This window comes from Ranitomeya imitator, chromosome 9, assembly GCF_032444005.1.
Source record: "Ranitomeya imitator isolate aRanImi1 chromosome 9, aRanImi1.pri, whole genome shotgun sequence".
Classification (NCBI taxonomy): Eukaryota; Metazoa; Chordata; class Amphibia; order Anura; family Dendrobatidae; genus Ranitomeya; species Ranitomeya imitator.
Genome location: NC_091290.1, coordinates 34,941,050 through 35,002,030, shown reverse-complemented (window position 1 = coordinate 35,002,030; position 60,981 = coordinate 34,941,050). Strand labels below are relative to the sequence as shown.

General features: G+C 49.6%; 2 protein-coding genes across 2 annotated transcripts; both read right to left on the bottom strand.

Annotated features, from left to right (window-relative positions):
- Positions 1 to 10,740: 10,740 nt before the first annotated feature.
- On the bottom strand, positions 10,741 to 33,307 carry EEF1G (eukaryotic translation elongation factor 1 gamma). Its single transcript, XM_069738808.1, has 10 exons — positions 33,193 to 33,307; positions 28,144 to 28,302; positions 27,919 to 27,982; positions 27,686 to 27,828; positions 25,703 to 25,846; positions 25,436 to 25,565; positions 17,834 to 18,032; positions 16,024 to 16,196; positions 11,135 to 11,259; positions 10,741 to 11,031 (listed from the first exon to the last, which is right to left on the bottom strand). The coding sequence occupies exons 1-10, from the start codon at positions 33,202 to 33,204 to the stop codon at positions 10,873 to 10,875; spliced, it is 1,308 nt and encodes a 435-aa protein (XP_069594909.1). The 5' UTR covers positions 33,205 to 33,307; the 3' UTR covers positions 10,741 to 10,872.
- Positions 33,308 to 41,717: 8,410 nt separating this feature from the next.
- Positions 41,718 to 60,410, bottom strand: TUT1 (terminal uridylyl transferase 1, U6 snRNA-specific). The gene is made up of 10 exons (XM_069738807.1): positions 60,260 to 60,410; positions 47,938 to 48,128; positions 46,992 to 47,195; positions 46,387 to 46,501; positions 45,904 to 46,178; positions 45,269 to 45,456; positions 45,083 to 45,192; positions 44,828 to 44,950; positions 44,657 to 44,749; positions 41,718 to 43,085 (listed from the first exon to the last, which is right to left on the bottom strand). Exons 1-10 carry the CDS (start codon positions 60,363 to 60,365, stop codon positions 42,043 to 42,045), a joined length of 2,448 nt encoding a protein of 815 aa, XP_069594908.1. The 5' UTR covers positions 60,366 to 60,410; the 3' UTR covers positions 41,718 to 42,042.
- Positions 60,411 to 60,981: the final 571 nt, after the last annotated feature.

Genomic DNA, 60,981 nt, shown 5'->3' with positions numbered 1-60,981 from the left:
TAGATCATAAAGGTGAATACAGGCACTTTTGCAATTTACTGCTCATTATAATATCTCAAGAACGGATGCAAATTTTAAACACGGTTTATAGCTCGTTCCCTTGGAGACCGACCACTGCTGCTGTCTAGTTTGTAAGCACTGCAGTTGGCCAGGATTAGAAGAAAACCGGGATCCTGGCCAGCTTCAAAGCAGCACTTACAAGCTCAATAGTGGAAGGGGACCAAACAAAAACAAAAAAGGATGCAGCATGTCCTGCTGTGGTCGTCCGCCAAGACGGCAATATACCACACATAGACTGCTATACAGCCTGAAGGTCAGAAAATATCAATATAACGAAATCAGGAATAACCTTTCTACTTTGATACCAAAGATAAAATACTAAATTTTTATTAATATAAATCCTAAAACCATGAGACAGCCACAAACAATTATTCACAAAAAAAAAAAAAGAAAAAAAAAAAATCACACAACCGTGCACTCTAGATATCCCCTGCAGCTGTTAAGGTACCTTCACACTGAACAACTTAACGATCCGTGACGTTGCAGCGTCCTGGCTAGCGATATCGTTGTGTTTGACACGCAGCAGCGATCTGGATCCTGCTGTGACATCGTTGGTCGAAGCAGAAAGGCCAGAACTTTATTTGGTCGCTGGATCTCCCGCAGACATTGCTGAATCGGCGTGTGTGACGCCGATTCAGCGATGTCTTCACTGGTAACCAGGGTAAACATCGGGTTACTAAGCGCAGGGCCGCACTTAGTAACCCGATGTTTACCGTGGTTACCAGTGTAAATGTAAAAAAACCCCAAACACTACATACTTACATTCCGGTGTCTGTCCCCTCGCCGTCAGCTTCCCGCACGGACTGTGAGCGCCGGCTGGCTGTAAAGCAGAGCACAGCGGTGACGTCACCGCTCTGCTTTACGGCCGGCCGGCGCTGACAGTGCAGGGAAGCTGAGGCCGGGGGACAGACACCGGAATGTAAGTATGTAGTGTTTGTTTTTTTTTTTTTTTACATTTACAATGGTAACCACGGTAAACATTGGGTTACTAAGCACGGCCCTGCGCTTAGTAACCCGATGGTTACCTGGGGACTTCGGCATCGTTGGTCGCTGGAGAGCTGTGTGACAGCTCTCCAGCGACGCTGCAGCGATCGGCATCGTTGCCTATATCGCTGCAGCATCGCTTAATGTGACGGTACCTTAAGTCCTCTATCAAATTCTACCCGTCAGCGGAGGTTGGCACCCTAAACAATAATACGAGATTGGCGCCCCCACTCACCGTCAGCTGGCCCTACATCTCCTGCAATGAGCCCTAATTAAAGTGTCTCATACGGGCCACCAGCTGTACATGACAGGAAAAATTTAGATAAAATCATATGGATGAACTTAAAGGGACTCTGTCACCTGAATTTGGAGGGAACAATCTTCAGCCATGGAGGCGGGGTTTTCGGGTGTTCGATTCACCCTTTCCTTACCCGCTGGCTGCAATATTGGATTGAAGGTCATTCTCTGTCCTCCATAGTACACGCCTGCAGGAAGGTGGCATTCCTGTTTCACAGAGTCTAGAGTGAGACCTAGATATTCCTGGATCTGGGAAGGTAACAACCTGGATTTTTTTTTTTATTTATCAGCCAGCCCAGCTTTTGTAGAGAGCTCATTATTGTTTCTAGTTTGCTGCAGTGTTGGGGAGTGGAGCTTATTGCCAAAAGGTCGTCTAGGTAGGACACCCTGATCGTGCCATGTTCCCTCAGGTGAGCCATTACCTCTGCGACTAGCTTGGTGAATACCCTTGGAGCTATGGCTAGCCCGAAGGGGGAGGGCTGAAAATTGAAAGTGGTGTAAACCCCCCCCCCATCCATGTGAACTGCTATCCTGAGAAACTTTTGGTGATCTCTGTGGATAGGGACGTGATAGTAAGCGTCCTTCAGGTCCAGGACCACCATGAAACACAGAGGAAACAGCATTTTTATCGATGTCTTTGTTTCCATCTTGAACGCTTGTACCTCCAGGCATTTGTTTAGGTTTTTCAAGTTTATGATAGTCCTGTATGACCCATCCATTTTTTTCCTCAGGAACAGAGGGGAATAATATCCTTGCCCTCTTTCCTGGGGGGGACCTCTAGGAGAACCCCCTTGTTCACCAGTCCAATGACCTCGTTTTCCCAATGCCAGTTGCTCTTCCACTGAAGACCTTGGTGGTTATCATAAAGGAGGGGCGAGAGGGATTGAGAAATGTTAGTTTCAGTCCTGATTTTATTATGTTCAGAATCCAAGGACTGCGGGTAATTTTCTCCCAGGCAGAGAGAAAGAGGGAGTCTTCCCCCCCACCCGAGGCAAACCTTCATTGGGAAGGTTTCTTGTTGGCACTGGGGCTCTTATTGAACAAGAACCCTTTATTCTTGTTTCTCTTATCCTCCCATTTTTCCCCGGCTTACTTCGGAAAAACTTCTTGCACCGAAAGAGCCTTCTGTAGGAAGGGAAACCCAGGGAAGGAAAAGATTTCTTTTTATCCCCTGCCTTCTCTAAGATGTCATCCAAGGTGGGGCCAAACAAGAATTCCCCTTCACAGGGGATGGCACACAACTTGGACTTTGTTTGTAGGTCCCTTGGCCAGCACTTAAGCCAGAGGGCACGCCTAGCCGCTTTAGAGAAAACTGCCAGCCTAGCGGCTAACCTAATTGAATCGGCAGAAGCATCTGCCAAAAATACGGCCGCCCCCTCATCACCGGCAAGGTGTTTAATATGGAGTCTCGGGATGTTTTTCCTTTTAGCTGGCCTTCCAGTTGGTCTAACCAAACCATTAACGAACGTAATGTGCATGCGGCGGCGACTGCCGGTTTTAGACCTCCCCCAGCTGCTTCCCAGGAACTTTTGAGAAAGGCTTCTGCCTTTTTTCCATGGAGTCTTTCAAGACCCCCATGTCCTCAAATGGGAGGGTGAATTTCTTTGATGCCTTGGCTATGGCGACATCTAGTTTGGGGCTTTTTCCCAGAAGGAGCAAGATTCATCCTCAAAAGGGTACTTTCTTTTTGGTGTTAGTAACGCCTTCCTTATGGTTTTTTTTCCACTCTTTTGATTAGCGCGGATATTGTTTCATTAAGGGGAAATGCTCTCCTCTCTTTTTTGCTCAAGACCCCCGAACATGATGTCCTGTACCGATCTTTTGGGGTGAAGGTCCACTAGTCCCATAGTGCTACTAACTACCTTAATGAGGCCATCTGTGTCTTCCAAGGGAAACAACTGTGACCCCCAGAGGAAGAAGAGGATGATGAAGAGGAGTTAGATGTATCCGAGTCCACATGCTACAGTCTTTTCTCCCAGGTAGTCGGAAGGTCTTCTTTACAAAAGGCACGGGGGGCGTGGCCTAGCAGGAGATGTGAGAGGACGCTTGCCGGACCTCTCCCGCTGCCCGAACGGAGATTTAAGTGATTCTGAAGGCGCCGCCGAACGCCAAACACCGGAGGAGCAGCTCCTGAGTGGCCGGGGAGCAGGGAGAGCGAAAAGCGCGCTGCAGGAGCCGGGGGAAAATGACGCGCAAAAGGCAGAAAGAAGCCGGGGTGGCCGGCTGCACGCGCTCCCAAGATGGCGCCGACAGCGCAGCGGAGGAGGCGGCAAAGGCAGGCGCTGCTTACCAGAAGCGGCTAGAAATACTAGCAAAGCTGGAGCAGTTTGCCAGAACAGAGGAGGCAGGACGGATGATGCAAGGAGCTGAAGGAGAGGTGACAGGAGGAGCAGTGGACTCAGTGGAGCAGACGGGTGAGCAGGCTGGGGCACAGAGGGAGGTGGTGGAGAGCGAATCCTGCATAGCACCCACCATAACACCAGCCATAAGCAATGCCCCACTAGATAAAGGGGGCTGGGCTGGCCCTGGATTGTGCAGCACAGCTGGGAACTGTATGTATTGATGAGCCTGCGGAGCCGACCCTGAGGGACATTTTCTCTGCTATATTGTCTTGCAAGACTGCTTTAACAACCCTAACTGCTCAGGTGGATGGCCTGAAGGGGGAGGTCTCCTCGTTTCGCTCAGCCATGCACAAAATGGAGGGGAGAGTTGAACTGTTAGAGGAACGTGTAGGGGGAGCTGAGGACCAAATTGCCGAAATGACTAAAAGGGAGAAAAAATACATCCAGCGCATTTCAGAGTTGGAGCTTAAAACTGACGATCTGGAGAACCGCTCACGTAGGAATAACTTGAGAATTGTTGGTGTGCCTGAAAAGGCAGAAGGAAACAACCCCACGGAATTTATTGAAACATGGTTGAAAACTAAGGTGGGAGGAGATAGTCTCACTAAGTTATTCGCGGTTGAAAGAGCGCACAGGGTGCCGTCCAGACCTTTGCCCCCTGGATCCCCTCCAAGGACCTTTCTGGCTAAAATCCTGAATTATAGAGACCGAGATATTCTGATGAGGAAGGCCAGGAATATGGAGGAATTAACCATCGATGGAAATCGAGTATCCATTTATCCTGACTATTCCACAATTGTGCAGAGGCTTAGGATGAAGTTTGGAGAGACTAAAAGACGTCTGCGTGAACTGGGCCTGGCTTATTCTATGCTGTATCCGGCAAAACTACGCGTGGTGGCTATGGATAAGGTCCACTTTTTCCAGAGCCCTGAGGAAGTGTCACACTGGTTGGATCTGAACGCGAAGCGTATTGAAGCGGAAGGGAACCGCTGAGGAGGATCAGGAGTGATTTTCTGTCTAAAGTGTTCATCTGACAGAATTAACTGAGCTACGGGTTCACTGTGACAGAATACTGGAGTAACTTGTTTTGAAGGACTAGTGCGCTTTGGTTGTGTTCGGCGGCGCAACTGTTTTTACATTATGTTTCAGATGGGCGGGGGGAGGGGAACGACTGTTGAATAGTGGGAAATTTATTGTGGGTGAGTGTCGGATTCTAAGTCACTGATAGGAGTGTTAGTACGTTCCCCTTTTTCTCATATAGAGAGGGAGTAGGAGTTTTGTGAGGGAGGAGGTTATTGAGGGAGGGAGAGGTAAGGTTTAGGTTAATTTGTAATAATGAGGGATGGGGGGGAGGTTTGGGGGGGAGGGGTCAGTTTAGGGGAGGGGGGAAGAAGATCAAAGGATGGGAGAAGAATATTTTCATTGTTTGGCAATATGATGGGAGATAAAGTTAAAATTTTGAGCTGGAACATTAGAGGTCTATCAAACAATACAAAGCGTACGGCGATTTTGCAATATATCTTGAAACAGAGGCCCTCGCTGATATGCCTTCAGGAAACCCATTTAGTAAAAGAAAAAGTGGATATACTGCATAAAAGATGGGTGAGGAGGGCGTACCATGCGACGTTCTCGAACTATGCTAGAGGGGTGTCGATTCTGGTGCACACGAACGTACCGTTTGAGGAGGTGGAGGTGACGATTGACAGTGATGGACAATATGTATTCCTAGTGTGTAAAGTATTCGCTAAACTGATATGTGTAGTGTCGGTATATATTCCTCCACCGTACTCGGGGAAAAAACTGCAGGAAATTCTTAATATAGCCGGTAGATGGGGAGGAGTTCCTTTGCTTATATTGGGAGATGTCAATAACATTATTAACGATCACTGGGATAAGGGTCAACACGCACAGCTGAGGGCGGAAGGGAATGAGACAGCGTTTGGTAGTTATTTGAAAGAAGTAGCATGGAGGGATCTGTGGAGAGTCCGTAACACTGACACGTACTGCTTTTCCTGCTATTCGGCGACATATGGCTCGTTGTCTCGCATCGATTTGGCCCTGGGCAATGAAGGAATGGACGGGCTAGTGGAGGAGGTGGCATATATGGCTAGGGTAGTCTCGGACCATAATCCGCTTGTGGTAACACTGAAAATTGAAAGCCAGGGGGAGATAGCTAAGCGGGGGTGGAAAATTAACCCTTTCTGGTTGCAAATTCTGGATATGGGAAAGATAGGGGAGGAGCTGGAGGAGTTCTTTCAAATTAATAAAGGTAGTGCAGCGAAATATGTGGTGTGGGATACCATGAAGGCATTCTTGAGGGGGATATTATTTAGAGAGATATCTAGGCACAAAACACGAACAAGGGAATCTGATAAAGCGATAATGGAAGAATTGAAGGTAGCGGAGGCTGCATTGAATGATCTGCGCTCACAGGACACCATAAAACGTATGAAGAAGGCTCAGGAGGAGGTGAATAAGTTACACTTACGTAGAGCAGAAAGGACAAGGAATTTCCAAAGAGAGGCATTTTATGGGGAGGGAGAGAAAGTGGGGCATCTGCTGTCGGTGGTGGCATCGGCGCAAAGGGAATCGGCACATGTACATGCCCTAGAATTGGAAAATGGCAGTATTGTTACACAGGGGGCCCAAATTATGGAAGGATTTAAGGGTTTTTACAGCAAACTATATACATCACGATTGGAACAGGGAGAAGAAGAAATTGACAGGTTTTTAGAGGTGGCAGACTTGCCTAGAATAGAGACAGAGGATAGAGACTGGTTGGATAGGCCGTTTACGGTGGAGGAATTGGAGGGGGCCTTGAGGTCCATGGCGGGAGGGAAGGCACCGGGGGCGGACGGCATTCCTGTCGAACTATACGGCAACTTTGCTGAGGAGTTGATGGCTCAGTTGTTGGAGGTCTTTGAGGAGTCACTGGAGAGGGGTATATTGCCTGATTCCATGAGGGAGGCCATTATTGTGGTCATCCCCAAACCAGACAAGAACCCAAGATTGCCGGAGTCATATAGGCCGATATCACTCCTAACGACAGATATCAAGATTCTGGCTAAGGCCCTGGCGAACAGGCTGACCCGGGTGATAGAAAAAGTGGTTCATTTGGACCAATCAGGCTTTATGCCTAATAAATCAACTGCCATTAACTTGAGAAGGCTATTTCTTAATATGCAAATACCGGCTGATAATGCTGGCAAGAGAGTGGTGGTTTCCCTCGATGCACACAAGGCCTTTGATAGTATAGAATGGCAATACCTGTGGTCGGTGCTGAGTCGTTGTGGGTTTGGGCCAGTCTTTGTGTCATGGGTGAGACTCCTATACTCCTCTCCGGTGGCCAAAATCAGGGTGAACAATATGATGTCAGACAGCTTTCAGCTTTTTAGAGGTACAAGGCAGGGGTGCCCGTTGTCCCCGCTGCTATTTGCTTTGGCGGTGGAACCACTGGCAGCGACTATCAGACGGTCTCAAATGGTGAAAGGGTTTTTATATGGGAAGATGGAGGAAAAAAATCGCCTTATATGCAGATGACATGCTGCTTTTCCTTGAGAGCTCTGGGGAACCACTAAGAAATGTAATAGCATTAATCGAGAGATTTGGGCAAATTTCAGGGCTAGTTATTAATTGGGACAAATCGAGCGTTATGCAGATAGATAGAGAAGTGGATTGTACAAGGGAGGTGGAAGAAGATACAAAATTAAGGGTGGTCACTCAGTTTAAATATTTGGGGATTCAGGTAACTCTTCCCTTAACTAGATTTGAGGAACTTAATCTCGAGCCTTTAGTAACTAAGATACGCACTAAGATCTCAGCTTGGAGTAAGCTAAATTTGTCAGTGGTAGGAAGAGTAAATCTCCTTAAGATGGTGGTGATGCCTCAGATCTTGTATGTCCTACATAATTCTCCGGTATGGATCCCGATGAGAACATTCCGTAAGCTGAAATCGATGTTTGGAGAGTTGGTGTGGGGAAAGAAGAGCCCGAGGATTAGGCAGGAGACTTTGCAGAGACCCAAGGATGAGGGGGGGCTTGCGTTACCCAACCCATGGTTATACTTTCTGGCTGCACAGAGCCAACATCTTAGGGGATGGGGGAAAGGGTTAGTGGAAGAAATGGGTCACAGTAGTCTGGTGCATATTAGCGGGGTATGGCCCTTGAGTTTGGGTCTGGAATCAGGACTATTTAGGAAATTGGGGAACGGCTTTCCCACCATGAATTTAATTCATAGAGTATGGCAGATGCTGAAGCGTATTAGGGGAATTGGGGGCTTCACGGAATTTTCACCTATCTGGGATAACTCATCTCTTCAAGAATTTAACCATATGGAAGGAATGGGAGAATGGAGAGAAAAGGGTATTAGGCTATTAGGACAATTGATTCACAGTGGGAGTCTTAGATCTTATGATGCGCTTCGGCAGGAATTTCAGTTTCCGGGATTAAAATGGTATCAATATAGGAGAGTTCAGCACGCTTTTCAGGCACAGAGGAAGAGGGGGCCCATAGTGGTTCAGAAAGATCTCATGTTAGACTGTATTCTAAATAACAATGGAACAAAGGGGGCTATATCGGAAGTATATGGGGATTTACTACACACATTTTTGGAGGATTACCCGATTAAAGCTAGAGGAAAATGGGAGGCCGAACTGGGGGAAATAGACGATGACAAATGGGGGTCTATTCTGGAATACATACCTAAATTGTCAATGAGTGAGCCTGGGAGGCTCTCGCAATTGTATGTGGTTAATAGGGTCTATAGGACACCCGACTTGCTGTTCAAAGCCGGAGTGAGATTGGATTCTGAGTGCCCTAGGTGCACTCAGACTGAGGCGGGTATGCTCCACATGTTGTGGGTGTGCCCCAGGCTCTTTTCATATTGGGTAGCAGTGTTGAACCAAATTGGAGTGCTTTATGGATGTGCGATTCCCAGGGATCCAGTGGTTTGTATACTTGGGTATGTGGAGGAGTTGTCGGCCGATGAAACTGCCAAAATGGCAATAGCTAGATTGCTCTTCGTTGCAAGGAAAGTGATTGCGAGATACTGGATTAGGGAGGAACCTCCAACCAGACGAGAATTTACCGCACAGGTGAATCATATTGTCCAGCTCGAAAAAAGCATTTATACCAAGAGGAATAGGATGGGTTTTTTTCAAAAGCTATGGCAGCCATGGCTAAATGGGAATGATTAAGAGGTTGTGATAAATAATGTTAATAATACAATTTGTCTGTAATAAAAATGATCTTCTTGGGGAGGAGGGGGGGAAGTTGGGGTTGGTTATATGAAGGAGGGAGGGGGGAGAAGGGGTATATTTTCTTGTTAAAATGAAAAACACAAATGCACTTTGTTGTATGAATAGATAACATTTATTATGTTCAATAAAAATTTATCTGATAAAAAAAAAAAACAAAAGGCACAAATCCTGTGCTTAGATTTGCCGAAGCTTTTCTTCCCCTAAAACAGCAAAACAAATAACAAAATAGGTCCTCACTACACTTTTTCACTGAGATCACTTACCACCTTGCAGACCCATAAATACCAGTTGGGGATGCCTGCATCTGTCCCTTTGCCGGACATCGTACTGGACTCCTTGCTGTGCAGGGACCTTTGGCGTTCTTTACCGGTAACATCTTGGTGTCCTTTTTGTTGTTGTCGCTTTTGCTGCTATTATGGCGACGCTGGCGGTGATGTTGATTTTGCCAGGGGTGATGCCTCTAGGTCGCTCATGCTGCTTACCAGGTGATTCAGAGCCCACAAAAGCACCAGACCTGGGCAAGCCTCCCCTTTATGTGGCGGTGGTTCCCGCCGTCTGTTAAAACTTGCGCCTGCGCAGTAGCCTCTCGGCCGCCCCGGCGCAGTTAGAGCCAAAATGGCGCCGTGCATGGTGCGCAGGCGCTGCATACCGGAACCTCCGGCTTATGCAGTGTGCAGGCTGGCGTTCCGGAGGGAGAGCCAAACTACTCCCCCACAACCACAGAGGGACCCCCTGGATGTTGTAGCTGCAGGCATCTTACCCGGGAAGGTGGCCGCGAACTCCATGCCACCTTCCCCCACACACCCTAGAGGCCCACTAGCCCCAGCGGTGGCGCCTCGGGTCACCACACCAGCCGAGGCAGGGGGACCCTGCTGCCTGAGTCGGACTGATTGGCCCCGGATCCGCGACGTCTTCTTGTTGGTAAGTCCGTAGGTCTCCCATCAAGGACAGGAAACCACTGTTGCTGGAGAGTGGTACCGCCTTTATATCTGTAGGTTTCCTGTCCTTGGTGGGTGGATCCCCTCTCTCCATGGTGCCGTCATGGGCGTCAGAAAAAAAAAAAAAAGTTAAAATATTCTGCTTTTTTGAGATGCAAGTCAGAAATTGCTTGTCGACACCCAATAGCTCAGAGAGAAGTGAAAATTGGGCAAACAATGTGAGGACAGGGAAAAAACAAAAAAACAAAGTGCAGAAAGTTACAGTGATGCCCAAAATGGTGTTATTTGCTTATTCCGCAGACACGTAGTTTCAGGTGTCTGCACCAACACTTTAAAGGGGTCTTGGGGTAAAACTCTGCCATTACACTTGGCATCTGCCAACTTGTGAATTCTCCCATTGCATGTGGTCAAGATTTGACAGGAGAGGGTCCGTGGATTTTGTGTTTAAAAAATATATACAATACATAATGTGAAAGTGTAAATCTATAAAACTTTCACTCCCTCTACAATACACGTGGCGGCGTACAAGTTCTTTAGTCCAAGTTCACATCAGAGTATTTTCCCTCAGAGAATCAGGCAGATCGGGAGTTTGATCAGAGTGGGCTCGGATGTGCTTGGATGAGAAGATTTAGGGGGGAAAAAAAAAAAAAAAACTCTCCATCTTGTCAGTCCATGAAGATCAGACATGCTCGACCCCACAGAACAACGTTGGTCCAAGTGTGAGCTGATGTTTTGCCGGATCGAACTGGGACTGAAAAATGACGAGCTACAAGGGCTCGTGTACAGGATCTTAGTAAGACTCATGAGAAATATGGCTATACCATAAGGAGGAGAACAATAAGCGTCACAAAACACTGCAGCGGATGTTTGACTTTTTATTTTTTGGGTTTGCCGTCTTAAGTTAAAAAGGCAAGATTGTTTCATTGGACGAGTGCGGTGAACAGTCCCCGGCTCCTCCGGGCTCAGACAGCTCCTCTCTCCCTCCCCAGGGTCCTCACTTGAAAATTTTGCCCTGGTTGAAGGGTTTACCCACATGCTTGAATTCTCCTTCCCAGCAGAAATACTCTTTCACGAGGGTTTTGCACTCCTCGCTGTCTGGGTCCAGCTTCCGCCAGTTGTACGATTCATAGTCTATTTGCCAATCCTCGGACAGCTGTAGGGAACAAGGCGAGGCGTCAAAATAATGCCAAGTACAGAGGCCTCTTACTATGCTGCAATTATTTGGCACAGATATCCATTAGTTTTCTTGCACTTACCGTGAATGCCAAATCCTGGCCTCTGAACACCCACACGCCGGAGATTGAGCTGTCGTTGTTGGTGCCGAACAGAATAACGCTGGCAAAGCCAGTTTTACGCAGTTTGTCCAGACGCTGGAACATACCTACCGAAATATATATAAAAAAGCACATTAATATTTTAACAGTTTTCCCAACTGAACATTGTTTGCAGATATTCAGGATCTTTGAAGATATTTGGTGCTGCATAAAAATGAGACTTCATACAATAGTTTGACAGCTGCAAAATATATGTTGGCTCTATATAAATTATCACTTTGACTGTATTTAAAGCACCCTTCTCAGTTACACTTATTCACTTCAATAGGAGCCGAGCTGCAGTACCTGAGAATGGCCACTGCACAGCGCTGTGCTGCTCCGGCTCCATACAGCATGTACCTCTGAATGACGAGGCCGATAGCTACAGCTGCTTTATTTGCAAAGGGGAAAAAGAAAAACTGCAACCTGCACCAAATTTACACCAATAATGGAACCAGTTCAGAAGTGAACGCTCCAGAAGGTTTATAGCCGTGTACCCTCCAGAAGAAGAGGTTTATAGCCGTGTACCCTCCTGAAGAGGTTTATAGCCGTGTACCCTCCAGAAGAGGTTTATAGCCGTGTACACTCCTGAAGAAGAGGTTTATAGCCGTGTACCCTCCAGAAGTGGTTTATAGCAGTGTACCCTCCAGAAGTGGTTTATAGCAGTGTACCCTCCAGAAGTGGTTTATAGCAGTGTACCCTCCAGAAGGTTTATAGCAGTGTACCCTCCAGAAGTGGTTTATAGCAGTGTACACTCCTGAAGAAGAGGTTTATAGCCGTGTACGCTCCTGAAGAGGTTTATAGCCGTGTACCCTCCAGAAGTGGTTTATAGCAGTGTACCCTCCAGAAGAGGAGGTTTATAGCAGTGTACCCTCCAGAAGAGGAGGTTTATAGCAGTGTACCCTCCCGAAGAGGTTTATAGCCGTGTACACTCCTGAAGAAGAGGTTTATAGCAGTGTACCCTCCCGAAGAGGTTTATAGCCGTGTACACTCCTGAAGGAGGTTTATAGCCGTGTACGCTCCTGAAGAGGTTTATAGCCGTGTACCCTCCAGAAGGTTTATAGCCGTGTACCCTCCTGAAGAGGTTTATAGCCGTGTACCCTCCTGAAGAGGTTTATAGCCGTGTACCCTCCTGAAGAGGTTTATAGCCGTGTACCCTCCTGAAGAGGTTTATAGCCGTGTACACTCCTGAAGGTTTATAACAGTGTACACTCCAGAAGAGGTTTATAGCCGAGGGGTTTATAGCCGTGTACCCTCCCGAAGAGGTTTATAGCAGTGTACCCTCCAGAAGAGGTTTATAGCCGTGTACACTCCTGAAGAGGTTTATAGCAGTGTACCCTCCCGAAGAGGTTTATAACAGTGTACACTCCAGCAGAGGTTTATAGCCGTGTACACTCCTGAAGAGGTTTATAGCCGTGTACCCTCCAGAAGAGGTTTATAGCCGTGTTCACTCCTGAAGAGGTTTATAGCCGTGTACACTCCTGAAGAGGTTTATAACAGTGTACACTCCAGCAGAGGTTTATAGCCGTGTACACTCATGAAGAGGTTTATAGCCGTGTACACTCCTGAAGAGGTTTATAACAGTGTACACTCCAGCAGAGGTTTATAGCCGTGTACCCTCCAGAAGTGGTTTATAGCCGTGTACACTCCTGAAGAGGTTTATAACAGTGTACACTCCAGAAGAGGTTTATAGCCGTGTACCCTCCAGAAGTGGTTTATAGCCGTGTACACTCCTGAAGAGGTTTATAGCCGTGTACACTCCTGAAGAGGTTTATAGCCGTGTACACTCCTGAAGAGGTTTATAGCCGTGTACACTCCTGAAGAGGTTTATAGCCGTGTACACTCCAGAAGGTTTATAGCCGTGTACACTCCAGAAGAGGTTTATAGCAGTGTACACTCCTGAAGAGGTTTATAGCCGTGTACGCTCCAGAAGAAGAGGTTTATAGCCGTGTACGCTCCTGAAGAGAAGGTTTATAGCCGTGTACCCTCCAGAAGAGGTTTATAGCAGTGTACACTCCTGAAGGAGGTTTATAGCAGTGTACGCTCCTGAAAAGGAGGTTTATAGCAGTGTACGCTCCTGAAGAGGAGATTTATAGCCGTGTAGGCTCCTGAAGAGGAGGTTTATAGCTGCGTACGCTCCTGAAGAGGAGGTTTATAGCCGTGTACACTCCTGAAGAGGAGGTTTATAGCCGAGTACACTTCAGAAGAGGAGGTTTATAGCCATGTACCCTCCCAGCCTGCAGTGATGTGACGTGCACGCCTTTAGACCATGAAGGGACACTGTCGCCCAGCTCTGCTCTCAGGAATGGAGGTCACAGAGCAGTTGTATAGCAGGCTCCTTCTTGCCAGGATTAATGACCACACTAAGACATGAGGCGTTATGGCTGCCAAACACCACATCCGTACGGCAGACAGCAGGATCTGTGCGATCACCTCCTCCCACACCACATTACAGAACTTGTTTTCCAGGCTGCGCCCTGTCCTAGGAATGTAGCGCGGGGCATCCGCAGACTAACCTTGTGTTTTTTCGACGCTCCCCTTAAGAAACCCAGCAGCTTGTGTCTTCAGTCAACCTTGGCTGAACTCCCATGTTGGGAGCAGCCCAAACAGAGGCCTGTGTGCACCTAAACTCTGCACCTATCGGGCACGCGCAGTCTTGTGCAGACCTCATCACATCTGATGACCGGCCATGTGGTCGGTGCCTGCGGGCTGTCGCTCCAATGTGGATGAATCGTTTCAGATCTTGGACGTTGTAACCTGCAGTCACCATTAGCACAGTCTGACAAAAGGGGAGCACTGCCCTCCAGCATGTTCCATCAGCAACAGAGTGGAACTACAATCATCAGCATGCCTCATCAATGGTATAGGTGCCAGTTAATTCCAATTATACAGACCATGTAAAACTACAAGTCCAAGCAACAAACTGCAATTTTGCAGGACTACAAGTCCAAGCACGTCAGCGAGAAAGCACAGAACTGCAAGTGGAACTACAAGCACCATCATGTCCTGACTACGTAATGCACCACATCTGGTCCAACAGGGAGATAACTTCTCGCAAGTCCTAAAACCATTAGCAAAAAGCAGTTCTAGGCTCCTGGGATGTATAAGTAGGACCGCAAGATGGCCCACCTCACAGTGTAGGATTTTGGCATAAACAAGGCTCTGATAGTGACCCGCCATATTGGACAGCCGCGCTCTGGTCTTCATACAACTGATTTTTGGTATACACGTTCCGGTGAGGAGAGAACACAGACGGCTGTTTGTGCCCGACAGCTTCTCTTTTAACCCCTTCATTACCAGAGCTTTTTTCAGTTTTGCATTTTCGTTTATCGCTCCCTTCCGTCCCAGAGCCATAAATTATTTTACTGTCAATATGGCCATGTGAGGGCTTATTTTTTGTGGAGACAAGAGGAGAAATGATTCAGCTAAGGGCGGAGGCGATTCAAGCCTTGTGAAACGTTATTGGAGAACTAAAACAATATAGCGTCCTTCAAAAAAAATCTATACATAGCAAACACCTAGGCACGCCAGTGAGGACGAGCAACGCGTTTTAACTATAGAGTCTTACTCATGATTATTTTCTGTGGGACGAGTTTTACTTTTGAACACCACCATTGGTTTCACCATAGAGTGCACAGGAAAACTGGAACAAAATTCCAAGTGCGGTGACATGGCACATGGCAAAAAAAAAAAAAAAAAAAAAAAAGTGCAATCCCACACTTGTTTTTTGTTTGGCTTTCTTGCTAGTTCACTAAATGCTAAAACTGACCTGCTATGATTTTCCACGTCATTACGAGTTTATGGACACCAAAGATGTCTAGGTTCTTTTTTATGAGTGGTGAAAAAAAAAAAAATCCAAACTTTGCTTTAAAAAAAAAATAAATAAATAAAATCGCGCCATTTTCAGATACCCGCAGTGTCTCCATTTTTCGTGATCTCGGGTGGGGTGAGGGCTTATTTTTGCGTGCTGAGCTGACATTTTTAATGATACCACTTTTGTGCAGATACGTTCTTTTGATCATCAGTTATTGCATTTTAATGCAATGTCACGGCGACCAAAAAACGTAATTCTGGCATTTTTACCCTCTCGCTACGCCGTTTAGCGATCAGGTTAATTCTTTTTTTATTCATAGATCGGGCGATTCTGAACTCAGAGATACTGAATATCTGTAGGTTTGATTTTTTTAAATTGTTTTATTTTGAATGGGGTGAAAGGGGGGTGATTTGAACTTTTATTTTTAAACACTTTTTTTTTTTAAATAACTTTTGGCATGCTTCAATAGCGTCCATAGGAAACTAGAAGATGCCACAACTCGATCGGCTCTGCTACATAGAGGCGATGATCAGTTCGCCTCTATGCAGTAGAATTGCTGACTTGCCAGGCGAGCCGACCACTGGGTGATGTTCACAGCAATCCAGCAGTGACAACCATAGAGGTCTCCTGGAGACCTTGGGCTGTCGTGTTGACACACCGGTAACCCGCGATCACGTGACACTGGTGTGCGCAATTCCGGCAGCGCCATTTAAATGCCGCGGCTATTGAGGGCACATGTCAGCTGTTCAAAACAGCCGACATGTCCCATTAAAAATGTGGGTTCGACTCAACGCCCACATCAAAGAGAGGGACTCCAACATCGGCGTACCATTTCACCAGATGTCGTAAAGGGGTTAAAAGTCATCACACAGCCCCACGGCGTGCCCCTATAAAGAAGCTGTGGGAAATCATCACGGAGATGCAGGCAGGGTGGAATCTGCGAGGGCTGCACATGCCCACAATGTAAAGAACACACGATCCGCCCCTTGTATCGACAGGACGCGGCACGGTCACCTACCGGTAATCAGGTTGCAGCTCATGAAGCTCTGAGTGAGTTCACTGGGGAAACTGTACTCGGAGTACCAGATGGACCAGCCTTCTTTGTCAAAATGCTCCCAGAAATAAGGCAGAGCCACCGATAGCGTGTCTTCATTGGAATATTTTCTTTTAAATTCATCCATAATGAAGGAGCTGGAAAGTTAAGACAAGAAGGGACATTCAGCAAGTACAGACACCGCAGGCCTGACAGTCACAGGGTCTTTAGTCTCAGACGAGGAGTCATGGTAGACCGCCCCGCCAGCAACTCATCAGATAGCAAATGTCCTCCCGGCAGCACCAACTAGTGCAGCGGCGGGGGGCATCACTGCTCGTGAGGGTCTATGGTGCCCCATTCTGTCACTCAGATTGCTTTATTGGGCGCAGAAGACAAATAGACACTCAACAGTTAGAGTTTAGAGCCCCCTGGTGGCCGCATCGTCACTTACAGTCTGATCTGTGGACAGCAGATATACAGGTCTGCTGGAAAAGATTCTGTATAACTTGTATGTCTTTTCATTGAAAGCCCTGATGATCCCTATACACAAGCGCACGTCTGATGTGTGGTCCCATTAGTGACTGACCGTTATCACTGCACACAGTCATACAGGGAAGACTGTCAATCACCAAGTAGGACCGCCCACCGGACTCCTATGGAAGTTTTAGATGACTTTTCCAAAAAAAAAAAAAAAAAAGTCAGTCTGATTAGCTCCTCCTGTGCAAACCAGGGACCACCGTCACCATGACTGCTCCCCTTCTAAAAAGAAAAGGGTTGAGCTAGCACCATATTTTTACTATTAAAATATATCTAAATTAAAAAAAAAAAAAAAAAGATCCTTCGTATTTGGTGGCTGATATGCAGCAGACGTCTAGTGTCGTCATTGTCGGACTCGCCTGCAACGAATATATTCACATATTGGTTTTGATGTGCTGTCTGGCATTGTGTTTTTTTTTTTTTTTAAACACATTCACTTTAATGGATTAAAAAAATAAATAATAAAAACACAGCAAAGCGCTGTAAAAAAAAACAAAAAAAAAAAAAAACTTGCTGCAGTTAAGCATCAGCTGAAAACACGCACAGTGTTAATCAGATTTTCGAAAACACAATTTGCTACTACTATAAACTGTGGAGGGGGTTGCCAGCAAAAATGCTACGTGTGAATAAGCCCCAACCTGCTGTCCTTGCAGTTTTTAGGTTTTCAGTGTAGTAAAAATCTCGGCCTAGTACACAGACAGCTGAAATCTAGGTTTTACTACTGACAGACGGCCGAGCGTGCGCAGGCTATACGTCTTCCGTCACGGCAGCCACACAGTGGTAAAACTAGATTCCTCCGGGTTTCCATGCCAGCTACATTGATGGCAGGTCATGCCTATTAGATGGGTAATGGGGTCCCGCACCTGGCACCCCCATTTTTCAGTAGTGCACTGCTCCAACAGCATACAATGTAAGAGTGGGTGAACAGCAGATAAGTCAATTGTTTAGCGCCCGCTGTCGGGTACCGAACCTCATCTCCCATTGAAGTGAATAGGAGATCAACTGCAGAAGTTTGTCCAATGCCAATGGATCTGAATCTACACCCTCATCTCTGCACACAAGGCTGTGGGTACATTGCACAGACTTCAGTATACAGATGGCACAGGACAGAGGAGCAGACCCATGTTCAGGCCGCAGAGACCACCCATTGGTCTGTAGATCCCAATTTACCATTACAGAAATTCCTGCTATGAATCAAGCACAGGATAACAAGGAAACAGTGACACTGGGATAGGAAGGTGGGGTATAAGCCCCTTACCTCTTCGGGAGGTGAGCATAGGGGTCCTTTGACTTGGGCTCCGCTGCTAGAGCCTTTTCAGACTCATCCAGGTCCTCCTCTGCGGCCGATGCTGGGGGAGGTGCGGGCTTCTTCTCCTCCTTTTCTTTCTTCTGCTCCTTGGCGGGTTTCTCTTTCTTGGGGGTCTCTTTCTTAGGCTGCAGTTCTGCAAACTTCTTAGCTGTAAAATACACACAGACAACATGTAAGCATTTTATAGTAAAAACAGTCCTAAAAAAGGTTTGCTGGGACTACGAGCGCCTCCATAAAGGATCGAGGACCTACAAGTGGCCAATGCCCTCTTGAACCCGCACAAGTCTAAGGCTTTCCTATCGTCTCGAGTTGGCAGCGGCCGCTACACATTGAATGGAGCTTTACATCCAGCCGCCAAAGATGACAGCTGAAAGGAGGAGGTCCAACCCTCATCTGATATTAATCATTTATCGTGTACAGTAAAAGGGTTTGATCAATATCACATAATGCAGATGCTGCACAGTTTTCATGCAAGTCAGTGTGCACACAGCCCTATATAACGTTTATACCAAAATGCCAGAAAATAGGTTACAATTATTTGCACAGAAGTTCTGTGCCACATCTAAAAGCAAATATCAAGTGACCGTCTAGTGTATGACGTGCAACAAGTGCATTCTGCAGCTCATCCCCATTCAAGTCAGTGGACATGAGCTGCAATACCAGAGGTCACAGATAGTTGGCAGTGGTGGGTAACGCGAAAACCCAAATCAAATCTGTCCTCCCGCGACCAATTTTGCATCCATTTTTTTTTCCCGTTCCCCTCCTTCCAGGAACCATAATATTTTTTTTTTCTGTTGCCATATTAAGGTTTATTTTTAGCGAGATGAAAAGATTCTCCAGGTCCTTACAAATGATCAAAACGTTTATCATTTTTGGAGCTTTCTTATTTTTGCTTGTTGAGCAGTAATTTTTTTTTTTTTATTGGTACCGTTGAGGTACGTATGAAATTTTGATAGAAAAACAATTTCATTTTTTTTTGGGTGGGTGACCGAACCCCCCAATTTAGGCATTTAATTGTTCTTGATCACGTTTAGCACATGGGTATATTTAATCATGTCATAGCTCAAAATGATCACGTTCCTAATTTTTTCAGATCGGGAAAAACAGGATTTTTGGTTGCTTACCGTAAAATCTGTTTCTTGAAGCCTCCATTGGGGGACACAGGAACCATGGGTGTATGCTGCTGCCACTAGGAGGCTGACACTATGCAAATAAAAAAGTTAGCTCCTCCTCTGCAGTGTACACCCTACCGACAGGAAGTAGGATATTCAGTTAGTGAGAAAGCAGTAGGAGAAAGAACAAGGTTGAAAAACCATAACCACAAACTTGAGAACTGTAAACGTGAGAACAGTCAGAGAACATATAACAAAAACATTGGGAGGGTGCTGTGTCCCCCAATGGAGGCTTCAAGAAACAGATTTTACGGTAAGCAACCAAAAATCCTGTTTTCTTTATCGCCTCTCATTGGGGGACACAGGAACCATGGGACGTCCCAAAGCAGTCCCAAGGGCGGGAAAAACAGACTTCCATCAGGTCAGAGGACTCACCACTGCCGCCTGCAGGATCCTTCTGCCTAGGCTGGCGTCCGCCGATGCGTAGGTATGGACCTTGTAAAATTTGGCGAACGTGTGGATGGAAGACCAAGTTGCCGCTTTGCACAGCTGTAGGGCGGAAGCCCTGTGGTGCACCGCCCAGGAGGCGCCGACTGCCCGGGTAGAGTGAGCCTTAATCCCAGGAGGGGGCACTCTGTTCTTGACCCGGTAAGCCTCCAAGATTGCCATTCTGATCCATCGAGCAATAGTCGCTTTAGAAGCCGGCTGGCCTCTGCGCGTGCCATCAGGAATGATGAAAAAGGAATCCGTCTTCCGGAAAGTGGACGTTCTGTCCAGATAGATCCTCACAGCCCTGACAAGATCCAGCTTGTTCAATGATCGCTCCAGAGGATGAGTCGGAGCTGGACAAAAGGAAGGTAGAACGATGTCCTCGTTGAGGTGGAAGGTGGAAACCACCTTAGGAAGAAAAGAAGGTGGGGGCCGGAAGACCACCTTGTCCTGGTGAATGACCAAAAACGGTGGACGGCAAGACAGGGCCGCCAGCTCGGAAACGCGGCGAATGGACGTGATGGCCACAAGAAAGGCTACCTTCCATGATAAAACTGATAGAGGAATCTCCCTAAGAGGTTCAAAGGGAGAAACCTTCAGAACGTCCAGTACCAGGTTTAGGTCCCATGCCTCCACAGGGGCCCTGTACGGCGGGACGGCGTGGGCTACCCCCTGAAAGAAGGTCTTAACCTGTGGCCGAGAGGCCAAGGTCTTCTGAAAGAGGATGGAAAGCGCAGAGACCTGACCCTTCAGAGAACTAAGAGCCAGGCCCGAATCCAGTCCTGCCTGAAGGAAGGCCAAAAGAGAAGGCAGGGAAAACACCATAGGCGGAAGGCGGTTGGACTCGCACCACCGGAAGTAGGCCTTCCAGGTGCGGTAGTAGATCCTGGAAGACGAAGGCTTCCGAGCCTGAATCATGGTGTGAATCACCCGGTCCGAAAGGCCAGACGCTCTCAGAACCGCGGTCTCAACAGCCACGCCGTTAAACTGAGCGACCGAGAATTCGGGTGGCAGATCGGACCCTGGGACAGCAGATCGGGCCTGTCTGGAAGGCGCCAGGGAGCGTCTGCGAGAAGGTTGACGAGCTCCGCGAACCAAGCTCTCCTGGGCCAATCCGGGGCGATCAGGATGACCGGCACCCCTTCCGCTTTGATCTTCTTCAACAGTTTGGGAAGTAATGGAAGGGGTGGGAACAGGTAGGGCAGCTCGAACTGTGACCAAGGAATGGCCAGAGCATCGACGCCCACTGCGAGAGGATCACGGGACCTGGAGACGAACTGCGGAACCTTCCTGTTGACTCGGGACGCCGTGAGATCCACATCCGGAGTTCCCCATCGAAGACAAATCTGATGGAAGACCTCCGGATGTAAGGACCATTCCCCTGCCGCGAGGCCCTCGCGGCTGAGGAAGTCGGCGGCCCAGTTTTCCACGCCGGGGATATGCACCGCGGATATCACCAGAACCGTTGCCTCTGCCCAAAGGAGGATCTTGGATACCTCGGCAAGGGCCAAGGAGCTCCGAGTCCCCCCCTGATGGTTGACATATGCCACAGCCGTGGCGTTGTCCGTCTGGATCCGGACTGGAAGGCCCCTGAGAATCCTTTCCCAGTGGCGGAGGGACAGGAAGATGGCCCGAATTTCGAGGACGTTGATCGGCAGAGATGACTCCTGCAGCGACCAGCGGCCCTGGACCGTCAGGTGGCGAAAAACCGCACCCCAGCCGAGCAGGCTGGCGTCCGTTGTCACCACCTGCCAGTGAACTGGAAGGAAGGACCTGCCCTGGGAGATGAGAGGTGACGTCAGCCACCAGTTGAGAGACCGCCTGACCCGAAAGGAGAGTTTGATCGGTCGATCCAGGGAGAAGACCGACCTGTCCCACTGAGACAGAATGGCTTGCTGAAGGGGTCGCGAATGGAATTGGGCGAAGGGAATCGCTTCCAATGTAGCTACCATCCTCCCCAGAACCTTCATGGCCGAACGGAGGGAGGGAGGTCGAGGACCCTGGAGCAAGCGTATGTCCCGACAGAGAGTGGATCTCTTGTCTGTGGGAAGGAAGACTCTGCTTTGACGAGTATCGAAAAGCATGCCCAGAAAGATGATGCGCTGAGAAGGAATAAGGCAGGACTTCTTCCGGTTTACCAGCCACCCGAAACGGGCTAAGGTGTCGAGAACAATGGACAGGCTTTCGTGGGCCTGAGCGAAGGACGGAGCCTTGATGAGGATGTCGTCGAGATATGGAAATAGGACCAGGCCTCTGACTCTCAAGATGGCCATCAGCGCCGCCATGATTTTCGTGAACACTCTTGGCGCGGTTGCGAGACCGAACGGCAGGGCGACGAACTGAAAATGATCTCGTTGCACTGCAAAGCGCAGGAAACGGTGATGTCCGGAAAATATCGGGACATGGAGGTAGGCGTCCTGGATATCTATTGAGCATAGAAACTCCTGAGCCTCCATGGAAGCAATTACTGAACGAAGGGATTCCATCCTGAAGTGTCTCAGGCGAACTCTCCTGTTCAGCAATTTGAGGTCCAGAATGGGGCGAACTTTGCCGTCTTTTTTCGGTACCACAAAAAGATTCGAGTAGAAACCCGTGAAGCGTTCCTTTTCTGGGACAGGAACGATTACCCCGGATTTGAGCAGAGAAGCGATGGCTGAGAAGAAGCCCGGAACTAGAGCGGGGTCTCTTGGAGGACGGGATTGGAAGAAACGATCCCGAGGTCAGGAAGCGAACTCTATTTTGTATCCCGAGGATACAACTTCCCTGACCCATGCGTCCTCTACTGCGGAAATCCAGACGTCCCTGAAAAGGAGAAGACGGCCGCCCAATCTGGGAGTTGGGTTGGAGTCTTGCCGAGAGTCATGCCGAGGTGGATCTTCCAGTCCTGGGCCTGGAGGATCTACCCTGGGAGAAACGAGGACGCCAGGACGGAGTGGGCCTAAAGGACACCGCCTTCTTCTCTTGACGTGCCTGTGGCCTCTGTTGCTGCTGGGAAAAGGAGTTTGACGCAGCGAAGCGACGAAAAGGCCGAAAAGAACGAAACTGTAGTCTAGGAGGAGGGCGACGAGGCTTAGCCTGGGGGAGAAGAGAACTTGTACCCCCGGTGGCGTCCTTAATTATTTGGTCCAGCTGGGAACCAAAGAGGCGAGAGCCCTGGAAGGGCAGACTAGTGAGGGACTTTTTGGAGGACAAGTCCGCCTGCCAGGCCTTGAGCCAAACGGTCCGGCGGATGGCAACGGCATTGCTGGAAGCTTGAGCCGCACAAGACGCGGCATCCAGGGAGGCGGAAACCAGGTATTCACCAGCATGGGAAATCTGGTTGGCAAGTTCCGCTAATTGCGCGGGAGGCGCCCCATCCAGGATACCCCGCCGAAGATCCTTGGCCCATTTTGAGATGGATTTTGAAGCCCAAGTGGACGCAAAAGCTGGACATAGAGCCGCTTCGAAAGCAGATTTCGCGAAGGATTCTATAACTCTGTCGTTAGAATCCTTCAGAGATGCTCCGCCGGACAGAGGAAGCACCGTGTTGGTGGAGAGCCTGGAAACAGGGGGGTCCACCGAGGGAGATGCCGTCCAATTGGCGGTAAGTTCTGGAGAAAAAGGATATAACACACCCAGGCGTTTTCCCCTCTGAAAACGCCTAGTGGGGTTCTCTCTCTCTCTCTCTGGACACGATTTCCTCGAATTCAGGATGAGGAGCAAAAAATTTTGAAGGTGGTTTGGCCCGTGTGAACGAAACCGCCTGATCTGCGGGTTCCGTAGAGGGATCCTTGATGCCACATGTTTGGTTTATTGCCCCAATGAGGTTCTGGACTGTCTCACTCATGGTGGCGATTTGGTTAGGATCCAGCTCCGAAGTATCCTCCGAAGGCGCATCAGATAATGCCTCGCCTGACTCAGGGGAGGAGGATCGGTGGGACACCAACCGCGGGGGAGGGCCGAGCGGCGAGATGGAGCGCGAAGAGGACTCAGACCGACGTTCCTGTCTGGACCTTTTGTGGCTAATCAAGGAGGGCTCGGGCGGCGGTTCCTGCGACCCGCTGGCCACTGCAGGGGTCTGCAGGGGTAACCGATCCAGCGCGGACACTAGGGTTTGAGATACCCGTGTTAAATCGGCCACCGATTGTGACAGAGGCGGCCCAGCCTGGGATGGGGGGATCACTCTCGGGCGGAACAGCCGGGGGATCCTGGGCGGTGGGAATAATCGGGTTGCTGCAGGACTGACACAGCGGGGAGGACTGACCTGAGGGAAGTTTGCTGTTACAGGACGAACATGCAAAGTACGTGACTAAGGCAGAAGATGAAGAGGTAGGGGGACGAGAGCGGCCCCCTTTAGAGGTAGACATTTTTAGGGACCCTGAAGATGCCAGTGGGTTAGGGGACAGTGGGCAGAGGGGGGTGTCAGTCTGCAGTGCAGCTACTCACGGACCCGGTCCTGGAAGATGTCCCACTTGTCCTCGGTGGAGAACTTCCCTGAGGTGCTGATTCTGCGATGCTGAGCCACAGAAGATGCGAGTGAAGGAGCGTGGCGCGCTGCGTGAGGCACTGCGAGGGCGGCTGCTGCTGTGAGAAGCGGTGCACACCGGCCGAGGGACCCACGAGGAAGGGGGTGGAGCCAGACGCAGAGGCGCCGGTGGGCAGGGCGCAGTATGTCGGGCGGGAAAAAAGCCCGCCCGCAGAACCGGAAGTGAGGAGCCGAGAAACCGGAAGTAGGCCCCGGCCTAAGCCGGGACCTAAAATAGAGACCGGCGCCGCCGGAGAAGGGAACCGCGGCGCCGGAGCAGTGTGCCGCAGGGACTGAGAAGAGCGGCAGCCTGCCAAGGCTGTCCGGGAAAACGGAACTGGCGGGGTCGCGGCGCCAGAAGTAGGCCCCGGCAGAAGCCGGGACCTAAATTAGAGGCCGCCGCCGCCGGAAATTCGCGGAGAATCGCGGAGCCGGAGCGCCGCCGGAGAATCGCAGCGTCGGAGCGCCGCAGAAAGTAAGTGGCACGGCATCCTGCCAAGAACGCCGTGCAGACACAGGACGCATTGTGGCCCCCGAGCAGAGAGACCGCAGGGGGAAGCGGCGCGGCAGCCTGCTAGACTGTGACTCTGTAAGGGGCTGTGCGGCTGCAGGGAGAGAACTGCGGCCGCTAAGGAAGAAGAGCTTATGGCTGTCCCTGGGATCCCTCTAAAATAAACGCCATGAGGGAGGACAGGGGGACATCTGGGAATACTCACCTAAACATCCCACGCCGTTACTAACCTGAGGGGGATGAGACGTCCATGGAGCTGGTGATGGACGTCCTCGTCACCTCCAACCGACAGGCTCTGGTAGGCGAGTGGGTGGGGGACGGAGCCAGGACCGGACTTCTGAGCACGCTCCTGTGCTAGGATCTTGGTCCTGGAGAGGGATCTATGAGGATACGGGGTGGCAGTACACGCCGTACTCATAGTCCGCATTGTGGGAATACAGGTGTGACTGCTCACCCTGTATCCCTCCGGAAAAAACCTGAAAAGAAACGACGCACATTGAGGTAGATAAGGGTCTAATGAAAGACCCGTGTCCACCTCCTACTGACACTAAGCTAAACTGAAGAGTTTAATGCCAGTCGGTGGGGTGTACACTGCAGAGGAGGAGCTAATTTTGTTATTTGCATAGTGTCAGCCTCCTAGTGGCAGCAGCATACACCCATGGTTCCTGTGTCCCCCAATGAGAGGCGATAAAGAAATGGCGCGCAAGTCAAACTTCTCTACATAAAATGTTTCATTAACTTTTACTTTTTGCTCCCCTAAGGAAATCAGACCTGCGTTCATTTGCTCATAGGTTGGATATACTGCAATAATTGAATAAAAGTTGATGATTTCCCATGAAGCGGAATGGGTGCACAGGAAAACAAATATGGCAGCAGCAATTCTACCTTCAATAGGTATAATAAAAAACAAAAAAAAAAACAAGAAAATCCCTCACCATCAAACTGAGCCATCTTGTCGCACAGCTTCACTTCTCCCAACACTGCATGGAACTGGGGCTGGTTCACACAGGTTATAAACCATCTTGTGACATTACCGAAAGGCTGGCGGAACGAAGGGTCCAAGACCTTTGGGAAGCAATTCTGGATATCAGCACAGATTCTGGAAGTCATTCATGCAGGCATCTGGATATCACTGACGTTTAGAGTCCGGAAAAAGCCATCATCCATAAAGAATTGGATGGGAGGATTGAGGAAGAACGCACCTGTTTGTAAAGCCACAGGAGGGAGCACGTAACTGCGACGTCAGCCAGCGTGATCCTCTCCCCAACCAAGAAAGTCCGAGTCCGAAGATGAGCATCTAAGGTGGCCAAGATGAGCTTCACCTCCTCCTTGGCTTGTTCTGTAGCCTAATAAAGAATAATAAGACGAACTATAAGCTTACAGGGAGCAGCAGACGAAGAAATACAGTCACCCTTCATATTCAGGTCCAGGCTTCCATGTGGTTTCCTTTTCTTTTTTTTTTATCAGATAGATTTTTATTATCCGCAAAGAATAAACAATCAGAATATTTCTCATGGCAATGTTTCATTAAACATTTACAGATAACTTTTTCCCCCCCGACCCAGAGCCCCCCCACCCTGCCCAACCCGAGACCTCAGCCAGAGCCACCCCACTTCCCATCATCATACAACCATTTGAATAAACATCCGTTATATTTCCATTGAATACTAGGTTCCCTATATTCTCATTTATCATCCTAATTCAAGTCCATCCATGGTTGCCACAGCTTGTGGAAGATGTCCAGCTTATTCCTTTTGGTGTAGATACTTTTCTCCAAAGTAAGTATATGCTCCGCTTGCTTAAGAAAGTCTCTTCTTGTTGGAGGTTCCTCTCTAATCCAAAATTTGGCGATCAATTTCCTAGCAATGAATAACAATCGTGCAATAGCTATTTTAAACATGTTGTCTGCAACAATTTCCTCCACATATCCCAATATGCAAGTCAGTGGAACCCTAGGGACAGAACATCCATACACCAGGTGGTTTCCTTTTCTACCACTCCGCAAACCGCAGTAATTTTAAAGGGAACCAGGCAGCCCCCCCCCCCCCACCTAACCAGCCCTTCATCCAAACGTCCCATCGACTAGTCAGAGGACTAACATGCGTAAGAAACACGAAGCTTATACTTTTTTGTTCAACATGTTTAGGTGACCAACAGGATACAGGGCTGGTTAGGCTATACGTGTGCATCCCCTCCTTTGTGCCAGGGTTACACCACGACCTGTCACGCAACTGCAATTCTCCAGACGAGCTGCCAACCCGAAAAGTTGGAGAAATCTAAGGTTAAGACTGGATGCACGCTCCCTGCATTCCCATCCATGAGAGCAAAGTGGTCATGCTGCAATAGTCACAAGACCACCCTGACTTAGATGCGTCGTTGCACGCAAGCGTCCCCGTTAGGTCCTCGGCGAAGAGGCTATATGGGAATTAATCTTACCACTGCCATATCCACTGCATTATTTTGCACTATGGACTCCGCAATCCAAAAAGGTGCAAAATGCATTTTGCCTTTTTTTCAGCAAAGGGTCAATGATATATTGCAGATTTAAAGTCCTTAGCAAATCCTCAACTTATGCTGCAGCATGCTATGGTTTAAAGGGGTTGTCCACTACTTTGACAACCCCTTCTCATTCCTCATGTTTGGCCCTGTTAAAATAGAAACACCTATACTCACCCAACCCCTATACTCACCCAACCCCTATACTCATCCAAGGTGCTATTTCAGAGGCGTTAGAACTTGCGTTCCAGGTGCTCATGTGAGATTGGGTGCAGGGCTTGTAACAATCAGCAGGCGCCGTTGTTCCTGGGAATGCTAGTGCCAACACTCTTGGAATGGCACAGACACTGGGGGCGAGTATAGGTGCTTTTATTTTTAACAGTGCCAAATAAGAGGAATAAAAGGTTGTACATGTAGTGGACAACCCCTTTAAAGAGTCTCAAGCACCATTTGTAGAGTAAAATCCAGCACTGCATTTTCTACAAGTGGAAGACAACCAGATGTTTGTGTATCTTCTATGGACCATCAGGGTATAGGACCGCACAACAGCTGAAAATGCACTGATTAAATTGTGAGAAGCCAAAACGCTGAACATAATTTGGGGCCTAGAGGAAGTGAACGGCCACATACGAGGACCAGGTAAAGGGCACTTTCTTTTTACCAAATTTTTCTGGAAGCCAACACCATACCTGCTTGTTGAACTGCATGATCCCCAGAGTTGGGAAAACCCAGGCGCTGGCTGGAGGGACAATGTGGTTGTCTGCAAAACTGACCCATTGGAGGACCTGGGCCTGGTCTATACGAGATGCTCCACGGAGATCATCATTACCCACTGGGGAAAAGCAGAGTGGGAGAAATGGAGTTACACATACACAACACACGGCGCCGGTTAAGGCTATGGAGAAGCACACAGCGGTCTTACCATAGTGAGCGATGGCGCTGCTCTCAAATAGACAGAAGCCGTCATTACCCTCAAACGCTGGAACCTAAGAGGAAGAACATGAGGTTGGTCAGTGCGATGTCCGCCTGGCGTCCTACAGATCAGCACCCCGATATAATGTGCACGATCCCCCTCCATGAATGAGCCACATCAGTACAACCCGCCATGACCCGGCTGCGGACAGCGCCAAGACCCAGCATTGCTCACCTTCCCCAGAGGAAACTTCTTCAAGAATTCAGGCGTTTTATTAGTGACACCGAACTGGAATTCTGGGGCAGAGGAAGCAACGGTGATGGGAAACCCCGAATACTGAGCAGCGATGAGGGGCTTGTATGCCCTCCAGTTATCAGGGTACGTGTACAGAGTCTGCAGGGGGAGAGAGGAAAGCAAAAATCACAAGTGCGTACACACATCGCACCCTCCCTCCACATCTCCATCTGTGCCCATAGTGAGGGTCTCCGGAGACCCCCTTACGGTGGACTTACCTCTCGTTAATGGTGGCCATGTCTATCTATAGTATATACCGTCCTGGACAGCATGTTATAGAGAAGGAGACGATGAGCACAATGGACATTTTTATGGAAAAGCCTCAGAAAAACATTCTTCATTGACATTTCTGGTGTTTGTATAGGAGTCCAGTGGGCGGTGCTACTAGTGATTTCCCTGCACTATGCATGTAGATAGAGCTGTCAGACTGTTAATCACTAGTAGCACCGCCCACTGGACTCCTTCACATACAAACACCAAGGAAATCAAGGAAAATACAAGTTTTACTGAAACTTTAATGAATAAAAAAAAAAAAAAAAAACGTATCTGTCTGATGGTCTCCTCCTGCTCTATAACACCCCGCCTGCGGGTCAGAGGCCATCATCAACATGACAGGTCGCTTTAATGGAGCCTTTTATGTGATGCATTATCAGGACTCGCGACTCAAGATTAAAGGACAAACTGGAAGAGTAATCCAGGACAAGCAGCGTCAGACACACCCCGGTGACCGCACCGGCTGCATCCGGGCAAGGATCGGGCCAATGTGAGGGGCGGCTGGTACCAGGGCAGCCCAGCGGGACACACCGGCACAGATACCGGCCATAAAGTGCCCCTCCACCACCGAGAGCTGCTGAATAGGACAGTGGAGAAAACGCCAGGACATGTCACAGCTGTGACCCCCACACAGACCCCACCCAATGGCAGGACACAGGGGGCCTGAGAGCAACAGCTGAGAAATGGCACAGGATGAGGAGAGGAACAGATGCACACACAGAGGAGAGACCCTCTACCCCTCCCCCCAGCACACACAGAGGAGAGACCCTCTACCCCTCACCCAGCACACACAGAGGAGAGACCCTCTACCCCTCCCCCCAGCACACACAGAGGAGAGACCCTCTACCCCTCACCCAGCACACACAGAGGAGAGACCCTCTACCCCTCCCCCAGCACACACACAGAGGAGAGACCCTCTACCCCTCCCCCAGCACACACACACAGAGGAGAGACCCTCTACCCCTCCCCCCAGCACACACAGAGGAGAGACCCTCTACCCCTCCCCCCAGCACACACAGAGGAGAGACCCTCTACCCCTCCCCCAGCACACACACACAGAGAAGAGACCCTCTACCCCTCACCCAGCACACACACACAGAGGAGAGACCCTCTACCCCTCCCCCAGCACACACACACAGAGGAGAGACCCTCTACCCCTCCCCCAGCACACACACACAGAGGAGAGACCCTCTACCCCTCCCCCCAGCACACACACACAGAGGAGAGACCCTCTACCCCTCCCCCAGCACACACACACAGAGAAGAGACCCTCTACCCCTCACCCAGCACACACACACAGAGGAGAGACCCTCTACCCCTCCCCCAGCACACACACACAGAGGAGAGACCCTCTACCCCTCCCCCAGCACACACACACAGAGGAGAGACCCTCTACCCCTCCCCCCAGCACACACACACAGAGGAGAGACCCTCTACCCCTCCCCCCAGCACACACAGAGGAGAGACCCTCTACCCCTCCCCCCAGCACACACAGAGGAGAGACCCTCTACCCCTCCCCCAGCACACACACAGAGGAGAGACCCTCTACCCCTCCCCCAGCACACACACACAGAGGAGAGACCCTCTACCCCTCCCCCCAGCACACACAGAGGAGAGACCCTCTACCCCTCCCCCAGCACACACACAGAGGAGAGACCCTCTACCCCTCCCCCAGCACACACACACAGAGAAGAGACCCTCTACCCCTCACCCAGCACACACACACAGAGGAGAGACCCTCTACCCCTCCCCCAGCACACACACACAGAGGAGAGACCCTCTACCCCTCCCCCAGCACACACACACAGAGGAGAGACCCTCTACCCCTCCCCCCAGCACACACACACAGAGGAGAGACCCTCTACCCCTCCCCCAGCACACACACACAGAGAAGAGACCCTCTACCCCTCACCCAGCACACACACACAGAGGAGAGACCCTCTACCCCTCCCCCAGCACACACACACAGAGGAGAGACCCTCTACCCCTCCCCCAGCACACACACACAGAGGAGAGACCCTCTACCCCTCCCCCCAGCACACACACACAGAGGAGAGACCCTCTACCCCTCCCCCCAGCACACACAGAGGAGAGACCCTCTACCCCTCCCCCCAGCACACACAGAGGAGAGACCCTCTACCCCTCACCCAGCACACAGAGGAGAGACCCTCTACCCCTCACCCAGCACACACAGAGGAGAGACCCTCTACCCCTCCCCCAGCACACACACAGAGGAGAGACCCTCTACCCCTCCCCCAGCACACACACACACAGAGGAGAGACCCTCTACCCCTCCCCCCAGCACACACAGAGGAGAGACCCTCTACCCCTCCCCCCAGCACACACACAGAGGAGAGACCCTCTACCCCTCCCCCCAGCACACACAGAGGAGAGACCCTCTACCCCTCCCCCAGCACACACAGAGGAGAGACCCTCTACCCCTCCCCCCAGCACACAGAGGAGACCATGTACCCCTCCCCCAGAACAGAGACCCTAGACCCCCCCCAAGCACAATGACAGAAGAGACCCCCCCAGCACACACACACAATGACAGAGACCCCCCCCCCCCGCACACACACACAATGACAGAGGAGACCCCCCCAACACACACACACAATGACAGAGCAGACCCCCCCCAGCACACACACACACAATGACAGAGCAGACCCCCCCCAGCACACACACACACACAATGACAGAGCAGACCCCCCCAGCACACACACACACAATGACAGAGCAGACCCCCCCCAGCACACACACACACAATGACAGAGCAGACCCCCCCCAGCACACACACACACAATGACAGAGCAGACCCCCCCCAGCACACACACACACACAATGACAGAGCAGACCCCCCCCAGCACACACACACACAATGACAGAGCAGACCCCCCCCAGCACACACACACACAATGACAGAGCAGACCCCCCCCAGCACACACACACACACAATGACAGAGCAGACCCCCCCAGCACACACACACAATGACAGAGGAGACCCCCCCCCCAGCACGCACACACACACAATGACAGAGGAGACCCCCCCCCAGCACGCACACACACACAATGACAGAGGAGACCCCCCCCCAGCACGCACACACACACAATGACAGAGGAGACCCCCCCAGCACGCACACACACACAATGACAGAGGAGACCCCCCCAGCACACACACACAATGAGAGGAGACCCCCCCAGCACACACACACACATACAATGACAGAGGAGACCCCCCCAGCACACACACACACACAATGACAGAGGAGACTCCCCCAGCACACACACACACACACACACACAATGACAGAGGAGACCCCCCCAGCACACACACACACACACAATGACAGAGGAGACCCCCCCCAGCACACACACACAATGACAGGAGACCCCCCCAGCACACACACACAATGACAGAGGAGACCCCCCCAGCACACACACACACAATGACAGAGGAGACCCCCCCAGCACACACACACACAATGACAGAGGAGACCCCCCCCAGCACACACACACAATGACAGAGGAGACCCCCCCAGCACACACACACAATGACAGAGCAGACCCCCCCAGCACACACACACAATGACAGAGGAGACCCCCCCCGCACACACACACACAATGACAGAGGAGACCCCCCCAGCACACACACACACAATGACAGAGGAGACCCCCCCAGCACGTACACACACAATGACAGAGGAGACCCCCCCAGCACACACACACACAATGACAGAGGAGACCCCCCCAGCACACACACACACAATGACAGAGGAGACCCCCCCAGCACACACACACACACAATGACAGAGGAGACCCCCCCAGCACACACACACACACAATGACAGAGGAGACCCCCCCAGCACACACACACACAATGACAGAGGAGACCCCCCCAGCACACACACACACACAATGACAGAGGAGACCCCCCCAGCACACACACACACACAATGACAGAGGAGACCCCCCCAGCACACACACACACAATGACAGAGGAGACCCCCCCAGCACACACACAATGACAGAGGAGACCCCCCCAGCACACACACACACACACACACACAATGACAGAGGAGACCCCCCCAGCACACACACACACAATGACAGAGGAGACCCCCCCAGCACACACACAATGACAGGAGACCCCCCCCCCCAGCACACACACACACACAATGACAGGAGACCCCCCCCCCAGCACACACACACACACACACACAATGACAGAGACCCCCCCAGCACACACACACACAATGACAGAGGAGACCCCCCCAGCACACACACACAATGACAGAGGAGACCCCCCCAGCACACACACACAATGACAGAGGAGACCCCCCCAGCACACACACACAATGACAGAGGAGACCCCCCCCAGCACATACTGATTAGACCATGTACCCCTCCCCCATAACACAATGACAGGAGACCTCCCCCCCCCAGCACACACATAATGACAGAGCCCAGCTCCCCCGGCACTGTGCACATGGTACCTCCCGCACACATGTGGAGCACAGGCTGCACAGTTCCGGGTGTAGCCGGGAGGGGGCCGTCATCCTCCGGGAACTACAACCCGCAAGGAGACATCTGCGCGAGATATGCCGACATCCCAGCACCGAGCCCGACCCGCGCTGTGCAGATGGCTGCCTCCCGTGCCCCGGGATAGCTGCACCGCACAGATGTCCTCAGATTTCCCGGGACCCGTTCTCCACTCACCCCACCGGCCATCTTCACTCGAGGAGAAAGGGAGGAGCCGTCCAGCAGACGTACAACGTCACCAGGCAGCGACCGCAAAGAGAGGGGCTCTGCCGGGTGTCGTGATATAGAGCGGGGCAGCGCCGCCTGGTGGTCACACAGGGGATAACAGGCCGTGTAATAAGACGTGCGGACCACACATGTCTGTGAGGCCAGTCTCAGGCTGCCGTCACACGATCAGTATTTGGTCAGTATTTTACATCAGTATTTGTAACCAAAACCAGGAGTGGGTGATAATACAGAAGTGGTGCACATGTTTCTATTATACTTTTCCTCTATTTGTTCCACTCCTGGTTTTGACTTACAAATACGGATGTAAAATACTGACCAAATACTGATAGTGTGACGGCAGCCTCACACGTCCAGGTAATTCCGGTACTGGAGTTATCCGTGTGCTCACGTAGGCCATCCGTGTGATGTCCGTACTTTTTTAGGGTCCGTGTGCTGTACGTGTTCGTGTATTGCAACAATTTTTACAATTGTAACCCCATGACAGGAAAAACGCACACAGACAGCGCACGGATGGCACACGGACAGCGCACGGATGGCACACGGACAGCATCCGTGTGCGGTACGTGTTTACACTGACTTATTGACTTTAATGGGTCCGTGTGATCCGTGCGCTCCCACGAACACTGACATGTCTCCGTGTTTTGCGAACGGACACACGGTCCATGAAAACACGCTGACATGTGCAGAGGCACATTTACTTTAATGTGTCTATGTGAGTCAGTGTCTCCGGAAACGGTCACCTCACGTACCGGAGACACTGACGTGTGAAACCGGCCTGAGGAGGAGGCGGGAGACGATAGTGGCTCCATTATCAGGCAGATGTAGCATAGCCCCCCACAGTGGGGAGTGACAGAAGTAAAGAGGGGCCCCCTCAGGCTCCATTATTAGGGACTGGCATGTCAGCGCCATACTAGGAGCAGCGATACGGAAGGCACACGGATCCATTACACATGGAAGAAGACTCCATCATGAGGCTCGCCTGGTTTCTGTCCCTTCATTACAGGGAAAGTGTCCAAAATATATATATTATATATATACTTCCAGGACCTGTGCTGCTCTTATGTCAATGCAGTGTCTCCCGGTGGTCATGTGACGTGACCACTGCAGACACTGTTTGGCTGCAGCCTTCACTTCCATCAAAGCAGAGTAATGATTGACTGCAGTGGTCAGGTGACTGCTGGGAGACACAACACCGATGTGAGAGGAGCAGGGGAGAAGCAGAAGTCCAGTACTGGTCAATCCCTAAAGGGAATGGAAAGACGTGTCCCGTCTGTAGTGTCTGCAGACTTGTGAGTCGTGACAGCGTACACTGCGCACACTGTCAGCGTGAGCCGGAGATCATGTGATTGCAATTTGCATACTTTCAGACACATTCAGACTAGACGTGTCTGGCCCAGTACAGGGAAACAGAAGATGAGCACGTCTAGTCGGCATGTGACTGCTTATCTGCAAATCCCAAACCTGCGCAGACATGACCGCCTGCAATACCAGTGACTCCTGACAGTGAGGGCACCACATGCTGTCAGGATCCAGAAGGCGTCACAGATGCCAGCGTGGCTACAGTCACGGCACACGAGTCGCAGCACTTTGATTGACAGCTGGTTGGGCTGAGCGTGAGTGTCGGGGTGCGGTTACATCCGCCGCTATCAGTGCTGTGAGCGGTAATTACTCCAGGCACTTGAGATGAGATCGATCCACGAAACGGCGGTCCGGGTCAGTGGTTCCTGGTGGCTAGCTGGGAGGCCGGTAAGTCTCTCACCTTTCAGCCACCAAAAAAGCGGGAGATTCATGGGCCTCTTGTGTAGCTGCCAGGAGACACCTGCACCCGAGGCTCCCTCATCTCTACCGGGCACGCCTGCATGACAAAGTCGGGAGCCACAAGGTGCCGCAGATTCAGAGCCGGACAGTTATGTTATTGACCTGCAGATAACAACGTGACAGGTTCCCTTTAAAGCAACTCTGTCCGTGCAGAATGACTGATAAAACCAAGTACAGGAGCGTGGAGCACCATGTTGGGGCCAATCATTTATATACATCTATCTCCACCCTTCTCTAGTCCCGTGAAGCCAGAGCTGTCAATCAAAGATCTAAATTTCATTTTTTTTTTTTTTACTCGTGTCTCTCCCTGTAATATAGGCTGAATGTGAGGCCTGTGCGTGTCCAGAGTGTGGCTGTCGTCCATGCTCACGTATCAGCGCAGCTTCTATCCTGCACTTATTTTCTCTGTGCTTTCCTCCTTGGCTGTAGCCCATTTTATCTGCCCTCCATGACACTGTAGATGCTTTCCCCCCTCTCGGGGAAAATGTCATGTATAATGCATAACCTCTCTCTGCTGCAATCTCTATCACCGAGAGGAGCGCGGTCATATCTCAGCAGGATCTCTGATAGATTTGTAACATTTCAGCAGGACACGCAGATAAAGGATTGCAGACACTGTGTAAGGAAAACTACTTATCAAGTTGCCTAAATTTGCATCTAAAAAGCAAATATGCATTACATATGTATATTAAAAGAAAAATAATGTACAAAGGATGAAAATATCATATATAATTTACTAGGTTCAGGTCGCATCAAGGACACAGGAAGTGACCACAACTCGTCTAAAACTTTCCAGACCCTCGCACCACAGCGTAATCAGATGCTCTCCAGACGAGGTCCACGACTCTGATCTCCTCCATAGTTGCACAAGTTGTGATGCCTTTTGAGATCATGTTATTTCGGAGCCTTATCTGTAACAATGAGATCCACTCTGGACCAAGCGCGACACATTGGAGGATATTTTACGGGTCATTTTCTTTATCAGAGACACTTTGTGTGCTGCCGTCTGGACAGTGACAGTCTTTAGATCTTGCACACTGATGATAATGGGGCAAAACTCGTGGCTTACACTACGAAGGAGGAAAACGTTTGTCAGGTGAAATGATCTTAACAAAATCATCACTCGGCAGCACATCATCCTGTGTAAACAGCACGTGCTGTCAAGAATGACAGCCTATGCGTGCAGAATCATTCCTGATCGTTCTGCGCACGTTGTAAGCGTAGTCCGCCTGACCACACAGGCTAATCAATGCTTCTATGTAACCAAATTGACGATAGGTTTTGGCTACAGATTGTACAGTGTGAACTGGCCCTTACATGAGAACCTGGCTCCGGGTCCACAGTGTCAAGGTGTTATCCTTATTTTATTTCCACAGCTCCCGAGGAATTAGCTTTGTTTATTTAAAGTCCGCCATACGGTTCCAGACATAGAGCCCTTTTATTTAAGGCAAAACCTGCTCGAAGCTGCTACAAAATAAAAAAGCAAGTTTTGCTGCATATTTGTCGTCTCTTGTGCACGTTCATAAAGTTTAGCGTCCTCCCCCAAAAAATCATGATGCAACTTCCTTAAGGTTTTTGCACCAAAACCTCATAACTGTGTTTTTTGGACGCTCTCATTGCTTTTTCTGGGTGGAAAAACGCTGCAAAAGACGCTGAAAGAAGTGACGCCTAGCAGGAAAAATAAACCAATGTGTGTGCATGAGATTTCTGAACTCTTATAGCCCTTGCTGGTACTGTAAAACGCAGTTTAACATTTGCATTAAAAAAAATGCAACGTCTGAACACAGCCTTAGGCTATGTTCACATTTGCGGTTGAGTTCGCCGACGCAATCGCATGATAACGCAGTGTTTTTTTTCCGCATCAGTTTACGCATGACGGCAAAAAAAAAAACGCGTTTGAATGCATTTTTACACGCGTTTGCATTTTTAATGCGCATGCGTTTGATAGTTCCAGGAGGGCGTGTCTCAATGGGTGTGTCTAAATCAGTTCCTGGACATGCGCAGTCCGAAGAACGCAAGGGCATCGAACACATGCGTACGCAAAGACATGTGTACGCATGCATTCCCATAGACAGTAATGCGTTTTTAACACACTCATCCGCATCCGCATGCCTGTGCATATTTGACGGAAATTTGCCGACTCAAAAATTCAAACATGGCGCGTCAGCCGCGCCCAGTCGCACACAGCAAAAAACCGCATGCGTAAGCAAACGTGGGCAAACGCATGCACCTGCGTCTACAATGTTAAAGATAGGAAATCAAGACGCATGCCGATGTAGGCATCCGAAACGCAGTGGACACAACCACAACTGTGAAACCAGCCTTAGTCTCATCATCCTAAATGCAATTTTACCTAAAGTGCTAGTAAAAAAAAACCCCCAAGGAACTTGATTGTTAAAAAATCTTTTAAAAAATAAAGGGGAGTTTGACTTTTGTCTATTGCTCGTTGCTTAGTTATCGGTCACCACTGCAGTCTAAATATGCCGCTGGTCCTATCTGTCAATCACGCAGGAGAGCACCACACCCCCATCAAGGAAGGGGGTGCTGCTGCTTAACACATAAGACAACCCCTTTAAGTGATGGGCAGAAACCGCCCAAAGGCACAGAGGAATCATGGAGGACGTTTGAACGATCTGCAAGGTACTCCCTCACCATCTTCCCAAACATTGCACTTCTTGTGACAGCACCCCTTGCCTCTGTCCAGGGACGATGGGAGGCTCTGAGAAAACTGTCCCAGAACTTTGCCATTGTTCCCCTGCCTGAGCTGGATTGTACTTCTGTCTCTCTCGCTTGGACTCCTTGGTTGTACAACAAACTCTGACGTCTGCTGCCAGCGTTCTCATATGGGAATTTTCTAAGTAATTGCGCTACAAGGGCCCTCTGGTACTGCAACATTTTTGTACACCTCTCTGCCTCGGCAAAAGAGATTGAAAGTTCTCCATGCAGCGTGGGTCTAGAAGTGTCACCAACCAGTAATGAGTGTCACCCAAAATGTTTATAATGTGAGGGTCACGTGAAATACAGCGCAACATGAAGTCAGCCATGCGTCCAAGACTGCTAACAAGAAAGTCTTCTGTGTCCTCACCAACAGGACGACTGACCATGCTGTCCTTCTCCCTGTCCTCAGGCCATCCCCGCTGAACAGACGGTAGGACAGCTTTGTTTGTAGTACCGTCTATAGCGCATGAAAGTAGCTCCTGTTCTTCCTCCTCATTGACTACCAATCCACGATGAGAAGACATGAGGCTGGGCTGAGTGTAATCCCCCTGTATGGTTCCTTGCTCCATGTCCTCGTGCTCTACCTGCAATGCATCCTCTTTAGTTGTGAGCAGAGAGGTTTTCAGAATGCTGAGAAGCGGGATGGTGATACTAATTATGGCGTCTTATGTGTGGAGTCTGAACTGAACATCGACGGCCTTGTTAATGTTGGTAATCAACAACTACCCTCTTCTGCTCACAAATCCTTCCAACATATGCAGCATAGAGTTCCAGCGCGTGGTGATATCACACACCAGCCGGTGAGCTGGAAGCTGCAAACGCTGCTGGAGCACCGCAAGGGCAGCTGAAGCTGTAGCTGACTTTCTAAAATGGGCAGACAGATGGCGTACTTTCACTAGCAGATCCATCAGCTCCGGGTAGCTTTTCAGAAAACATTGAACCAAGAGGTTAAGCACATGGGCCAAGCAAGGTACGTGTGTGAGCTCACCTTGCCTCAGAGCCGCCACCAGGTTACAGCCATTGTCACACACGACCATGCCTGGCTGTAGGTTCAGCGGTGTCAACCAAACAACTGCTTTTTCAGCGCTGTCCACAACTCTTCTGCATTGTTCGGATTGTCACCTATAGCAAAATCAAATTAGTATCCTTAAAAGATGCGACACAAGATGGTATAAGGTCATTTCATAGAATGAAAAGGAAATACCCACATCCAAAATACAGGACTGTATATATATATATATATATATATATATATATATAGTTCTACGTAAATGGATAGAAACATATAAACGAAAAAACGTATAATGAACAAAGTAGAAAATGTTATTGATAACAAAAGCAGTAAATACACATATAAGTTAAAAAGTAGCCTATGGTGCCTGTCCAAGTCTGGAAGTATGTATTGTTAGGGGTTTTCTAAACCTTTCTTTTGGCAGTTTCGGCGCTTTTCTTATTATTGGTATGGTATTTGGTATGGACACTTAATTTTGCGCCGTCACTTTATGTAATCTAGTCGTTACTTCCAGACTTGCCAGCCCAGGGTGGTGCCACCAAAATTTGTTTGACTTTTTCCAGGCACCATAGGCTACTTTTTAACTTATTATATTTGTATTTACTGCTTTTGTTATCAATAAAATTTTCTAATTTCTTCATTATACGTTTTCGTTTATAGGTTTGTCATCTATGCAGATTAGCTTCAGCACAGCCTGTTGGCGCTTGGCTGAGGCAGTGCTTCCAGCTTCTGAATGATGTGTTGATTTCAGAGATGGAGGATGAAGAGGAGGTGCAGGAGCTGTAGACTGTGGGGGCAACCCTGACGGATGTAGGGCCAGCAATCCTCGGCGTGGGGAGGATGTGTTCCATCCCAAGGTCCGACTGGGTCCCAGCTTCCACTATGTTAACCCAGTGTGCCGTCAGTGAGATGTACCGTCCCTGCCCACAAGAACTTGTCCATGTGTCCGTGGTTAGGTGGACTTTCCCTGTAACAGCATTGTTGAGGGCACGGGTAATGTCGTGGGACACATGCTGGTGTAACGCCGGTACGGCACCCCGGGAAAAATAGTGGCGACTGGGGACCGAGTACCTTGGGACGGTCGCCGCCATCAGGCGGCGGAAAGCTTCCGTCTCAACTAGCCTAAAAGGCAGCATTTCTAGGGCAAGTAGAAGAGAAAGATTAGAATTTAGGACTGTGGCCTGTGGGGCATTGGCTGGGTATTTCCGCTTGCGTTCCAAAGACTGGGTTATAGACAACTGAAGGCTGTGCTGGGACAAGGACGTGGACGGGCTTGCTGATGGTGCTGCTTGACTGTGGGCCACAACACCTGTCGTGCACTGGATCCGTCGTAAAATAGCGGTCCATCATGCAGAGAAAACGTTCATTGTAACGTTTTTTGTGCACGTCGGAAAATCGCTCAGCGACGCATTCTGCGCTGGCCGTCGTCGGCTACAATGGAAGCCTATTGACGCAGGATCCATCGCTGACCGTCCCTCTCCCTCGTCCCCGGACATTAAATTCCCAGAATTTCTGTACGACGGATCCGTCATTGCACTGGATCCGTCGCACACGTTTTTAACTATTTTCATGATATCCGTCGATACGTCATTTTGCTGCACCACGACGGACCCCAGAAAACGTCAGGGTGAAAGTAGCCTAAATGGACTACTGCACTATTTCAAATGCTTAACACAAATATATTTATTAGTAGCAAAATAATATCTAATCAGTATGTCTGCAAATCTACGATTTTTCAAACCCAAACACCAGGCAGGCCTCAGCCTGACATATCAGACTGTATTCAATTTTTGGGGGCTTTTTTTGTGAAGGTAATTTATGCAAAATAGTGCTGTATATAAGTTAAGTAGAGTAAGAGACAGCAAAAACAGTGGCAAAACGGCCTACAATGCCCAAACTTGGAGCACACAGATATATGAGGGCTGTCAAGGAAATACCACACTGGCAAATATGTGGCCTGTTTTTTTTTTTTTAAGAAATGCCAAATAGTGCTGTATATAATTAGAGTCTCAGACAGCAAAAACAGTGGCAACATGGCCTAAAATGCAAAAACTTGGAGCACGCAGATATATCAGGCCTTTTTGGTGAATTTAAAACACCAAAAAAAAAAGTGGCACAAGGCTAGCACACACAACTATGCTACGTATGCCTGACAAACTATGATTTTTTATACAGGTCTCAGTCTGACAGAACAGATATTATATATATTTTTTGTGTGTGAATTTTTGGGGAAAAAAATGCAACTAGGTTTATAGTAAATAAGCTACTGCAGCAGCAGACAGTTATGGAGCTTTGGGAAGGGTGCAGTGGGAGCAATGGACGCACATACAGTGCCTGCAGGCCTTGCACTGATGTGGATATGCTGTGCCCTGCCTACCTAGCGCTGCAATATCAGGACCCACGAATTAGCCCTAAAAAGGACTGTTGGTTTCTCAGGAGTTGTGGACTTAAGAGTTGCAGACCTACACTACCTCTAAAAACCACGATTCTGACCCTATCTCGGCACCAGCTCTCCCTACTCTCGCTGAATCCGGCGAGCAGAGCGGCGCCAGGTCTCTTATACTCGGGATGATGCTGTGCGGCCAAGCCAATCTCTGCACGACCACAACAAAGATGGCCGCGGCGTTTCATGGCCTGGCAGACAATCCCTGCATCGTGATTGGGTCTCTAAAGTCCGCCAAAACTGCTGGGTGGAGACACCTGTTACCGCCGAATAATCCCGGAAATGCTCGCTGCTCGCCGAGTACACAGAGCATAGCGATACTCGGGCGAGTAACGGCGAGTACGTTCGCTCATCACTATTACTGGGCTCTTAATCTGAGCATTTCTCCCTTTAACCTGCATGTACAGTTCTGATATATTCAGGACAACTAATATGCTAGGATCACTGTGATTAAAACAAAAGGCAAAAGAAGACCACCACAGCCAAATGGAACCGACAGTTGTATTTAACTGAAAAAAAGACAAAAAATAGAATACAGACTCATAAAAAACTATGTACATTTCTGTTATAGCAAAAATACATGCTTTTCAATAAACCCAAGATAACGAGCGGGAACCCCATGAGATGCTTTACAATGTCCCCTCTTGCTCCGTCTCCTTGACCAGGTGCTTCTTTACGCTCCCTCCATATTGCCGGACTCTCAGGATGGATCCTTACGTTCTCGTTTGGATTTGGATCCCGCACATTGCCCATGTGGAGATATTTTATGGGCGACTCCGCTCTTCGGCTCAGTGTTTCTTAAATAAATTCAGTCTTTCCCACTTAGAACCTCTTCCACCATACGAGGCAAAAATGTCTGTAAAAAGTGGAAAAAGGTGGCGCTACAGCCATAGTCATCAGAATCGGGGCACAGACGCAGCTGGGCATTTCCCTCACTCAACAGCCGAGTTCTTACCGTCAGCTGCATGAGCGGCTTGCCACCCTCTGCTGTGCCTGCGGACAAGGCCTGGGACACTGCCGTCTCCAGTCTCCTGCCCGCTGCCACTTTCCCATGCATGCTCCTCCGCACCTTGCGCCTGCCCTCCCACACCTGATGCCAGACGTCGATCTTCATGGTTAGCACACCGGCCTCTGTAGGGCTTTTGAGCATTTTAGATGCATTTTCTTTCTCAAAAACGTTTTCCCGTTGGTCGACGTTTACACAATCACTCCCATCATCGTCTATCCTCCTCTTTTTTGGGCTGGTGCTCGGTATTTCTTCTAGACATTCTCGTTTTCTCTCATTTTTGCTTGTGTTTTCCCCTTTTATCTCAGTAGCTTTATCATCAATGATGAGCTCTTCGACGCGGGGGACCTCGTGGTCACTTTCTTCGCTGCTTTTCACGCTCACATCCTTTCCCCGGTCCAGGTCACAGCTGCACAGTAAAACCTCTACTAGAACAGTCTTCACAGCGAAAACTACGTCCTCCAACGAGGCCTGTCCAGTGGGTATAGAAATGTCTGTCCCCTCCGACTTTTCCCCTTCAGGAGATGAAAGCTGGATTAATAAGGTGATGCCCCAGGGACGAGACTTCGATCGTAGCTGGTATAAAGGAGTGCGGCAAGTCTTGGCAGCCACCGAACACTTGGTGGAGAAGCGGCGAGCTATCCGGGAGCTGACGTTACCGCACACATTGTGATTCAACTCAAATGGATCCTGAACATTAAAGGAGCCCAGACGGAAACCTTCAGTCCAGATCGGGGGAGGTGATGGAATGGGAACGGGGATAAGTAGTCCATCTCGGGAGCAGAGAATAGAGGAGTGCAAGTCCAGAGAAGAAAAATAAGAGAAAAACTCTGAAAGAAGACAGCCTGGAAAAAAAAAAAAAAAGAGAGACCAAGATTATTAGCATGACATACGATAATATATATTTCTAGCTATCACTAATATTACTTTTGGCATTTATAAGAAGTCAGTCACGATTTTTTTTTTTATTGATGGACTATCCTCAGGCCAACTATAGTTTGGACAGTGCTACTGTGTTACGGCAACATCCACGAACTTCCGGAAGCTGACTTTGGGGTGATACAACCCCACTGATCAGAAACTGATGGGCTATCCTAATAATAGGCCATCCTAAGAATAGGCCATCCTAAGAATAGGCCAACAATAAAAAAAATAATTAAATAGAGGCCAACCCCTACTGATGAGCGAGCAAGCTCGTATAAGGTATTAGCTCAGCATGTTCATGTCCTATTCGAGTATTTTCTTCCTGCTTGGAAAAAATGCTTGAGTCCCTGCGGCTGCATGTCTCGCTGCTAGTCGACAGCCTCTACACATGCAAGAGTTGCCTTACACACAGGCTATCCCTGCATGTGGTGCAGCGATCGAACAGCCCAGAGACATGCAAAAATATTTTTCAAGCTTGCAGAAGATACTTGATTAGGACACGAGCATGCTCAGATAACACTTATATGAGCCTATTGTACCAGGCCTCCTATTAGGCTCTGGTATAGATATGTCCATGGAGGCCATAAGGCAGAATGAATACAAGCTGACCTATATCAAAAGACAAATCTAAAAAGTAAAACATATTATTAAACCCCTAATATATATTTGCATCATAGGTCGATAAGGAATCTATAACCGCTGGGTTTCCCTGGAAGCCGAGGGTCCATTGAAGGCCCCCGTAACCACTGTCGTGGTCCTCTATTTTTCAGGACATTTAATGATGTCAAAACTCCAATTTATCCCATTTAGGCTATGTGAACATGTCAGGATTTCTTGCAGAAACTTCCTGAACAAAACCGGACATTTTCTGCAAGAAATCCGCATGCGTTTTTTTTTCACGTTTTTCCGGAGGTTCCCAATGCAATAATATAGTGGGAAATCCGCAAAATTAATGAACATGCTGCGTTTTTTTACATATGCACAAAAATTGCGGAATGCATTCTAAATGATGGGATGCATATGTATGCGTTTTTAATGTGTTTTTATAGCGAAAAAACACACACAAAAAAAGTGAAAAATCCGGAAAGTGTGCACACAGCCTCATAAAAAAAAATCCTTGTACAGTTATGATGACAGATAAAACAAAATAGTTAAGGCTCTTGGAAAAGTGAAGTAAAAACAATAACATATTGTGAACCAATTGATGGATTTACCGGGGGCCGCTGTTCCTATGGGTCAATATAAGACACAGTAATTGAGAAAACTATTTCTATGTAATCTATGAAGACCCCATGGGACACAAAGAAGTCAGTGAACAGATTTCAAGGCTTTTATGGAGACGAATTAGTTTCCCTACATTCTTGCATCCAAATTCTTGATGGTCCCATGGCCACAAAAATCACTAAGCACCTGCAATAACGAGCGTGACGATCTGTAGAAGCCGTATATAAACCTGCCTACGGAACGGGGAGAGATTTTGTTATTAACTCACTCAGGCTCTGCTGGTTTTCACTAGCTGGGAATCGAGTGATGTCAGAGGCAAAGGAGCAGTCCCAGCCGTCAATCACTAGTGAGGCGTCGTCCACTGCAAGGAACGAAACGGCATCAGCAACGACAGATCTGCCGGCCACAGCGCATGCAGAAAACGGCTTCTGATACTCACCAGCGATCTCCCTCAGACGGCTGAGACTAGGAATCACCGGGGGGCTCCTTGTTTGTAAGAAGAAAATAACAAGCAACGTCAATGCATAGTTATTCAGCAGTGGTCCTCCCCCTACTGGGTTACCTGGCAGATAAAAAGACAGAAGAGTCACAAAAGCAAATTTCCCAACTAATTCCAAAGCTATAAAGCTGGAAGCTTATAAATGGATCAGGTTTCGTCACATATCAGCATCCATTACTCATGGTGTCCGCTCACCTGCAAGCTGCTGCACCCGGGCCCAGTATCGCACGGTGTACACAAGCTGTGGCACCCGGGGGTCTAGATCAGAACAGACGCGCAAGTATGAAGAATTACGCAACGCAAGCCTGGGTGAGGAGAGAAAAGATATGGTAACGAATACTGGTGAAGGGTTAATACAGGGCATTAATGTGCATCTTTTACCTGTTGTTTAGGGTGATATCGCCCCTCAAACCAGAAATCTTATGCTGAAAACGTATAACAGGTCGTCGGGCAGAGGGAACACTCTGAACCTCGTGTACCCCGGGAACACACTGCCTTAACACTCTCTCAACCACATTCAGGACCTCCTCAGGGGAAAGTCCTTGCAGTGACAGGCCAGGCGTGATATTCTGCAAGGCAACCATAGACCTAGTTAACGAGAACCTGTCACCTACGTTATGGTGCTCGCTCAGTTTATCTTAGGTGATCTGCTCACATCAAATATATTTTAGGAGTAGATGCACTTTTTATTTTTTTTAATGTTTTGTGTGTCATAGAGACAGCTTTGATAAGAGAGGCTCCAGATTTAGAGACCCCCAACTGACCACTAAAACAGAGGGCTGAGTACAGTCTCTTTATGGAGACTAAAGGCACACTTAAAGGGGATGTCTGGTTCCAAGATATTGATGACCTACCTTTAGGACACCTGGCAGTCCTACCGATCACGTGTTATAAGCTCCGATAGCCACCGGATGTAAATGCATTGAAAGGAGCTGCAATATTCTGTAGTTTTATAGTGTTGTCATTGTCCTCTGAGGCTTAGTAAAAAGTAACAGAAGGTGCGGACAACATCTTACCTCATCATCATCGGTGTCTTCTGTAACTTGCATTTCCAAATCTTCTTCATCGTTCTTGGGAGATTTGTCTTCCTCCAGTTCTTCATCGTCATCTGGATCATTTTTGTCATCTAAATCGGTGCCTATATCCTCCATCTTCACTTCCACACCTTCATCTTCTCTTTCCACATCGTCTTCACTCCTATTATTCTCTCCAAGTTCCAAATGCAAATCCAAGTCGCACCCGCTGATTTCAAAGCCGTTAACAGAGGATCCAAAAGGGAGAAGCTGACAACCTAGTAACACGGATAAGAGACAAAATAAGGGTCCGATTACAGTCAGATCCACGCCCGATCGGCGGGTATTTAATGGACTGTTTAGACAGGCCTACCACAATTCTATGAACGCAGAAAGATCGTTATGTAAGCAAAAAATATCAGGTTGTCTGCAGCACATGTCCTCTTTACACTGGTTGATCAGTTGTCGCATGGCCGCATTACTCACCTGGGAAGAACTCTGTAAATGTTTCTCGAAGGAGAGACAGCAGCAGTTCACGGATGCGGCTCTCGTGATGAGACGGAGAGCAGAGCGACACAAGATTTTTCATTTGATCTTCTACCTTGAAGACAAAGACAATTTCTATTAAATCAGTACAGCAAGCATGGATGCCAGACTGTCACCCCACATAAGACATTTAGTAGATTGCTTTAGTTTTTTGCTATTAAATTATACACAGTTTTATAAAAGTATAAGATTTCCCTGTCTATTCAAAAAGGATGATAACCTATTGATCGGTAGGCGTCCGACTGCTTGGCAGAACAATGAACCTTCATTCCTGTTAGAATGGACCAGTAATGCACATGACCCACTGCTGTTCCATTCACTCCCTACTGGGCTACGCTTTACTCAGCCTCATACAGAAGCCAGAGAATTAATACAGCGGTAGTCAGGGCAGGTCCCAGTGGTTGGACCTTCATCAACAAACTTATTTTATGATGAAACACCTTTTAAACCTCTCAAGCCGCTGTCATGGCATGCTGGGAGTTATTGTTCTACAATACTAGAGTGCAGACCATTGATCTAGTCGTTTTCTTTCCTTTAATACTTACATCAGTGCAGTTTATGAGCTGTTTACCAAGCGTTTCGGGATCAGGGGGCTGCAGTCTCCGGTGGTTCGCTCCTTTCTTGTTTTTAAACTCTTTCTTTTCACGTGGTTTTATCTTCAGGCGACGACCTTCTAGTGTAATGTCAGCCTGAGAAAGAGCGAGGTTTGCGCCGTCCCGATTCTCAAACTCTACGATGGCATAAAGGCCCTAAAGTGAAGTAAATAGTTAGAAAAGGCACAAAACAGGCTTGCCACATCAACAGGCCGCAATGACTGTTAATGGGGTCTTGTCAAACGTTTCCGTCTGTTGGCATGGATACTGCTGTACCCAAACACCTATGTGATCTTCTACTAAGTATTTATCCAGGGAAGCAATCTGCATCGAACTAGAAATATTAGGTGCTGCATAAACTTACTAAAAGACTGTTTGCGGTCAGTAAGTATAAGGCTGGAAATCCCTGCAAGCCAAAAACTGTCAGCTAAGGGTTTGCACAATGTCTACTTTTACTCCACTGCCCTAATACAAAACATGTACTTTCCCCAGATCTCCAAATCCATGTGGTTCATAATACCAGTCTCCAACTACATGGATGGAATTGTCAAAGTAAGAATGCAGCCTCTGCAATGCCAGATGCTGCCTACAAAAGACCTAATTGTATGTGTCCGCGTGGTCCTGCACCAGCTGGAAGTTACTGTGAGTGGCCTCTGGCAGCAACTCCATCAGCATGGACACATTTTTTATATTAGGGGAGAAGCACCAACTGAGCGTGCTGTTTGTACTCTCCAGGCACCCAGGGGATATGTTTTCGAGAAGACAGATGTACCACCACCAAGTGTGGAGAACCTAAGGCTCAAAAGGTGTGTACACTCCGTCCAGGTTCTTACTGAAGTTCATAAGTACCCCAATGATATAACAGAAAATGTAAAAGCAAGGTGAAGGACATGCTCACCCGATCTTTGTCCATCACAATATTCTTTACTTGGGATATTCTTTCAAATACTTCTTTAATTTGCTCCTCGGAGGAACTTTTTGAGAAGCCGCTGACAAACACGCTACGCTCCTGCTGCTGCTGGCGCTTTTCTCGCTCTTCGCACAACCCCTTATGGCGCCGTCCCTGTAGGTGATGAGTGAGGCTTGGACCTGTGAGACAGACTCATTAAACACTGAAATCCAACATGGTTGAAGCCTTAGCAAGAAAGCAGAGTGAAAGCACGCTACATTATGTTACCACAGGCGAGATATTACATACTGTATATATCCGTCAGGTTGGGGATGGAGCAGGTTCAGGAGCTGAGCCTGCTCTACACAGGGAAGGTGCCGGCTGTGTAATACATCCAGTGTTGCCTGTAACAATGCCAATTTCTGCTGTTTAACCCAGGACTATTTTTTTTTTTTTTACTATGGACCTAAAAGCTAACAGGCAGGTAGTTGCCTGTTGTACTCGGCGAAGGGCGTAGAGCAGTCTTGGACCGCTCCAACTGGAATTCAGCTGCTCCACATCAACAGAGCAGCCCCTCTTCTTCTGGGCTACTCTGTCAATGGGGCATGACTGCTGATCTTATGCCAATTGACAGTAGGCTCCCTGCAGTTAAGCAGTGGGGAGCCGACTGTCATTCAACATGGCGTTGGAAGTCATACCCTGACAAAAGAGAAGAGAAGCCACTGAATCGCCGGCAGGAGCAGGCTGTGACCACTCTGTGCCGGCAGAGGTCAGTGCTGGGCACAACAAGCAGTTAGTTGCCAAGTATGTTCTTAAACCTGTAGTATGTAAAATTAACCCCTTTAAATGCTGCTGACTTAAATGACTGTCAGAAATAGACAAGTCATCCTGGTGGTGCTTCTGTTCTGATGCCCACTGGTCCCGTTGTGAATTGATAGCGGGGTCGTGATAGGACACCGGCTGAAGACCCCTGCCACTGTCATATTGCTGCTCTTGTGAAGCCCGGCCGCCGGCTTGGCTCATCGAAGACTGTTTTGTTCTATATAATGCAGCACTTCAGTGTTAACAAATGTAAATAGCGGTTCATTATCTGCGTACGGAGAGCTGGTCGGAGCAGTGTTGAAATGTGTCCTGACCTGTGCAGCATACAACCACTACATGTAAGCACTCTATATACTTACTGATAATATCACTTTGTCCATCCTGGAGAAAGGGTATGGTGGGAGATTCAATGGTTCCAATATGGTTTAATGTCATTTACAACACGATGATGAAGTTGGTTTCCTATTCGGCAATTTTTTTTTTTTAATGTTTTTCTACAGGTTTAATGACTCACAAACATGGGGGCCCTTGACGTGGGTTGCGAGCTTCCATGTTTTGGCCATAATATCAACTAATACCTGACATATATTGCTATGTGTTTTTTGCACTTTATTCATTTTTCAGGGTGCAGTTGGGCCCAGATGGCTCTGTAAACTGTGGCCTCTGTTCACACAGGATGCTTTTGGTTAGCACTGGCAGCCCGCCTGATCTAAGAGTATGGGCGTCACTAATAGGCTGTGAGCCAGATGCTCTGCATCACCTGTATGTGAATAATGCCACGTACAGATTAGTATCTCTGTGCGCTGATATACCAAACAACCACCCCCTTTATGAATTGGCAGGTTGAGAGTTGTTGTTTCATCGGTATTGCTGCACCTGTGTTGCCGCCATCTTTAATCGGGTCCATTGCACCCTGATAGTGCATATATTTGGAGGCCTGGGCAGGCAGGTAAACATCGCTGCCTTTTTTCTGGTGGTTCTGAAAAAAAAAATTTTGGGGAGGATTTCTAAGTCCTCTTTTTGTGTCGGTGGGCTCTGTATAAATCAGGGCGCCCCACATCAAATTCTGGTCACTCCAGCCTGGCCCAAATGTGTTCTGGGCATCAGAACGGACAACAAAGTGGGCAGACAGTCGATTTTGATTATTTGAATAAGAACTGGTGTTTTACATGAGTTAAATGACTTTTGGCCACAGATCTCACAACCACCATTACTGGATAGGATATTCAAGATGCCAACAATTCCGCGCTCGTCCAAAATCAGGCAAGGGAACCACGGAGTTCAGAAGAGTTGCATACTTTATTCAGGGCTATAAAACGACGCATTTCGTGGACGTCCTGTCCACTTCCTCAGGTACATAGCCAATCCTTTGTGGGTCCGGTGCCATCTGCAGCCCTCCTATCATTCTTACTCTATGTGTTGTGCATACTCACAACTTGTAAAGGTGAGAATTTTACCTTACAGCAAACTAATTGTTACTTTGGTAACTGCGCCCCTCTCTTTACAGTTTTTAACCACCATTACACACATAGTGATGGTCCGCATCCAATTCAGGTCACTCCCGTCTGGCCAAAATGGGTTCTGGCATCAAATTGGGCAAAGAGCCAACTGTCACAGATTTGAGTAAGTGGCTATTCACCCACTTTGATGCCCAGAACCCATATGGGCCAGGTTGGAGTGACCCGAATTTGGGCCTCCAGATCTATGCGTCTGCTGTGTGAGATCAGTGGCCCTTTGAATATGGCCCTTCAGTGCTCACTTTGTGCCAGCTTTAGGGTATGTGCACACGCTGCAGATTTTTCCGGACTGATTTTGGTAAATCTGCAGGTAAACCGCACTGCGGTTTTCCTGCGGAATTGCAGCGGATTTACCACGATTTTGTGCGGATTCCACCTGCGGATTCCTATTATGGAGCAGGTGTAAACCACTGCGGAATCCGCACAAAGAATTGACATGCTGCGGAATAAACAACGCTACGTTTCCACGCGTTTTTTCCCCGCACCAGGCTGAGTGCACATGTTGCAGATTTGGGTGCAGAATTTTCTGCACAAAATCTGCATTTCCTGGCAGAAAACGCAGCTGCATTTTTTGCGTGGTTTTAATGCGTTTTTTGTGCGCTTTTGAAAGCTAAATAAAGATGTATTATTGAACAAAAAAAAAAAAAAAGATTTGTGATGTCATTGTCCAACCTCCTCTTTTACATTTGTCCAACCCACACTCCATTACACACACAGATAGACAGATCTATAGATAAAAGGAATGAGATGGATAGATAGATCTACATATAGATAGATCTATAGATGCATACATCTATCTATTCATATATCTATCTATAGATATATCTGGATAGATATATCTATTGATAGATGTATGGAGAGTGTAGGGTATGTGTCCACGGGCCGGATTACATCCGGATTAGCTGCGGATTGGATGCTGCGTACAACTGCAGCGTTCAACCCGCAGCGTCCAGATGTTACCGCATAGTGGAGGGGATTTTATGAAATCCCGTCTCCACTATGTGTGCGAACACGCATCCGGCGGCCCTGCGTTTATGGACATGCCTTTTTAGAACGCAGCATGTCTGTTTACCTTGCGGCCACGCTCCGTCGCAAGGTAAATCACAGGGCCCTATGTATGGGGTGCGGAGATTTCAGATGTGTGCAATGAACACATCCGGAATCACCGCGCGTACAGAAGGGGGCGGCGCTTGGAGCAGTTTTCCGCTCCGTCCAAAGCACCGGCATCCAGCCCGTGGACACATATCTATAGATACATAGATATATCTATCCATAGGGTATATCTATAGATTATCCATATATATGTAATAGCAAGGCCAATGTTTATTAATGAATGTCTAATTTAAAAAAAAAAAAAAAAAAAATACGGGAAAAAAATGGCGTGAGCTCCCGTGCAATTTTCTGCCCCAGAGGGGGAAAGCAGACAGCCAATATTTGTAGCCTGGGAAGGAGGTAATACCCATGGCCCCTCCCAGGCTATCAATATCAGCCCGCAGCTGTCTGGGTAGCCTTTATTAGCTCTTAACACAGGGGGACCCCCCAAAAAAAATTACGCGGGGTCCCCCTACATTTTATAGCCAGAAAGGCTACGCAGACAGCTGCTGGCTGATATTGATAGCCTAGAGAGGGGCCATGGATATTGCCCCCCTCCCCCACTGCTACAAATACCATCCCCCCTGAAATGGTGCATCTGTAAGATGCACCTATTCTGGCACTTAGCCCCTTCTCTTCCCGCTCCCCTGTAGTGGTCGGATATGGGGTAATAAGGGGTTAATGTCACCTTGCTGTTGTAAGGTGACATTAAGCCTGGTTAATAATCGAGAGGCGTCAATAAGAAGCCTATCCATTATTAATCGTATAGTAGTGAAGGGGTTAAAAAAAAAAATATTAAAGACACAGCCAGAAAAACAGGATTTTTGGTTGCTTACCGTAAAATCTGTTTCTTGAAGCCTCCATTGGGGGACACAGGAACCATGGGTGTATGCTGCTGCCACTAGGAGGCTGACACTATGCAAATAACAAAATTAGCTCCTCCTCTGCAGTGTACACCCCACCGACTGGCATTAAACTCTTCAGTTAGTGAGAAAGCAGTAGGAGAAAGAACAAGGTTGAAAAACCATAACCACAAACTTGAGAACTGTAAACGTGAGAACAGTCAGAGAACATATAACAAAAACATTGGGAGGGAGCTGTGTCCCCCAATGGAGGCTTCAAGAAACAGATTTTACGGTAAGCAACCAAAAATCCTGTTTTCTTTATCGCCTCTCATTGGGGGACACAGGAACCATGGGACGTCCCAAAGCAGTCCCAAGGGCGGGAAAAACAGACTTCCATCAGGTCAGAGGACTCACCACTGCCGCCTGCAGGATCCTTCTGCCTAGGCTGGCGTCCGCCGATGCGTAGGTATGGACCTTGTAAAATTTGGCGAACGTGTGGATGGAAGACCAAGTTGCCGCTTTGCACAGCTGTAGGGCGGAAGCCCTGTGGTGCACCGCCCAGGAGGCGCCGACTGCCCGGGTAGAGTGAGCCTTAATCCCAGGAGGGGGCACTCTGTTCTTGACCCGGTAAGCCTCCAAGATTGCCATTCTGATCCATCGAGCAATAGTCGCTTTAGAAGCCGGCTGGCCTCTGCGCGTGCCATCAGGAATGACGAAAAAGGAATCCGTCTTCCGGAAAGTGGACGTTCTGTCCAGATAGATCCTCACAGCCCTGACAAGATCCAGCTTGTTCAATGATCGCTCCAGAGGATGAGTCGGAGCTGGACAAAAGGAAGGTAGAACGATGTCCTCGTTGAGGTGGAAGGTGGAAACCACCTTAGGAAGAAAAGAAGGAGGGGGCCGGAAGACCACCTTGTCCTGGTGAATGACCAAAAACGGAGGACGGCAAGACAGGGCCGCCAGCTCGGAAACGCGGCGAATGGACGTGATGGCCACAAGAAAGGCTACCTTCCATGATAAAACTGATAGAGGAATCTCCCTAAGAGGTTCAAAGGGAGAAACCTTCAGAACGTCCAGTACCAGGTTTAGGTCCCATGCCTCCACAGGGGCCCTGTACGGCGGGACGGCGTGGGCTACCCCCTGAAAGAAGGTCTTAACCTGTGGCCGAGAGGCCAAAGTCTTCTGAAAGAGGATGGAAAGCGCAGAGACCTGACCCTTCAGAGAACTAAGAGCCAGGCCCGAATCCAGTCCTGCCTGAAGGAAGGCCAAAAGAGAAGGCAGGGAAAAAACCATAGGCGGAAGGCGGTTGGACTCGCACCACCGGAAGTAGGCCTTCCAGGTGCGGTAGTAGATCCTGGAAGACGAAGGCTTCCGAGCCTGAATCATGGTGTGAATCACCCGGTCCGAAAGGCCAGACGCTCTCAGAACCGCGGTCTCAACAGCCACGCCGTTAAACTGAGCGACCGAGAATTCGGGTGGCAGATCGGACCCTGGGACAGCAGATCGGGCCTGTCTGGAAGGCGCCAGGGAGCGTCCGCGAGAAGGTTGACGAGCTCCGCGAACCAAGCTCTCCTGGGCCAATCCGGGGCGATCAGGATGACCGGCACCCCTTCCGCTTTGATCTTCTTCAACAGTTTGGGAAGTAATGGAAGGGGTGGGAACAGGTAGGGCAGCTCGAACTGTGACCAAGGAATGGCCAGAGCATCGACGCCCACTGCGAGAGGATCGCGGGACCTGGAGACGAACTGCGGAACCTTCCTGTTGACTCGGGACGCCGTGAGATCCACATCCGGAGTTCCCCATCGAAGACAAATCTGATGGAAGACCTCCGGATGTAAGGACCATTCCCCTGCCGCGAGGCCCTCGCGGCTGAGGAAGTCGGCGGCCCAGTTTTCCACGCCGGGGATATGCACCGCGGATATCACCGGAACCGTTGCCTCTGCCCAAAGGAGGATCTTGGATACCTCGGCAAGGGCCAAGGAGCTCCGAGTCCCCCCCTGATGGTTGACATATGCCACAGCCGTGGCGTTGTCCGTCTGGATCCGGACTGGAAGGCCCCTGAGAATCCTTTCCCAGTGGCGGAGGGACAGGAAGATGGCCCGAATTTCGAGGACGTTGATCGGCAGAGATGACTCCTGCAGCGACCAGCGGCCCTGGACCGTCAGGTGGCGAAAAACCGCACCCCAGCCGAGCAGGCTGGCGTCCGTTGTCACCACCTGCCAGTGAACTGGAAGGAAGGACCTGCCCTGGGAGATGAGAGGTGACGTCAGCCACCAGTTGAGAGACCGCCTGACCCGAAAGGAGAGTTTGATCGGTCGATCCAGGGAGAAGACCGACCTGTCCCACTGAGACAGAATGGCTTGCTGAAGGGGTCGCGAATGGAATTGGGCGAAGGGAATCGCTTCCAATGTAGCTACCATCCTCCCCAGAACCTTCATGGCCGAACGGAGGGAGGGAGGTCGAGGACCCTGGAGCAAGCGTATGTCCCGACAGAGAGTGGATCTCTTGTCTGTGGGAAGGAAGACTCTGCTCTGACGAGTATCGAAAAGCATGCCCAGAAAGATGATGCGCTGAGAAGGAATAAGGCAGGACTTCTTCCGGTTTACCACCCACCCGAAATGGGCTAAGGTGTCGAGAACAATGGACAGGCTTTCGTGGGCCTGAGCGAAGGACGGAGCCTTGATGAGGATGTCGTCGAGATATGGAAATAGGACCAGGCCTCTGACTCTCAAGATGGCCATCAGCGCCGCCATGATTTTCGTGAACACTCTTGGCGCGGTTGCGAGACCGAACGGCAGGGCGACGAACTGAAAATGATCTCGTTGCACTGCAAAGCGCAGGAAACGGTGATGTCCGGGAAATATCGGGACATGGAGGTAGGCGTCCTGGATATCTATTGAGCATAGAAACTCCTGAGCCTCCATGGAAGCAATTACTGAACGAAGGGATTCCATCCTGAAGTGTCTCAGGCGAACTCTCCTGTTCAGCAATTTGAGGTCCAGAATGGGGCGAACTTTGCCGTCTTTTTTCGGTACCACAAAAAGATTCGAGTAGAAACCCGTGAAGCGTTCCTTTTCTGGGACAGGAACGATTACCCCGGATTTGAGCAGAGAAGCGATGGCTGAGAAGAAGCCCGGAACTAGAGCGGGGTCTCTTGGAGGACGGGATTGGAAGAAACGATCCCGAGGTCGGGAAGCGAACTCTATTTTGTATCCCGAGGATACAACTTCCCTGACCCATGCGTCCTCTACTGCGGAAATCCAGACGTCCCTGAAAAGGAGAAGACGGCCGCCCAATCTGGGAGTTGGGCTGGAGTCTTGCCGAGAGTCATGCCGAGGTGGATCTTCCAGTCCTGGGCCTGGAGGATCTACCCTGGGAGAAACGAGGACGCCAGGACGGAGTGGGCCTAAAGGACACCGCCTTCTTCTCTTGACGTGCCTGTGGCCTCTGTTGCTGCTGGGAAAAGGAGTTTGACGCAGCGAAGCGACGAAAAGGCCGAAAAGGACGAAACTGTCGTCTAGGAGGAGGGCGACGAGGCTTAGCCTGGGGGAGAAGAGAACTTGTACCCCCGGTGGCGTCCTTAATTATTTGGTCCAGCTGGGAACCAAAGAGGCGAGAGCCCTGGAAGGGCAGACTAGTGAGGGACTTTTTGGAGGACAAGTCCGCCTGCCAGGCCTTGAGCCAAACGGTCCGGCGGATGGCAACGGCATTGCTGGAAGCTTGAGCCGCACAAGACGCGGCATCCAGAGAGGCGGAAACCAGGTATTCACCAGCATGGGAAATCTGGTTGGCAAGTTCCGCTAATTGCGCGGGAGGCGCCCCATCCAGGATACCCCGCCGAAGATCATTGGCCCATTTTGAGATGGATTTTGAAGCCCAAGTGGACGCAAAAGCTGGACATAGAGCCGCTGAAGCCGCTTCAAAAGCAGATTTCGCGAAGGATTCTATAACTCTATCGTTAGAATCCTTCAGAGATGCTCCGCTGGACAGAGGAAGCACCGTGTTGGTGGACAGCCTGGAAACAGGGGGGTCCACCGAGGGAGATGCCGTCCAATTGGCGGCAAGTTCTGGAGGAAAAGGATATAACACACCCAGGCGTTTTCCCCTCTGAAAACGCCTAGTGGGGTTCTCTCTCTCTCTGGACACGATTTCCTCGAATTCAGGATGAGGAGCAAAAAATTTTGAAGGTGGTTTGGCCCGTCTGAACGAAACCGCCTGATCTGCGGGTTCCGTAGAGGGATCCTTGATGCCACATGTTTGGTTTATTGCCCCAATGAGGTTCTGGACTGTCTCACTCATGGTGGCGATTTGGTTAGGATCCAGCTCCGAAGTATCCTCCGAAGGCGCATCAGATAATGCCTCGCCTGACTCAGGGGAGGAGGATCGGTGGGACACCAACCGCGGGGGAGGGCCGAGCGGCGAGATGGAGCGCGAAGAGGACTCAGACCGACGTTCCTGTCTGGACCTTTTGTGGCTAATCAAGGAGGGCTCGGGCGGCGGTTCCTGCGACCCGCTGGCCACTGCAGGGGTCTGCAGGGGTAACCGATCCAGCGCGGACACTAGGGTTTGAGATACCCGTGTTAAATCGGCCACCGATTGTGACAGAGAGGCGGCCCAGCCTGGGATGGGGGGGGGGAATCACTCTCGGGCGGAACAGCCGGGGGATCCTGGGCGGTGGGAACAATCGGGTTGCTGCAGGACTGACACAGCGGGGAGGACTGACCTGAGGGAAGTTTGCTGTTACAGGACGAACATGCAAAGTACGTGACTAAGGCAGAAGATGAAGAGGTAGGGGGACGAGAGCGGCCCCCTTTAGAGGTAGACATTTTTAGGGACCCTGAAGATGCCAGTGGGTTAGGGGACAGTGGGCAGAGGGGGGTGTCAGTCTGCAGTGCAGCTACTCACGGACCCGGTCCTGGAAGATGTCCCACTTGTCCTCGGTGCTGATTCTGCGATGCTGAGCCACAGAAGATGCGAGTGAAGGAGCGTGGCGCGCTGCGTGAGGCACTGCGAGGGCGGCTGCTGCTGTGAGAAGCGGTGCACACCGGCCGAGGGACCCACGAGGAAGGGGGTGGAGCCAGACGCAGAGGCGCCGGTGGGCAGGGCGCAGTATGTCGGGCGGGAAAATAGCCCGCCCACAGAACCGGAAGTGAGGAGCCGAGAAACCGGAAGTAGGCCCCGGCCAAAGCCGGGACCTAAATTAGAGACCGGCGCCGCCGGAGAAGGGAACCGCGGCGCCGGAGCAGTGCGCCGCAGGGACTGAGAAGAGCGGCAGCCTGCCAAGGCTGTCCGGGAAAAACGGAACTGGCGGGGTCGCGGCGCCAGAAGTAGGCCCCGGCAGAAGCCGGGACCTAAATTAGAGGCCGGCGCCGCCGGAAATTCGCGGAGAAACGCGGCGCCGGAGAATCGCGGAGCCGGAGAATCGCGGAGCCGGAGCGCCACCGGAGAATCGCGGCGCCGGAGCGCCGCCGGAGAATCGCGGAGCCGGAGCGCCGCCGGAGAATCGCAGCGTCGGAGCGCCGCAGAAAGTAAGTGGCACGGCATCCTGCCAAGGACGCCGTGCAGACACAGGACGCATTGTGGCCCCCGAGCAGAGAGACCGCAGGGGGAAGCGGCGCGGCAGCCTGCTAGGCTGTGACTCTGTAAGGGGCTGTGCGGCTGCAGGGAGAGAACTGCGGCCGCTAAGGAAGAAGAGCTTATGGCTGTCCCTGGGATCCCTCTAAAATAAACGCCATGAGGGAGGACAGGGGAACATCTGGAGAAAAGATCCCGGGGGAATGGAGGGGAAATACTCACCTAAATATCCCACGCCGTTACTAACCTGAGGGGAATGAGACGTCCACGGAGCTGTGATGGACGTCCTCGTCTCCTCCAACCGACAGGCTCTGGTAGGCGAGTGGGTGAGGGACGGAGCCAGGACCGGACTTCTGAGCACGCTTCTGTGCTAGGATCTTGGTCCTGGAGAGGGATCTATGAGGATACGGGGTGGCAGTACACGCCGTACTCATAGTCCGCACTGTGGGACTACAGGTGTGACTGCTCACCCTGTATCCCTCCGGAAAAAACCTGAAAAGAAACGACGCACATTGAGGTAGATAAGGGTCTAATGAAAGACCCGTGTCCACCTCCTACTGACACTAAGCTAAACTGAAGAGTTTAATGCCAGTCGGTGGGGTGTACACTGCAGAGGAGGAGCTAATTTTGTTATTTGCATAGTGTCAGCCTCCTAGTGGCAGCAGCATACACCCATGGTTCCTGTGTCCCCCAATGAGAGGCGATAAAGAAAAAAGTATTTTAATATTCTTAATTTAACCATGCTTACCATACTCGAGCGCCTGCAAAAAATTAAAAATAATAAACCGAATACTCACTTTCCGCCGTAGTCCAATTAATAACGAGTGTCCCACGACGATGTCCCCTATAGAACAGTGACATCGGGTGATGTTACTGCTCTATAGACCTTCAGTGACACCCTGACAGGAGATAATGGCTCCTGCAGTGCATCACTGAAGTTACCTCAGTTAAGGGTCTCACTTTATGGCATTGCTGCGTGGGAATTTTCCCACAAGTGAGACTAGGGACTATTTCTCACAGGGGCGGAGGAATACATTGCGGAAGGATATCTTCCGTCATTGTATTTCTGGAGAGTGGTCGCATCAGCTGATGCTGCTGCTCTCCACAGGAGATCGTCGTGGGACACTCATTTTAATTGGATTTCTGCAGATCAGAGAGTATAGTGCTTGTTTATTATTTTAATATTTTTTACAGGTGACACTGGCTTCAGGGATCAAGGTGACAAGGTGATGGTGAGTTTGTACTCTACGTTGTATGTACTGTATGTCTATATGTTGTATGCATGTACTGTATGCGGCATGGTGTATGTACTGTATGTGTTATTTTTTTTTTTACATTCAACACATTAGTCAGTTACTGTCACTGTAGCAGGCATTGCCCTACAAGTCCCATCGGATGATGCCTGCACACACACACACACACACACCTGGACAGCCTTGCAGACCCCGTGCACGCACACACACACCCCTCCTCCCTAACTGCAGCGTTTCTCAGACCCACATCCGCAGCAAAACTGGAGATCTTTTTTACATCTGCGGTTTTTCCTGCGGATGTGCCTGACTCAATGCAAGTCTATGGGTGCAGAAACGCTGCAATTCCGCACAAAAGAAGTGACATGCTGCGGGGGGAAAAAAAAAAAAGCTGCGTTTCGGTGCGGCCTTTTCCGCAGCATGTGCACAAGTCTGCGGCTCCCATAGACTTAGGGTACCGTCACACAGTGCAATTTTCATCGCTACGACGGCACGATTCGTGACGTTCGAGCGATATAGTTACGAGATCGCAGTGTCTGACACGCTCCTGCGATCAGGGACCCCGCTGAGAATCGTACGTCGTAGCAGATCGTTTGAAACTTTCTTTCGTCGTCTAGTGTCCCGCTGTGGCGGCATGATCGCATGGTGTAACATATATCGTATACGATGTGCGCATAGTAACCAACGGCTTCTACATCGCACATACGTCATGAAATTATCGCTCCAGCGTCGTAGATTGCAAAGTGTGACAGCAGTCTACGACGCTGGAGCGATATTGTTACGATGCTGGAGCATCACGGATCGTGCCGTCGTAGCGATGAAAATTGCACTGTGTGACGGTACCCTTACAGTGGTTGTGCACTACACTGCGGATTTGATGAAATTCCGTGCGGCAAAAAAGCTGCGGATCTGGAATCAAATCCACAACGTGTGCACGCAGCCTTATATGTTCTGTGGCTGCTGTTCAGCGTAGTCACATCACGGATCCTCGCTGCATTTTATTTTGTTATTATTTTTTTTATTTTTGTTGTTAAACCCTGTGGGGGGTCCCCAGCTGTCATGTAGGGGGCACAGAGCTCCACTATGAGCAGTGGAGGACCCCTTACACTTTTGTATATCGCTCTCCGATATAATAACCTCTATATACGGTCACAACAAGCGGCAGGAGCCGAGCATGGCGGCGCCGAGCACGTCACCCGCCCGGCAGGGACCCGGTGATGACGTCACTTACGGTTCGGGATACTGACGCAGCACAAAAGGCACCGGAAAGCTCCTCTGTCCTTGCACTGCACGTCTGCGGGGATTTGGCCGCCGCCATCATTTTCCGCGGCCTCCATGGTGCCCGGCGCGCAGTGATGACGTCACAGAGCGGCGGACTGATGACTTCCGGCTGGGCGCGCTCTGATGTCGTAAATATGAATGAGGTGAGGGACAAACGCGCAGAGCAGCGGTGCGGCGGCGGCGGCAGTCACCCGCCTGTGACCGGAGGGAGGCGCACAGTAGTAGTACTGGCCGCCCTCTGTGTACTCGGTGCTGCACACACAGCTGCTCCAAGACCCGCATGCGCGGAATCCTCATAGGAAATGAATGGAGCGGTCACACACGTGCCCCATCCTGCCAATCAGTGCCAGTCCCAGCAGTCAGACCACCACCGATGAACGAGTCCTGTAGATGGGTGATAATGGTGGGATGTGGTGAGAACACATCAAGGTGCTGCTATTAGTCGCAATCCCGTCGCATTTTGAAAAAACGGATCTGGTGACTGATGCCGCCGTATCCGTTTTTTTTCTCATAGACTTGTATTAGCGACAGCTGGCCTCACGTTTCATCCATCGTTCGCCTGATCCGTGAAAAGTTGTCCGGAGTAAACGGACAAAGTAACGTTTTTTTGTGTACGTTGAAAAAAGGACAGCGACGGATTTTTTTTTTTTTTTTTAACTGAGCACGCTCCGA

Bases quoted from the DNA above. Each gene is read 5' to 3' on its own strand.
- EEF1G (XM_069738808.1), bottom strand. The intron at 18,033-25,435 runs GTGAGGGATTTT...TGTATTTTACAG, and splicing joins CAAGATGGCTCAGTTTGATG to CTAAGAAGTTTGCAGAACTG. The intron at 11,032-11,134 runs GTAAGTGCAAGA...TGTTCCCTACAG, and splicing joins GCCAGGATTTGGCATTCACG to CTGTCCGAGGATTGGCAAAT.
- TUT1 (XM_069738807.1), bottom strand. From the start codon at position 60,365: ATGGAGGCCGCGGAAAATGATGGCGGCGGCCAAATCCCCGCAGACGTG. The intron at 48,129-60,259 runs GTAAGTGACGTC...TCTGTCTCACAG, and splicing joins CTGCGTCAGTATCCCGAACC to GTCCAAGCCTCACTCATCAC. The intron at 46,179-46,386 runs GTGAGTAATGCG...CCGTGTTACTAG, and splicing joins ATTTACAGAGTTCTTCCCAG to GTTGTCAGCTTCTCCCTTTT.